The sequence below is a fragment of the Anthonomus grandis genome, chromosome 20 (assembly GCF_022605725.1).
Source record: "Anthonomus grandis grandis chromosome 20, icAntGran1.3, whole genome shotgun sequence".
NCBI classification, from domain to species: Eukaryota; Metazoa; Arthropoda; class Insecta; order Coleoptera; family Curculionidae; genus Anthonomus; species Anthonomus grandis.
This window is the reverse complement of record NC_065565.1, coordinates 3,015,024-3,087,112: the sequence shown is the minus strand read 5'-3', so window position 1 is coordinate 3,087,112 and position 72,089 is coordinate 3,015,024. Positions and strand designations below refer to the sequence as shown.

The window sequence follows — 72,089 nt, the reverse complement described above, 5'->3', positions numbered from 1 at the left end:
CTGTAGGCACAGCCCTGGACAGTTGTATGAAAGAGCTCTTTATTAAATTTCATGATTTCAAAATTAACTAGTTAAGGATTAACACTGATTTTTTCGTTCATTTGGTCCGACACCTTCTAAGTCAATTCTCAGACCCCTAGCCGGTGGTTAGCTTATCCTATTCACCCCAGTATCCAGGCCGGATGTTGCCGGATGCAACGTGGAAGAAGCAGACTACTGTGTTCAGAAACTGAGAATCTCTAACCTCACTACACAGTGAGGCATGGATGTAAAAGATTGAAATAGAAGAGAGTCGTAATTTAAAAAAAGGTGTAATCCCTAGGATATAATATTTGCATTCGAGTTAAGTTCCTGGCGAATAAGTCTTTCCGACAAATCTCCAGCATACCTGGAAAATGATTGATTTTCTGAAACCTCTTCATATCCTTGCATCGTTCCACTGTTATGGAAAGATCGGTCCAGTATAAATTCCAATTTTCACCTTCGGCCACTTCTTTGTATGCAAATTTTTGAGTGATCTTCCTAATAACATCGTACCTGCAGTGCGTGAGGCACACGGAGACGATCTTTTTCTTCTTTTTCGGATTCTTTTGATCACCGATCTTCTTTTCCTCCGTCGGAGGAAGTTTACTTATTATGGTTTTTGGATTATTAATCTTTTGGTTTTCGGTATCGGAACTCCAAGTTGAACTGTCACTCCCTTCATTAATCGGAATGCTGGTGGAGGAATCACAAGCCATAAGTATTTATACATTTTATAATTTGTATTGACACTGGTCGTGACGCATTTAAACCTCCTCAACGTCAAGTTGTTGTGTCAACGTGTTACAGTTGACATGTTAGTTACTTTTAAAATAAGTGGGGTGTACGATTATGATGAAATAAAGAAATTAAACAGGAAGGGCCAAACTATAGACCAGCTGGTAAAGTTGCTGTATGTGTTATGAGGCAGATAAATTCTATCATCTGGGTAAACCTACCTGAAGCTGTAAAAGGAATTATGAACCACATTTTAACCTGTTATTAAGTAGTAGAAGGTTTACAGTTTCGCAACGACATAATTGTTCTGGCCGGTACAATAATCTCAAGAAAAAAAAAAGATTAGGGTTATGAATCTCCGATCTTGAGAAAATGCATAAAATAATAATTAAAGGTACTTGTATACTTGTTTTGTGCCAAATCTGATATTTTTTCTGTTAGTATTAGTATTAATAGGTATTTGCATTTTCGCTAATTGTTTATAAGTATCCCGGCAGACATTTGCCAGTAAATCACAGTAAACCGCTTTTTAGAAACTGTATAATGTACAGTGAATTTGGTAAAATTTCAACCAATTTTTTTTTATATATTTTTTTTTCAGAAGATGTCTCAACAACCGGATAATAGAAAGAGGTCGGTAAACTTTTCTGAAAAAGAAGTTATTTTACTCTGTAATTTAGTCTCACATGGATAAATACTCGTATAGATTAAGAACAAAATTTAGAATATTATACACAAACTTCCTGCAAAATTATGCAAGCTTCAACTCTTTGAAAAATTTGATAAATGAATTTATAATTAATATTTTATTTTATTAATATTATTTTGAATTTATAAGTTTCCTGGTAATCCTTTTATACACTGCTTTTTCCTGTTATTAACTTCTTCTACTGGTAAGCAAGAATAATTTCGTTGGTAAGACAAAGAAGAAGTCCATAATTCAATTTTTAACTTTTCCAGACACTTTACACCAGCTGGTCCATGATTTGGCCCTAAAGCAGTTATATCTTTTATTAGAATAAGAGCCGTATGCATCGGTTTAAAACTTCAGCCTACCTAGTGAATCGCCCTTATATGAATCTCTTCCCTTTGTAATACACTGTACTCGGATTTTGTAATCTAAATTGAGGATTTTATAACGTTGTTTCACCCGCTGATTTATTATTATTTATTAAAATTAATTCAATAACATTAAGTAAAGAGTTCTGGGTCTTTTTTCACCCAGTGGTAGCTCTTTGTTTTTTCTAGTTAAAGAAAAACACCGATTTTCCCGTTCGTTTACCCTATTTTCCGTAGGTGAAGAACTTTATCCTAATTTTTCCCTTTTCAATGCATAAATTTACCAACATTTTTTAACAAAGCCCTGACCGATTATATAAGGAAGCTATTTGTTAAATTTCATAATTCTAGGTTAACTAGTTTAGGAAAAACACAAATTTTCCTGTACGTTCAGTTTAGACTCCGTAGGCGAAGAGGTTAACCCTGGATTTTTTTTAAAGTTAGATAAGAAATATTGCAAAACCTTTTGCACAGCCCTGGACAATTGTATAGAGAAGCTCACCGTCAAATTTCATGATTCTAAGTTAACTAATTAAGGAAAAATACTAATTTTTATATTTGTTCAGTTTAGACCTCGTAGGCGAAGACTCTTATCCCAGATTTTTGTCAAGTTAGGTTACGAATATTGTAAAACACTTTTACACAGCCTGGGATAATTGTATAGAGAAGCTCATAATTCAATTTTATGATTCTAAGTTAACTAGTTCAGGAAAAACACCGATTTTGCCATTTGTTTAGTCTAGATTCCGTAGAAAAAGAACTTTTTTATAATTTTTCCCCAGTTAGAGCAAAAATGTTTGCAAAATTCTTTAGCATAGCCCTGAATAATTGCATAGGGTTGGTTTTTTTTTAAATTTTATTATTCTAGATTAACTAGTTTGGAAAAAACGCTGAATTTCCTGTTCGTTCAGTCTAGACTCCGTAGGCGAAGATATTATCTCGGAATTTTTTCGAGCTAGGGTAAGAATATTGCAAAGCCCTTTTGCACAGCCCTGGACAATTATACAGGAAAGTTCTCCATTAAATTTCATGACTCTAAGTTAACTAGTTCAGGAAAAACACCGATTTTGCCATTTGTTTAGTCTAGATTCCGTAGAAAAAGAACTTTTTTATAATTTTTCCCCAGTTAGAGCAAAAATGTTTGCAAAATTCTTTAGCATAGCCCTGAATAATTGCATAGGGTTGGTTTTTTTTTAAATTTTATTATTCTAGATTAACTAGTTTGGAAAAAACGCTGAATTTCCTGTTCGTTCAGTCTAGACTCCGTAGGCGAAGATATTATCTCGGAATTTTTTCGAGCTAGGGTAAGAATATTGCAAAGCCCTTTTGCACAGCCCTGGACAATTATACAGGAAAGTTCTCCATTAAATTTCATGACTCTAAGTTAACTAGTTCAGGAAAAACACCGATTTTGACATTTGTTTAGTCTAGATTCCGTAGGAAAAGAACTTTATCATAATTTTCCCCAGTTAGAGCAAACATTTTTGCAAAATTCTTTAGCATAGCTCTGAATAATTGCATATGGTAGTTCTTCGTTAAATTTTACTATTCTGGATTAACTAGTTTGGAAAAAACGCTGAATTTCGTGTTCGTTCAGTCTAGACTCTGTAGGCGAAGATATTATCTCGGAATTTTTTCGAGCTAGGGTAAGAATATTGCAAAACCGTTTTGCATAGCTCTGAACAATTATATAGAGAAGCTCAGCATTAAATTTCATGATTCTAAGTTACTTAGTTAAGGAAAAATACCGATTTTGCAATTTATTCAGTCTAGACTCCATAGGCACAGAACTTTGTTCCAGATTTTTTCCAGTTAAAGCAAGAATTTGGCAAAATCTTTTGGCACAGCCTTGGACCGTTATATAAAGAAACTCTGTACAAAATTTCACGATTTTAAGTGAACTATTTTCTTAACTAGTTAAAAACCCTTTTGTTTAGCCTAGATGATGTGAGCGAAGACATTTATTCCAGTTAAGCAAAAACTTTGCAAAATCCTTCGGCATAGCCCTAGACAATTGCATAGGGTAGCTTTTTATTAAATTTCATTATTCTAGATTAACTAATTTAGAAACAATGCTGAACTTCCTACTCGTTTAGTCTAAACTCCGTAGACGAAGACCTTCATTCCGGATTTTTTCCTGTTCAGGCAGGAATTTCGCAAAACAATTTAACACAGTCCTATACAATTATATATGAAAGCTCTCCGTTAAATTCGATGGTCTTAGATTAACTAGTTTAGGAAAAATATAAATTTTCCTGTACGTTCAGTCTAGACTCCGTAGGCGAAGAGGTTTATTCCGAATTTTTTCCAAGTTAGGTCGTGAATATTGTAGAATATTGTAAAACCCTTTTGCACAGCCCTAAACAATTGTATAGGGAAGCTCACCATCTAATTTCATGATTCTAAGTTAACTAGTTAAAGAAAAACAACAATTTTCAAATTCGTTCAGTCTAGACTCGGTAGGCGAAGACCTTTATTCCAAATTTTTTTCCCAAATAGGGCAAGAATTATACAAAATCCTTTGGTACAGCACTAGACAATTGCATAGGGAATCTCTCTGTTAAGTTTCATTATTCTAAATTAACTGTTTTAGAAAAAACATTAATTTTCATGTTCGTTTTATCTAGACTTAGTCTAAAGTAGTAACTGTCTAGCTTTCATCCGAATTATGTTCGAGTCAGTTCACGAATATTACAAAACTCTTTTGCACAGCTCTAGATAATCGTATAGGAAAGCTGTCCATCATATTTCGTAATTCAAAGTTAACTAGTTAGGGAAAAACGCCGATTTTGCAATTTATTCACTCCAGACTCCGTAGATAAAGACCTTTAATCCAATTTTTTTAACCAATTAGAGTAAGATATTTGCAAAATCCTTTGACACAGCCCTGGACAGTTGCATAGGGAAGTTCTCCGTTAAAATTCATTATTTTAGATTAACCAGTTAAGAAAAAACACTAATTTTCCTGTTTATTCAGTCTAGGTTCCGTAGGCGAAGACCATTATCCCGGATTTTTCCCAGTTAGGGCAATAATTTAACAAAATTCTTTGGCATAGCCCTACACAGTTGCATGGGAAAACTTTTCGTTAAATTTCATTATTCTAGATTAACTAGTTTAAAGAAAAACGCTGAATTTCCTGTTCGTTCAGTCTAGACTTCGTAGGCGAAGACATTTATCTCGGACTTTTTTCAACTTAGGGTAAGAATATTGCAAAACCCTTTTGCAAACCTCTGAACAATTGTATAACGAAGCTTTTTATTAAATGTTATGATTCTCAGTGAACTAGTTAAGGAAAAACACCGATTTGGCAATTTGTTTAGTCTAGATTCCGTAGGTGAAGACCTTCATTCCAGTTTTTTTCCCAGTTAGGGCAAAAATTTTGCAAGATCCTTTGCCATAGCCCTGGACAGATGCCTAGAGAAGCTTTCCGTTAAATTCTATTATTCTAGATTAACTAATTTAGAGAAAATACTGAATTTCCTATTCGTTTAGTCTGTGTAAGCGAAGAAGTTTATGCCAGATTTTTTCTAGTTATAAAAGGAATTTACCAAAACCTATTAGCACGTTCTTAGACAGTTCTATAGAAAAGCTCTTTGGCAAATTTCATGAATCAAGATTAACCAGTTTAGAAAAAACAGAAGTTTTCCGGTTCAATCAGTCTAGATTCCGTAGGCAAAGAGGTTTATTCCAAATGTTATTGAAGTTTGGTCATGAATATTGCAAAATCCTTTTGTGCAGCCCTGGGAAATTGTATAGGGAAGTTCACCATCAAATTTCATGATTCTAATTAGTACAGGAAAAATACCGATTTTGCATTTCGTTCAGTTTAGAGTCCGTAATTTTTAGATATTTTCCTAGGCAGGCTAAAAATTTTGCAAAATCCGTTAGCACAGCCTAGAACAGTTGCATAGGAAAGCTCTTTGGTAAATTTCTTGGCCGTCCAGTCTAGACTGCATAGACGAAGAACTTCATCCTAATTTTACCCCAGATAAGGCAAGAATTTAGCAAAATTCTCTATCTCAGCCCTGGACAGTTGTGTAAAGAAGCTGTCCGTTATATTTTATAATCCCAGATTAAGTACTTTAGATAAAACCTTGATTTTTCCTACTCGTTCAGTTTACACTCTGTAGACGAAGACGTTTATCCCGAATTTTTTCTGAGTTATGGATAATATATATTTATACTTAGACTTCACTACACTAGTACACCGAATCTACTTATTAATCAAGATAGGTAGAAAATTGTCGACAATTCTGCAACACAACTTTACAAACCCGGTTTTTGTGCTACGAAAAGATACTGCAAATGTAGAGAAAGTCCTTTTATTACCATTACCCACTAGTAACTACAAATTACTATATGTTATAGAATGCGGATAGTTAGTAATCTTAACTGTATACAGTACCATTTTGCTGTTATTGTTGTATACATGCGATGTCAACAATAAGTATTTTTAATTAAATGTTAAGTCTCTTATTGCCGTTTTTAATGTCATAAGGGTAGACTTGTATTTAATATATTTTTTAGATAAACAGTATAGATTTGGATTTAGTTTTTTCTCTTTATAATATGAATCACACACACACACTATTGAATTTGATATGTACAAAATATTTTATTAGGCATATTTTTGATACTTGTCCAAATGCGCCTTAAAAATCAATAATCCGTCACTAATCCCACTGTTGCTATGCCAGGACCTCTAAAATTCGACCAAACCCTACTAAACCACTTTTGCCTCGCCTGCATTCGCCTCATCCCACCGAACTATTACATCATCGTACAAACTGCGCATTACATTATTCATCCCCTGCAGATGGCAAGGGTACGCACCACTCGGGATGTGTCTTTTAGGACGAGAATCGGGTGCAGCATGCAGGCGAAATGCCGCATTTCCCCCCGCACCCCCGCACAACCCCGCTGCACACCACGACTTCAAGTTCAAGGTCAGTCAGGTTTATTGATTTTTAGGGAGGGTTGATTTTGGCAAGGGTGCTCATGTTTTACGGTGTGTATTAATTTGACATAAAAGCGGTTTGTGCGTTTTTGCGAACCCACCCTCAAAATTGAAAGACGCAATATCGAGTCCAGTTGGTAACAAAAAGGGTTTTTCTTTTATCATATATGAGTATAGTGACTGCCTAAAGTTAATATAAGCATAAATTCGATAAAAATTAGAGACATGATTTTTTGAGAAAACGCTCGTACCCATCGATTGTTATTTTAGGTTGCGCATTATTTCACATAAATGTTTGTATACAGGGTGGAACAAAAAAAAAGATATGACGTCATCGATCATTTTTTTAAATGGAATACTATATTTTTTATTGCATTTATGAAATATAGGCGAAATTCCAAGCAAGTTTCCTATAACACACCTTAACTCAAATCTCAACTGTTTCCGAAATATTTACATTTAAATAACAAGAAAACAAATCAGTACGTCTATTTACAAATTAAGGTAAAATCAAGGATAATAATAAAGTTATAAACACTGCCAATTGTTTCTATTTCCATGGTTGCACTTGTAAAGAATCTCCTTTTTCGAATGTCACTGTCAGTTCGAAAATTAATAGTTTTTATCATAATAAATTATGGCTAATTTAACGGAAACCCAACGAATTGAAATTTTGATGATGCTAGAACACGGGGATCGAGTGCGCATGCAAAAAGAAGTAAGTGAACTGTTTAATGCCAAATACCCAAACCATCCTATTTCTTAGTCAACAGTTAGTAGAATAGAGCACAAATTCATAACTTCAGGTCATGTTAGGGATTTGCCAAGATCAGGTTGTTTAAAAATTTCTGAAAAAACAAAATTAAACGCTCTGCTCTCCGTCGAAGAAAATCCGAACAATGCAACTTCACAAATTTCAGTTGATAATAATATAGGCGAAACGTCAGTAAGGAGCATCTTAAAGGCAAATGAATACCACCCTTATAAAATTAGACTAATACACGAATTTAATGATGACGATCCTGATCGAAAAAACCAATTTTGCGAGCAAATGATGAACATTTGCTATAATAACGGTCAGTTTGTGTTACGAGTTTTGTTTTCAGATGAAGCAACTTTTTGTTTAAACGGTGTCGTAAATCGGCAAAATTGTCGGTACTGGTCAGTGTCAAATCCATATTAGGTGTGTTAATAATAATAATAATAATAATAATAAATATTTTTTGTTTGCATAGAAAGAAAAAAAATACAAATTTACAAAATCTAGTAATAAATGTACACAAATAAATTGTGGCCCTACACTTCATTAAAAAAATTGGTACCTTCAGTGATGCTTATTAACAATAACGCTTACCTAATAACTGATTAAATACAGCTTTTTCTTAAATCATATATCTAATAAACCTACATATTAAACTTCCAAATTCCAAATTTGACAGTTTAACATCAAGGAAAACAATACACATTGCACACCCTAAAAACACTCTAAAAACAGATTAAATTTTTTGTTAAATACCAAAAAATAGAAAAATTATTACAGACAGTAAATAAATAAATAAAATGATCCCAATACCAAAAATTGTAATAAGCTACTCAAGAAAACAACCATTCAAAAAGTTAAAAAAGAAGAACTTAAATTATATACCCTGCTGATTCATTAGATGTACAATCATCCTATTACGAAAAGTATTACAAGAAATTGATAATCGGTCCGTATCCAAATTTAAAGAATTTATTTGATAAGCAAAATTGTAAGAAAATGATCTTTTAAATAACTGCGTTTTATGTCTCGGAATGAGAATAGTATTTCTTCTTAAATTTAAATGGTCTATACCATTACTAAAAGTTATTTTTTGATAGAGATACGGCGGACTACGATATATTAAAATTTTATAAAAAAATTTTAAAGAATGAGCAATTTTTGATTATGCATCCAATTTCATGCCATCCAAGTTCATGAAGTTTATGGGAAATGCGGTTTCTCCTGCGAATGCCAACAGAAAATTTTAATTTTTGGACTTGAGGTTCGATGAAACGGAGTAGAGAATTAAGGTAACGGAGGTGAGAAGGATGGTAACGGAGGAAACTGTGAAAGAAAATACAAAATTTTTTATGTATCTTATAAATGTATTAAAATAAAACAAACTTTATTATTCATGAACACAAGATTCAGTTCCTAAAGAAAATGTTACGAACAAAAGAGTAAGTATATTTAAATTTATTAATATTCCACTTAGTTAAAATTTTCATAATGTCATTTTTATCGATTGTAGAAATGTCAGGTTTATCAAGAAATTCAAAAAGATTATTACCGACTTTTTTCATAAACGAGACTGTATATTCGTTATCTTGATCCACTGAAATTATTTTACCTACATAATGCCTAATTATTTTTTTTCCACAAAGTTTCACCACAACAAAAGAGTATTGCCTAATGAGTTCTACAAGCATTTTATTTTTATAATGCTGTTGCAGAGGAATATCTTTATCGCTTGAACCATCGTAGACTTCTTTTGCTGCAGGAACTTCCTCATCAGAAGATGGGTAGATGTCTTCATATCTTAGCCAATCTCTGCCTGTTGCGGTAGTACCTAAAAATTAAAGTCATAAATAATATGACTTAATTTTATTATGATTATTATGTTCTTACCATCGCTAGATAAAAGCAGAATTTGACCAAGATTGTAGTGTGAGCAGGTTTCGTCTGTGCTACATATCAAACAGGACAGGAATCTTACAGAGATGACGTTTGGAGATGATCGACACCAACATATTTCGTGACATTTCATTGTTCCTTTAAATGTAGGAAGAGTTATAGGCAGAAGAGTTTCGATTTTCAATATAGCATTCTTGTCCAGTCCCAACACTTTTACTTTTGAAGATCCATTAAAAACCTCTACCACTGCCGCGAAATTTGAAATATCTTGCCCTTGGGCAACTAGTCGATCAGCGTGTCTTTTTATATAACCCCCAATTCCATCGGGCGCCCCTTTTCCATGTCTACTTTCGCTGTAATGCCATCTCAAAATATCTACGTTCATTTGTTTTGTAAGATAACGAGCCATTAAGTAAAACATTTTTTTGTTCCGATATTGCGTTGTACGACCGTCGTTTAAAAAATCCACTGTTGTTATTTGCGATACTATTTTCACAGATTTAACTAGCTACGCTCCAGATAAACACTCGCATAGGCAGAAACGTCACCAGAAATGTCGCCCGACTTTTCAAGCCGGTTGACCAACAGCACCTTTTGTTGCGCGCTGTTGCCAAACGTAATAAGACCCGGGCGCCCATACCGATCACCTCGGGCGACCATAAATTTATTTAAAGGGGTTGCGGTGAGCCTCTTGTATCGTCGGCGTCCTATTATTTTTTTTATTGGCACATGGGCATCATTTTTTTTAGGTCACACACACCTTATGTTTTCATTTGTTTTTGTTCATTCGTCGCTTGCATGTTGAGTCGATGCGTTGATCGGCTTTTAATCCAGTAACACTTCATTTAAATTGATTTTGACTATTATTTTGTAAATTGCAGTGTTACTTTTTGTTTTGTGGCTTTACTTTTGATTTTTTAATCTAAACATGATGAATTTGGATCACAAAAAACGTCCAGGAGGTAGCAAATGCGAATATTTTAATTGTTCTAATTCGCATAGAAACTCTACGGTCAGGATGTTTAGGTTTCCCAGTAAAGATCCAAATATTTGTAATCAATGGATAATAAATTCTGGTAATTAGATTTTTTTATTTTTTTAGTTATTAGTTGTGTATAAAATATTATCGAAGCACTTTTTTATTTTAAATAAGTTGATGTTATTCATTTTTACACAGAGTGTTTCATAATATTTTTGTAAAGATGATTTTAAGGGGTTAGCTAAGATGTAAAGAATAATCTCTACTTGTTAAGTTGTTATGGAACAATTTTATTTTTGAGTAGGTATGAACTTTAAGAAATACCCTGCGTATCGTAAGCCGCTCAAATCAAAAATACGATGTTATTATATGGATTAAAAAAAAAGAGCTTTTTGAGAATATAAAAAAATAATAATAGGTGTTAATGAGAGAATTTTAGTAAATATATTTTTTATGAAACGCTTTTTGTAAAAGGTTTTTACACTAAAATAAAGAAATACAATACTTATACAGTGTGTCCGAAATTGGTGATACATGCATATTGCTATCTTGAAAACCATTAGAGATAGAAAAATGGTTAAATAGGGAAAGTTTTTAAAAATTTTGTTTGAAATTTAGTCCCGTTTAGTGTAGAATTTTATCTTTTTTGGTATTTGAGATATTTTGAAAAAACAAAATTCATCCATTTTCGAAAATGTGATGTAATCTCTTTATTTTTTAAAATATTTAAAATTTGTGAAAACTATTTTGGAGCAACTTTTTAAGTAGAAAACATCTGCGTAGTCAAATTTTAGTTACACTCCCTTTCCTACGTAGCAAATTTATTTGTAAAGACCATTTTGCAAGGGATGACTTCAAAACCAGCAAACAGTTTTATCTCAGGAGTGATGCGGTACCGAAAAACTATGCGCTTTTAGCCACCAATCCGTTTGTTACTGACTCCGAAGAACACCTAAAAATTTTAACTCCGAAAAGGACATATTCTAATAGAGAACGGTCATTTTTTAATGTTTTTTAATTTTCATGGTCATTTTTTAATTTTGTCTAAAAATTTAGTTTGGTTAGAATCAAATAGCGATGAGTGTTATGAGCACAAAATATTTTTATTAAAAAAGCTCGACCAACCTTTACAAGTTTTGTAAGTGGTATCGCAAAAGATCTGTAAAACCTAAACAAAAAATTAAAAACTTGAAACATAAATGAAACAATAAACAAAATTTTGATTTTTAAACTACAAATCAATAATATTATACATATATTAATGAGACTTAAAAAAAATCTTTTATAAAATACCCTAATTTAATCAAACCATAGCAATCATAACTCAATAAAAATAGTCCAATAACTCAATAATATGCCATTTAAAAAAATTTAAAAATCCAAACGGTTCTGATGATAATAAAAAAAAACGAAATTTTGAAAGATTTAAGTATGTATATAAAATTTTTTTCTAAGCTTATTTTTGCTCCGATTTTATAATAATTCACACTTTTGCATTGCCACTTTTTCCGTGTTACATGGTGGTATTTTTAAAATAGGCTCAGAAAAAAGTAAAATAGATTTTTCAAAGATTCGGTTTTTTTCGATTATCCTCACAATCGTTCGAATTTTTAAAAAAATTTAAATGGCATGTTATTGAGCTAAAAATTGCGCAACTTTTTCCCCGATTTTTTCTCTCTCTCTGTCTCTTTTTCCCTCCGTTTAGAAAGTTCTCCTTTGGTGAATGGTGAGCAATGTCCAATGGTGAGCATGTCTGATGCCCTACACTCAATTTACTTTCTAACGTATTGAAAATGTAATGCAAAATTTTTCTACAACAAAAGTTTTATTGTTTCCTATACAGCGTGTCTCACAACAACGTTAACAGCGTAGAACTTGGACATTTTTGAAGAAAAAAAAACCCAAAATGCGGTTTTTATGGGAGACAATGCTATTTCTAAAAATATATTCAAAACTACCCTTGCGTATTTCACCCCCGAGAAACTACCCCTATTTTTTAATTCAAATGGCACCCTCAATTTTTTTTTTAATATTTTAACAGCATTTTTCTCTCGAGTACAATGAAAAAAAAAATCATTAAAAAAATGAAGGAAAAAGCACATTTTCATTATATTTTTTATTTAAATTTTTATTTATTTGGACACTTATTTGATAATAATTAAAAATAAAAGGAAATAAATAAAAATTTTATTAAAAAATAAATGATTTTTTCTTAATTTTTTTAATGAGAAAAAAAAATTTCACTGTAGTACCTACTCAAACTGAAAAACGCTATTAAAATATAAAAAAAAATTGAGGGAGCCAGTTGAAAAAAAAAGTTAGGGGTAGTCTTTCGAGGTGAAATATGCAGAGGTAGTTTTGAATATATTTTTAGAAAGAGTAGCATTACCTCAAAAACAAAAACGCATTTTTAGATTTTTTTATCTACAAGAATGGCTGAAGTTCTACGCTGTTAACGTTGTCGTGAGACACCCTGTATACATCGACTAAGTAAATACTTATTGGGAAAATCTGCAAAGTCAAAATATACGGTTTTAATATTTATTTTTTTTATATACATATTTACCTTTTCCTCCAAAGCTTAGAGAGAAGAAAATTTTAAAAGCTGTGTTCTCCTAAAGGTACCTAGTCTCTCTTAAGGCTCGTAATTAAAATAAATAAGGTAAATATGTACCATGTACAGGGTCTTCCAACGAAGAGGAAAAATGGTATTTTTTTGATTTCCCTTGTATTTACAAAAAAATGTAAATACTAAATCGATGTGTTTTAGCTCAGATAATTTGAAAAGCGTAACAAAAAAACAATTGCAAAAAAAGGCTTACGCCATAAGTGATGCTTTTTTTAAATGGAACACCTTATATATTAATACATTTTAATATTCCTTATAAAATTCTAAAAATTTTGATACAACACATGTCATACTTTTATTCAACTGTTTTAAAGATGACCTACAGGTTATTTTATTAAAAATAAGAAAAACAAATTACACTTCCCTATCTTAACTTTTTAATACCTATTACCTATCTTCTCACATAAATGTCAAATAAAACTTATTAAAAAAAAATTGTAGAAAATTTTTTGAATTGGACAAAAATTTTGAAGAAAATCTTGAACAAAAAGTCTTTTGTTTCTCATGCAATTGGTTTTTTGTTACGCTTTTCGAATTCTCCGAGCTAAAATACATCGATTAGCTATTTTAATTTTTTTAAGAAATACCTACTGGGGGCAGGGGGAATCAAACCAAATTTTTATTTTCGAATTTATCATTTAAAAATCTTTAATATACCATAAAACTTGCATTATTATAGTTTAAATATTTCGGATATATACTTTATTGTTTACATAAAAAAAACTTTTATGATTTATAATCTTTTTATTGATTATACAGTAAAGAAGCAAAAAAATAAAAGAACAGCTTTTTCGCTCGTTTTTATACTTTTCAATTTTTTTTATATTTGTTGCAAAATATAAAACTATCGAATAAAAAAATCGCAAAAAAAATTCTCAAGTAAAACAAACCTCTTTAAAAATTCATTTCAATCATTTATTATTGTCACAGTACCTACTTAGTCAATAAAATTAACCCCGTCGCGTCGGCGTCGCATCGAGGAAAAAAAAGTGCGTCAGTGGCCGACGAAAGCGATGCTACGATGATTGAAGACTCGGAAGCATACCTACCGACAAAAATTAAAATTTGCAACACAGGGCCACAATCGGAGCGAAATATCCGTTTTCGGCTGGTTCGCGAGCAAGCGGCTGCTTTCTTAGTGAGGACAAATGAAATACATTGGAGTGGTTATCTGGAGCGTAGCTAGTTAAATCTGTGCTATTTTCTTCATTTCTGTTATGATTAGATCCAAATGAGCACAAATAGCAACTGGATAATGTCGTAGATCATCCGACATGGTACAGAATGATAAGGGAATAATAGCTTCATTAAAAACAGGTCGGTAATATACGATTACAGTATGTAATATTTGAGGTTTCGAAGCCCCGAAGTGCGCAGACTGAACTTCATTGCCATACTTACACACGTAATTTTCAGAAAAATCAACGTGTATTAGTATCTCATCTGTGGATAGATTATTCTTAATGGTATCAATTGTTTGATACTGATGCTTTATGTTTCTGACATGTAACAAAAATGTTGGTATAATGTCCTGAAGAATAGAGCATAGTTCTTTTTTGGTACAGTCTTGGTACAGATTTTTTCTTGTCCGTTAATTATTAAGGTTTCTCTTTTTATTAGACATTTTTGGTAGTTCGTATATTCATTTTCGTTGAATGGTAAAAATTTTACTTTCTTAGCTATGCATTCGAAACACTTTCTTTCCAAGCATAACTCCCTTTTTTCACTCGTGCAACATAAATTATTTACAAGGTCTTCTGGAGTACCCTCATTAATTATTTTCAAATGCTTTAATTTTGAAATAATTAAACTTGTATTAGCATGAATCACACATGTGCAAGTGTTACGATCTTTAACGTTGGGTTGTAGTACCCAAAAGAGTCGAAATTTACAAAACGTTGCATATGAAATTTTATTTGCAGGATAATTTCGCTTGAACTTCAAATATAGGTTTTTCAGGGTATCACTAAGGTATCTTTTTTATTTTTTTATTTTTTTTAAGGTAATTGTGTCTCGTTTTCCGGGACGCGTATTGGCATTCTATATTCAGATCGGCACTACATTGAATCGTGGTAGACTATGGCCATATGCTTTATCTAATTTCATAGGCCATCCTATACTACAATTCAGAGCTTCGCTATTACGTCAGCGCGCTGAAATACTGAAATGCAGTACGCAATTGATGTCAATTGCTGCGCCTCACGTAGCCGATTTATACCGCGACTCAGATTCGGTGATGCATGTGGGATAAAAGTTGGGTTATATTATTTGTTATTGTTTTGTTTTTTACGTGATCAAACAAGGTTTATCGGGAGTTTATCTTTCGTTTTTTTTTTAATTTAGAATGGATTATAAAAATATATTAGTGGAAATGTGTAGTGAGGACGATTCTATTATCGAATATCTTGAGCTCACAAATGATGGTTTTAAAGCTAAAATTCGATTTAAAAAACCAGATGTTGAAGACAATAGTATTTGTTGTGGCAAATGGTTAGCTATATTTAGTAATAAAACAAGTACTAACTGGATTGTGCGTTATACATACCCATTAGCGGTTTTAATAAAGCTAAAACCAGAAAAAGGGAAGACACTAGAGTTAGAGACAAGAAATGTAATGCCACCGTTGATTTTTTGATAAAAATTATCAACAAAAACACTATAAAAAACGATCGGTATTTGACACGAGGCTATGGGTATGTACCGTTATCAACTGTCAGTACTGAATTTACTGGGAGTCGTTCCGATATTTGTTTCAGTTTACTGATTCAGTACTGAATGACGTCATAAATGCGTCAGTGACGTCATTAATCTTTACTGGATTGACTGGGGATAAAAAGCTACTGTAGGTACAGTAAAATAGTGGGGGAATGTCAAAACTGTCAGAAGCGTTGTTGATTTCTTGAATCATCTTGTTTACGTTGTGGGAATTATTTTCCAAGTTCAAAACATCAATTGTTCAAAATAAAAGCTATGGCTATGAACCCCAATAATGTAGCAGCCATAATAGTGGGAAACACCGTTTCCCTTTTATTATTAACTGATGATGAGGAAGATGAACTGGACCAAGAAGACTTTTTTATTGCCCAATTACAGGCTAAAGGACAGGCCGGTATTCGCGTTCCAAATTATTTGGAAAACGTGATAAACCTATATTCCGAAGAGGAATTTAGGATGTATTTCAGGTACCTAGGTACAAATTCAAAAGATAATATAGTATGTTACATTACTAGTGAAGAAAGTGATATCTTTCACTCAAGTGGTGATGTTTTTGAAATTCACACAAGTGTATGAAATTTACTTTTTTCGTGAGTAATGTAGGTATACACAATTTTTCCTAAGACCACAAATTTGCGCTCTTTAGCCCTTTAAATTTTTTAGAAAACTCGTAATTGTGCACATACTGCACTGCAGAAAGTAAAACACACAAAAGTACATGTGTATTTTACTTTCTCACAGGAAATATGTTTGTTCGAAAGTAAAAAGTACATGTGCGTTTTACTTTCTACAACCGTGCGGTATTTAGAGCTTTCTACAAAATAAAAAAGTGCAAAGTTAAATTAGTCATTTTTGTAGGTGATCGTAGAAAAAAATTATTTGGCATCTAGGTATTTAGATTAATTTCACATCTAAAAATATAAAAATAGTGTATGTTTAAACAAAAAACTATATTAAAAAATTCAATAATGTTTTTTTTTAATATTAAGTAGCTATTGATTTTTTAGAATGAATCGGGCAACATTTGAATTTATTTTTAATTTAATTGGGCCAACACTTGAAAAAAAGAAAAATAATGACAGGCGTCAAGGACGTAACCCCATAGATCGAAAAAAACAGCTTTTAATTCTTGTATGGACACTCGCAACACCAGATTCATACAGGTAATCTAACCTATGAACTAAGGTAAATCTTTTTTTTAGAAGTGGAAGACTCTTTATCCTTAATAAGTCAAGTGCTACTTAATAAGTTGCAAAATAAACTAATTCAGACTTTCTTATTTCGTATGATCTTGCTACTCACTCAAAATCAATGTAATAACCTTTATTATTATAAATTATAATACGTACAAGTTGTTAAATTGATTTGCATGGGGCTGAAGCGATATCACACCGAATAAGTAAGTCTTAGTTTATTTCATCTCATTCTAATCTTAGTTTATTTCACACCTTATTAAGTGGAAGCCGACAAAAAAAATACCAAAAATAATTGATATATCCATTAATACATTTTTATTTCTTTAGGTCAGTTTCTGATAGATTTGATGTAGGAAAAGCAACATGCCTCAGAACAGTCAGAAGAGTTATGAAAGCTCTGCTAAATTATAAATCAGATTTTATTAAATGGCCCACCTATGAGGAAGCTAATGAGAGTATTGCTGCATTTCAAAATTCATACGGTTTTCCTGGTGTACTGGGGTGTGTGGACGGAACTCATATCAAAATTGCTGCTCCCAAAGAAAATTCAGAAGACTATATAAACAGAAAGCAGTATCATTCTATTCAATTACAAGTAAGTAAATTTATAAAAGTAATTAATTTTTATTAATAAAATACTTTTAAGCTTACATGTGACCATACTAGAAAAATAATTCATTGTTATGTTGGACATCCTGGATCAACACATGATCAGAGAGTTTTTAGGAATTCAGGATTGGACGAAATTTGTAATAATGATGAATACTTTCCTAATAACAGCCATTTGCTTGGTGATGCAGCATATACGATCCATCCGCATCTCTTAGTACCATACAGGGATAATGGAAGACTGACAAATACACAAAAAAAATTTAACACGCGCCTTTCCTCAGCTCGCATGACAATAGAAAGGACAAATGCGCTTTTAAAAGGAAGATTTCGAATATTTTTAGACCGATTAGATGTTAAAAGAACAGATCTCATACCATATTATGTGATGACAGGTTGCATTTTACACAACATATGTTTGAAATTAAATGATAATTTTCAGGCTCCCATAATTATTGCAAATAATGTACAAGTACCTAATAGAAATAATAATTTTAATAGACAAGGTTTAATAAAACGTGACTATATTGCAAATAATTTACCAATAGATTAAAAATATAGGGACTCCTTTTGTATATTTTGGCTAGGAACAACTAAAATTTAAGTTTTTTTTCTTGATTTAAGTATTTGTAGATTAATAATTACAAATAAAAATGTTTTCTTCTTTATTTATATTAATTTTATTTTTAACCTTATGCCTATAGATTCAAAAAATTATACGGAACTTGAATTAAAAAAAACTTAATGAAAATAATCTTTTATTTCTTTATGTGCTATTTTAATATACATAATAATATATGCTAATAAAAATTTAAAAAAACTCCAAAAAATAAATTAACATTCCTACTTCTAATTAATTAATAACAACCCAGATACTTCTTGAATAATAGTACTTAAAAACTTAATAAAAATAACCGTTCATTTCTTTAATGTGCTATTTTAATATGTGTATTGTAAAAAAAACTTAACAAAAAAAAACTCCAAAAATAATTTCCTTCAACATTCCTACTTCTAATTAATTTTAAAATTCAGAGGTTTTTGATATTATTTTTTCCAATAATTCATTCATTCTATCCACTCTTTGCATTTTTTCTTTGTGTTGCTGCCTTCTCTCGTCTTTTTCCTCCCTTTTAAGTTTTATGAGCTCATCTAGGCCTTCTTTTCTTGCAAGAGGCTAAATGAAGAGTAAATATAGAATGAATAATTCATATTTACATTACATTTTATGTACCTGTTTCTGTTGAAGTTAATGCCTCGTTTGCCAAATCATCTTCACTTCTTGAAGTGGATGCCATAGTTGAGAGAGGATTGGCCCAAGCCTTTTTTCTAAATATGTCATCCATGTCCTACATTAAGAGTAAATATGTGCTTAGGTACAATTGTGGACTCAAGTCATGTCCCTATGTAAACATCAGAATCTGGAGAATCATCCACTACAGCGGACATATCCATGGTTACAGCCCCTAACAATAACAGGAAATACATGCTGTAGTGGGTGATTTACCAGATTCCGATGTTTATGTAGGGACATGACTTGAGTCCACAATAGTACAAAATTTCTTGACTAATAGGCAGTCAAATTAAATTTGAAATATCCTAATAAATATAAAATATATACCTTAAAATAAATCCATGATTTGGGGCTATTACCAGATTTGCTATTATTATCTTTTATGGCTTTATAGGTTCTCTTCAAGGAATCCATTTTTGTACAGCATTGTTTTGGAGAGACCTTGTAACCAGAACTCATCATTACAAGAGCAATTTTTTCCCATAAAGTTTTTTTCATTATGTTAGTGTTACTCAAATACATGTCTCTGTAACTACATAAGAAAAATTTTGTGGATTGCTCCGTCCAAACATGATGGCCTTCTGTTGTATCAGATCCACTATCGCCTGTAGAATTTATTTCCTGGGAGCCTAGAGGAGCTCCTGAATTTATCGAGCTTTCAGCCTCACGGTTTTCTTCAAGCAGTTTGGTTGCAAAGATCATGTCTGAAATAATAATTGTGGTTTTAAAATGTTTAACAATAATAAAATTTACCACTTAAAAAGCTCTCATACAACACTCTAACCTGTTTGGGCTCTCTCGTATTCTTCCGGTGTAACTTCAATGTGGTATTCAAAATTATTTTCTGCGTCTATGATTCTTAGCGTCTTGCTTTTTTCATTCATATTTATTTTATTACCAAATGTCTGGTTTTAATAAAGCAAAACACCGTACCGGAAAACAAAACAGAAACAGGTTATTTGGTTTCATAGGTTATGTTGTGGTTGTGAAAACAGTGCTGAAAACTGTTCCTTTTTTGGAGCAAAACAGCACGCTGTATAAAATCGGAACGACAAATTACAGTAAAATCAGCACAGTAGAATCCTGTACTGACAGTTGAAAACGGTACATACCCTATAATGGAAGTATTACGGTAAGTGTTATGTTAATTTACTTTACTTATGTACATTCACACTAAATTACCCTTAGTATTAGCCAATGCACAATTAAATCCCACGGAACGGCAAGTAAAACATTTGTATGAAAAATGGAGGTAAGTTATTTTTTGTATATCTACATCGCCTTGCCTTGAAAATATCTTTAAATTTTACCGATTTTACGTAGAACTTTCTCCTTGTTTTAGAAATTTAAATTTTAGAGGCCGAGATGAATCTTCAGTGGTGAGGGTCCTAAAAGAAAATGCTGAATTTTACCATAAAAAAGAACAGAACATAATAGCGGTTAAAGAGAATCCTTTGATTGTAATTATACTAACACCAATCATGATGCGTACTCATAAGGAAGATTTTTCTAAAGAAATTGTGTTTGTGGTCTCTAGTGCGCTTCCAAAATTGGAGCCTTGCCATTAGCCCCCCACACACGAGGACTTCAGCGCGCGTGATTGGAGTGTGCCGTTCCAACCCGCTGGATTGGCACGTTGCGGGCCAAGAATGTGTCCAGCCACAAACGTACAAAATAATCGCGCGGGTAAATCCGACACTTATGAGTTTCACATTCAAAGACGCGCGTTTGTAGCAGAAAAGTGTGTCGAGTCCTGTAGACTTGGCGAGGCGTGTGGCATTTTAGAAATCTGAAAAGGATTGGCGTTGGTAGTGTTTGCTTGTTCGACAGAGTACACTAGTTAAAATCATGTTAACTTGTGGAATAATATATGCATATATCGTCCGTACAAAATAAAAAAAATAAGAAACATTAATGCAAACAGAAAATCAGTAACAAAATGTTGAGGCTAGAAAAAAACAATTTTTGGGTTACGATATTCCTTTTTATAAATTGCATTATTTTGTAATTACTTATCTAGTATCACTCACTTTTAATAACAAAGGTTTACTACAACGGCAACGGTTCCTTTTAAAAAGAAATAAAAACGAATCAACACTGCACCGGAACGTCGTGATAACGCACACGATGAAGTCTTCGTTTGTGGAGGCTTTAAATGATTTAAGACGCCTCGTTTCGTGTCGGCTGGAATGCCACTCCAAACCTGCGTGATGGTTGGTACCACATAAGCCCCCCACACACGAGGACTCCAGCGCGCGTGATTAGAGTGTGCCGTTCCAACGCGCAGGATTGGCACGTAGCGGGCTAAGAATGTGTTCACCCACAAACGTACAAAATAATCGCGCGGGTAAATCCGACACTCATGAGTTTCACATTCAGAGACGTGCGTTTGTGGCAGAAAAGTGTGTCGATTCCTGTAGACTTGGCGGGGCGTGTGGCATTTTAGAAATCTGAAAAGGATTGGCGTTGGTAGTAATTGCTTGTTCGACAGAGTACACTAGCTAAAATCATGTTAACGTTAAAAAATAAAAGTAGGCGCAGAGCAGTGACTTATGGAATAATATATGCGTATATATCGTCCGTACAAAATAAAAAAAATAAGAAACGTGCATGTTGGACAAAAAAGTGGCTAGAAGAAAGAAGCCAATTTGGTCATATTCCCCTTCTTAAGGAACTAAGGGAAAACAATCCCAATGATTTTAAAAATTATTTACGCATGGACTGCACAACATTTGATAATCTTCTTCAAGTACTGGAACAATATTTAGTTAAAGAAGATACAGTAATGAGGATGGCTATTCCGCCTAATGAAAGACTCATGGCAACTTTAAGATTTTTGGCTACAGGTAGATCCTATGAAGATTTAAAATTTTCTACTGCGATTTCTCCTCAAGCTTTGGGATACATTATTCCGGAAACTTGCAAAATAATTTATGAGCAATTAAAAAATGAGTATTTAAAGGTAAGAATGATATTTTTATTAGATTCATAAATACAAGCAAATAATTATTATTCTTTAAAAAAAAGATGAATTCTGAACAAATACAAATAATTTGTAATTATAATTATTTAGAAATTATAATTGCCGGCATTCTCATAATACTGACGCACGTCACTTGATGAATTTGATGCAGGTGAGGTTAGAGGCAAGGATGTTGTTGATGTCCATTGCTGTCTTTCATAAATATCCGTGACCTGAGTGAGTTGACCTAACAAGCCTTTGGTTAAAATTTTTTGAATTAAAAACTCAGCCAAAATTTCCTGTGATTGGTCCATGCGTTTTAATTTAGCTGCGACATTCATCCCAACTGCCTCAAATTCTGTAAATTCTTCATGCTTTGTGAGAGCAGATGTGCATGCCCTCATAAACGCTTTAGTTTCATCCTTTTCGATTCTCTTCTTTTTTCTTTCTGTATTTGAATATTGACTAGTTGCCTTACTTTTCGAAGCCTACAAAAGTAAAAATATTTTATTTTATTTTATTTTAGTTTCCAACAACTAAAGAAGAATGGAACTCAATTGCTAAAGATTTTGAAAATAAGTGGCACTTCATTAACTGTGGTGGAGCATTAGACGGAAAACATATACGAATTACATCTCCGGCTGGTTCAGGTGCATTATATTATAATTACAAGCACTTTTACAGCATCGTTTTAATGGCATTAGTAAATGCAAATTATGAATTTATCTATGTCGATGTCGGAAAAAATGGTAGAATGTCAGATGCAGGCGTCATCGAATATACTGAGTTTTATCGCCGACTTTCAGAAGATGCCTTAAATTTGCCAGATAATACTGAAACTACAGAACATTTAAATTACGTGTTTGTATGCGACGAAGCATTTGCTTTGCATAGACATATTCTTAAACCTTATCCACAAAAAGATTTGAATTTTGAAAAAAGAATTTACAACTACAGATTATCTAGAGCCAGAAATGTGGTTGAAAATGCATTTGGTCTTATCGCTTCTAGATTCAGAATACTTCATACTTGTATAAATTTGAACGTATCTAAAGCAAAGTATATAATTCTTGCGATATGCGTTTTGCACAACTATTTAAGAAGGCATAGTTCATCTTATATAACAAGTTCCACACTTGATAAGGAAAATAGCGAAACACATGAAATAGAAGGAGGTGACTGGAGACAGCAGAATTATGAAATTACATCTTTAAAACAAAACATAGTTAGGAACGTACCATTGGAAGCTAAGCAAAATCGAGAAAATTATCTACGATACTTTTTGGGTAAAGGAAAAATAGCCTGGCAAGAAGAAATGATAAAAAAAGGAAAAGCGTAAAGAAAACCAACTATATTGTGTATTTGTTTCACATTATTTTTAAGTGCATATTTATGTAAAAACTTATAATAAATAATTACCTCTGCTGTCTGACTATGGATATCGTCATTACTTTGTTCTTCTGTGGGGAAAATACTTTCAACTTCATCAATATTTTGTGTTTCACTTGTTATATTTTCAATTGATTCAGTTGGAAGTTCCTGGTCAATAGTAAATTGTAACAGTTCAAAATACCATAAGGTGGGTACATAAATATCATCAGGCGAAGCTCCACTGCGCTGAGATTGTTCAATTTTTTTCAATTCCTTTCTGAATGAACCACGTAAGGATTGGATTTTTTTACTAACATATTCTCTATTCGCATTCGGCTCAACTTCTTTACAGATGTTTACTAAAGCGTCATAACCCACATTTTTTAAATTTTTATTGGTATAATCTTTTGACTTAATTTTCCAGAGCGCAGGATGTTCTCTATATACTTCAATAAATTTATTGAGTACATTTTTGGGGAGGTACCTGTAATCAAAATTTTAAATTATTATACAGGGTGGTCCGGTTCAAACGTCATTAATTTTAATATGTGATAAAGAATTTAAAAAAAGATAGACTGCCGTAATAAAATTTTGCTCAAAAATGTTTTATGACAAATCTACAGGTAGTCAAAGTTATAACAAAAAATTAAACTTTTTAAGTTTTAAACCAATTGATCGATTTTAATAAAATTTGGCACGTAGGTTAATGTAGTGCCCTTCTCAATTATAATAAAGCCATTAAAAAAAAATACCAGCGGCAAAGCGACAAAATATTTTGTAACGGAAGGTTGACTTTCAGACTCGCGGTTTAATTTAGAAAAATAAGTTATGTACTGTCAAATGCAAAATAATTTAAAGTCACCTGATCGATTTTTCTATTCATTATTATTAAAAAGTCCAAGCCTACTTGGTTTTTTTACATCGGTGCCGCTTTTTAGATTGTGTTTTCGTACTTTCAAACTAAAAGATCTTAAAAACCGTGCCTTAAAACAACATTTTGTAAGAGTAAGTTTCCTTTCAAAAATAAATAAAGAATCTAAGAAAAGTGCTTCCATTACAAAATATATAAAATTAAAAAAAAATAAAAAAATAATAATTAAAATAGAAATCGATCATATTATAAGAGCTGGCAACTGTCAACAAATTTAAAGAAAATCGACCAAAGCGGAAATTTTAAAAAGTGGATTTATCTGGTTTTGTTCTAGAGGCCTCACTTATAAGGCATAATTTAACGGAATTCCATATTAAAATATTTTATTGTTTCTAACATTAATGCAAACAGAAAATTAGTAACAAAATGTTCAGGCTAGAAAAAAAAAACAATTTTTGGGTTACGATATTCCTTATTATAAATTGCATTATTTTGTAATTACTTACCTAGTATCACTCATTTTTAACAACAAAGGTTTACTACAACGGCAACGGTTCCTTTTAAAAAGAAATAAAAACGGATCAACACTGCACCGGAACGTCGTGATAACGCACACGACGAAGTCTTCGTTTGTGGAGGCTTTAAATGATTTAAGACGCCTCGTTTCGTGTCGGCTGGAATGCCACTCCAAACCTGCGTGATGGTTGGTACCACTAATTGACACTTTTTCGCGGGGTTTTTGAACGGCACACTCCAATCACGCGCGCTGGAGTCCTCGTATGTGGGGGGCTATTAGCTTGTGTATTACATACAGCTCAGACGGAAGCAAATTATACATTAGCCTTTAACTTGCTTAAAGAAACATTAGGTAATGAAGGTTTTGGTAATTCTGGCTGTCCTAGTATATTCATGACCGATGAAGTTCAGCAGAAAGAAATGCGCTGACATCTGTGATTTCATCGGCAAAAGTAAAGCCAAAGCTCCTTCTCTGTATCTTGCATGTTTGCCAAGCTTTTTGGCGTTGGTTGTGGGATAGCCACAATGAAATACCCAAAGAAAATAGGAAGACTGTAATGATTTTATTAATATTACAATAATTACAATAATTTGTTTGGTAATCGGAGTGCAACGCGATTTTTATAAAAAAAAAAAGATATACATGCAAGTACATAGAATACTCGTACATGTGCTGTACAATCCGTGTTCCTAAATAAACTATTTTCTAAAAAACGTAATATTATGTATTTACAATAAGGTATATACCAAAATCAAAAGGGGCAATATGTGCATTTTACAATGAACTAGCGAGAGGCTATGAAGCTGGGCAAAAAGAAAAACAAAAGAATCCAAAGACGAGCGAGAACGGTATAGGGACGAGCGAGAACGGTATAGGGGCGAGCACGGATGGTAGATAATAGGCGAGTGAGAATTCAATTTTAATGTAAATATTTGCAATTAGCAAGATCAGGTGTGCAGAACATTAATTAAAACAAAAATACCATTTTATAAAATACGGTCACATTAGGCCCTAATTTGCGTATTTAAGAGATATTTTTTTAAGTTTATAATACATTTTTTAGGCGAACATTCCTCTATATAAATAGGTAGTTCATTCCACATCCGAATGCCCATATATAAAAAAGATTTTTTAAAGGTTGCTGTTCTATGTAAAGGAATTCTAAGCAAATGGGGATTTCTTGTATTATAAGGAATATCTTGATTAAAAAATAAATTTCTTAAATTTGCAAGCTATCCGGTTTTCATTATTTTATAAATTAAATTTCGTGCCATAATGTATGCGTCAACTTTAAAAGAAGCAGAAGAATCTTTAAACGATCTGATAAAAAAATGATATTGTTTTAAATTACCCACATTTAAAAAATCACATTAGTGCTCTTTGGCAACGAAGAGAAGAGTGCTGTTTTCGGGCATCATTCGGGCAACACTAGGGGAAATAATACAAATAGCTTTGCAGAAGCGTCAATTCGTATATTTAAAGATATCGTTTTGCAAAGATGCAAGATATTTAACATATATGTGCATTAATTGACTTTGTTATTAACGTCTTTGAATCTTATCATAAGAGACGTTTGCTGTTATTTGCTAGTAGTCGATCATCGAAAAATGAAATTCTGTATAGTAAATTTTGCGATAAAACAGAAAAGCTCTACTGTGAAAAAAATAATGAAAATATATATTATGTAACAAGCAGTAATGATAACACACTTATCTACACGGTAGATACCACTTTGGAAACGTGTGATTGTACATTCGAAATAGGCGGCAAGTTTTGTAAGCATTTTTGTGCTGTGCAACAAAAATTTTAAGCAGAGCTAGCTCTTGGACACAGTGTTTCAAACGTTTTTTTTGAAAATATGGAATTAGGTGATCATTCTGAAAGCCATTTAAGTAATGTACCATGTCACAGTGCAACGCAGCAGAGCATTGCAGCAACTGAAAAAATATATGAATCTAATGTTCTAGACAAAGAATCAAATGAGCTGGCAAAAAACACTCTTCAGCTCTTAATAATTTAAAATATAATTTCAACAGGCTGCTAAAAATGGTATCTGAAAATGAGTCTGTGGAGTTAACAAACTGCATTATCAAAGGAAATGCTGAGTTAAATAAAATTACCACACCGACACAACTGGCGACATTTTTCTGCAATTTAAGAAAGGGACGTTCTTCAAAATATATAGGCGTGCAACCTACTTCCATTAGTAGAAGAAGAATAAGACAGGGATTCGTATCTGGAAAAAATCGTATTCAATCGGGTAGACCTTCCAACAAGGAACTAAAAAAGACCATTAAAAGAAAACATAAATTAGAAGCGTATATTTTTAAGAATCAACCAAATGCAAAATGTCATGAAAGAAAATAAAATTTACATTAATTTTTTTTGTCATTACTTTTATAAATTTTCTTTTCTTATATGTTAATATTTCTATTAAAATGATCATTAAAAAATCATTTTAAGGTAAAAAAAAATATATCATTTTAAGGTAAATACATAGATAACATAATTTAGGTTTTCTTATAAGTACGAAAATGTATATTTTATTAAAAGTTTCAGAATTGAAAATTTTTGTATAAAATTGTTTTATTTACATTTGATCGAATTTTTTTTTTTCAGATTTCTCTGAAGAATAATGAATGAAAAAAGTTACATTTTAGTTACCTAATAGTTTCATAAATTAATATTTATGTTTTTTTTTACTGTCATTTGTAAATATGAATACAAATTTACAATTAAATTTAATAAACATTTTTTAACAGAAGAAGAATCATTTTAATTCATGTTTTATGTAATAATTTTAAAATAAATAATACTGTTTTCTTACTTTATTCAAGATGGCAATATTATGGGCAATAAAACATGACCCCTAAAACTATTTAGGAAAACAGAGCGTATTCTGTATCGTCATAGGAAAGAAATAAATATCTTTTTATGCCATATAAATTTGTATTGCATAGAAAGAAATTTGCTTCTTAGGAGAATACAGAATACGCGCTCTATTCTTGTTTTTCTGAGACGTAGTATATATTGAACTACAAAACTGCTTTTAAAATAAAACCTATTATATACTGCATTTCAGAATACTAAATATTACTTACGCTCTGAATCGAAGTATAGAATGGGCTTTAAAATTGTGGATATCACGTAGACATAGTCTACCACGATTCAAAGTAAGGCCGATCTGAATAATAGTATAGAACGCCAATACGCTTCCGGGACAAAGTCGGCTATTATCATCTTGCGTCAAAAAGTCACTCACAAGTCTTTTAACACGTAGAACTTTGTCAATAATGGATTTGTTTTTTATTTTCTGTTTGCTATATAATATATTGGTAGAAGCAATTTTACAAAGGTATCTGGGGTATCCATATTGACGTATTATATCACCAGAAATATTAACTAAAAATTTCCTTTTGTGTTTTGTTTTACCTTGTTGCCTAAAGTTTTCTTTAAGCTGGGAAGTAAGTATTTCTCCAAATAAAAGCCTCTTTTTTATTTTTTTGTCAACTTTTAATGAATCGACCAACATCATGACTCGTTTAAAAACTTCCGTTTTCACTTTTATTTTTAGACTTTAATCTATAATAACGCCTTCTATCTTTCCTAGCACGCTTTTCAGACTCTTCTAGTTTTTTAGTTAGTAGTTCAATTTTCATATTTAGCCCTTGTCTATTCTTGCGCCTTATTTTTTGTCCAGTCAAACTTTGTCTGTTGCCTGATCGAGAAGGACCTGCGTCCTGCATCCACATCTTCTAAATTATTGTCCCTCGGAGTAATAGTAATAGGAGTCGATGGTCAATTGCTCCTTACAGCCCATGTCTCCCCTAGCACATCCCTTCTGTTGAACAGCAATAATGTTGTTGTCCTCGCAATGTTGGTATATGCGCTCTGTAAGACACGCGGTTATCAGCTTATACAGTGTTGGTAAACATGTTATTGGCCGATATTTCGCTGAATCTTGTGTGTTCTGTGGATCTTTTGATAGCAGAAAAGTTGATCCCTGAGTGAGGAATGTTGGAAGTTTGTTCGGTTCCATCAGCAGATCATTTATTAGTGTGGTCAGTTGTTTGTGGGTTGACCACAGCTTTTTGATCCAATAATTATGTACGTGGTCTGGACCAGGGGCTTTCCAGTTGTGAAGGCCTTTAATTATAGTGGAGACCTCTTCAACGGTAAATGGCTGATGATGCATTTGCTTGAAAAGTTGAGACTTTTGTCGCTCTTTATCTATCCAACTTGCCTGGTTATTACATGGTGTTGTCGTTGTAAATTGACTACTCCAGAATGTTGAAATTTCATCGCTGGTTGGATAGTTATTTTCGCAAGGACTGGTTGAAAACTTACGTTTTCTATAAAAAGATTTCTCCGAGCGTACGAAAAGCGCGTTGTCCTGCTTTCTGCTATTGCTGGATTTATATCTTTTAAACCGTCCTGCATATACCGATAATTTTTGTTTCAGTGTATCCAAACATTCTTCAGGTGTTCGATTTTCTGGGTTATATTGGGCATGATGCTGGTAACGACTCATGATTGCTGTTACGTTCTTTCGTGTCTTAGATATTCGCACTCCTCCTATAAATGCGATGAGCTACCCTATATCTTTCCGAATGGAGTCGATCCTGGTCTGCAACCTTCTTGCCCATGGTGGTGGTCCCCTTGATACCAAATTGTTTTTACCACGCTTAGCATTAGGCTTGACACCCAGAGTTCTGGTGACAACTGTCGCTGCACAGTAGATCAGCAAGTGTAACTGTTTTAAACTGCCAGCTTCCTGTAGGTGTTCTGGTAAAATATTATTATTATTATTATTATTATTATTGTTATTATTATTATTATTATTATTAAATGCCAAAATTAGTGATTTGAACATTTTAAATAAACGTGTAAAAGATTTAAGTCGTGAAACGCAATGAAAACAGTTTTTCCGTGATTATTTGTTTAAAAATTAAAACTTTCAACGCATTCATGGCACCCTATTTAAAAATTTAAAAAAATTGATTTTTTCTATAATTATAAAACAAAAAGTGGCAAATGCAGCATCATTGTTTTCAGAATATAATTTTCTATCGAAATACGTAATAATATACCTATAAGTGTCTCATTTAAAATAAGAAAGGGTCACTTTCGGTTAAACAGGAAGTAACGTAAAACAACTGAATATGTCAAAAAAAAAAGCTTCTATAACAATTCCATCAATATACCAAATTTCATTTGTTTATCTTAAAAAGTAAAATAGTTATTACGTATTCCCTTTTTTTGTGTTACCCGGTATATACATACATGAACACGCATATCTATTTTGTTGTTTTTACAGCTAGTAGTAAATTCCTCTAGTCTACTGGTTTGTTCCACTTTATATATTTTAGTTCTAATACCTCCTCTAAAAATGAAATTGTGAAAAAAAAATTAAATACCGTTATTACAGGTGTTAACATGTATAAAAATTAAAAAGCAACTTTGTTTTACTATTGTCATCAACAATTTACAAAAAAAATTATAGCCGCACGTTTTCTTCTTTATTTTCAAATTTATTTATTTATTACATAATCGCCCGAGTTCTATATAATAATTGAATTAACTAAGCTCTAATATTTTTATGTATCCAAGGAAGGTACGTCGATACTTTAGTGTAAACACCGGGAAATCCACTAGTACCGCAATAATTCCAACCAAACGAAACTACACCTTCTATAACCCATCTGCTTTCTGGCGTATAGACTCGTCTCATAAGGGGACCTCCACTATCACCTAAAATACCATATGAGTGTAATATACATTTTTTTCTTATTTAAATTTCTTATTAATACAAGCGCATTAATTCACTTTGATACAATTACTTTTACCTGTACAAGAGTCTTTTCCATCTTCACCACCAGCACAAATCTGGCTACTTCTTAATTGAATATTGTAGCTGCTGTATGTCCTAGAACAACTGTTCAGATTTACTATAGGAACGTTTAATTTTAGTTTCTTTTCGCTATTTCGCCCCTTTTCGGTTTTGCCCCATCCTGCGACCACCGTTATTTCGCCATCTCTTAATGATTCGTTGGGAGTTGGTAAGCATATAGGTTGTACATAAGCTAAAAACAACACATTCTATTTATTACTACTTTTTTTTTTAATATTTAATTTACATAGAGAAGTACTGTAGAGGAAGTTGATGAATTTCATCATCATACTAAAAAGTTACTAATTATCTTGACACGACAGGTAGTTACGGAAACGATAATAATTATCAATCAAGAACATTGTTTATGTTTTAAGAACATGTCAAGTTAATCAGTAACCTTCTAGTCTGAAATGCGTTACTCCTGAATTTAAAATTGGCATTTTATTTGTTGAGAGAAAAGACTTTTTCCTTAATATTGAGTTAATGAAACAAGATTTTAAAAATCGGCGTAAATACCAGGGGTTCTCCTGTAAAACTGAGGTTAGATCGGGAAATAAAATTCACAGGTCCAGTAATAATAAAGTTAGTCGCTTTATTATTACTCATCTGATCTGACGTTGATAGTATGGTTGACATAAGAGCGATACATATTAAGACAAGTTCATATACAATATGTAACGCACCGCAATAAGTTGCAACATGTATTAAAAACATTTAAAGCATAATATTCAACACTCCCACTTGTGTAAATGTTTTCCAAATGTCCTGAACTCCTAATAATTTAGATACCCATTGGTATAAAACCACAAATTTACTAACATCCTCGGAAAAGATTACAAAATACACCTGCAGTTTTTTATTTTAATCTGCAATAAGCACTAATACAATGCTTTCAATTCGAAAGTAATAAAAAATATCTTCTACCTAAAATTTATTATATCTGAATAAAGTAGGGTTACCTGAATATTGCACATTTTCAGACAGACGTACCAAAGCAATATCATGCGTACGACTATTTTGTCCAGAATAGCTGGGATGCGGAATAATTTCTTCGATACCAACATTAATTTCTGGCTGATTGCACACTTCGATTCCATTATTGTCGACACAGTCTCTTCCAGAGCTTGCTGTGTCATATTCCCCAAGTCGGATATTAATTCTATTAAAAAACAATATATAGGATTTAGAAAGTATACTTATTATGTTATTTTTATTTTTATATGTAATTTTTCTTAATATTTTATTTAATGCATAAAATGTTTACTAAAAATTAAAGATATGTGCTCTGTCAAAAATTAGCCCCACTTTATACAATTACCGAAAAAGACATGCTTTTATTCTTGATAAGTTCTTATTAGTAAAGACATGTGCTGACGTCCTTTATTTATAAAATGTTTATATGAAACATTGACTTACGGCTGTCCCACTTTAACTAAAACATCCAATATCACACAATGTGCTGCTGTAAGAATATATCTTGGATTAATTAGAGATCCTCCGCAAGCAATTTTTCTCCCTCCACTTCTTGTTTGATACTCTATGACTCCCATCCAAGGAAATTCATCAAGTTGAGTTGATTCTCCATTGAAAATTTTGTCGGTAAACTAAATTAATAAAATATAAATGTTTAATTGTTTTTTTTTAATATTATTGAATTTACCTGAATACCACAATTTTGTCTGTTAGGTATCAATGAATTAGGAGTAAAGTTAATATCATCCGGAACATCACCGGATCCTGTAGATATTTTGTTAATACCTGATCCACAACATACCAGTGGAGTAGTACCTTGAAATCCGCAACTGCAATAAAAGTTGAATTAAGCAAATTCTTTTGTAATTTTTTTTAAATATTTTGACTCTTAAGAATACACAAAAACACATCAAAACAATTTTTTAGGCCGGTTTTCGAATAAATTAGATCGACCCTTTAGTGAGGGAGGACACATTTCCTAAAATGCAACTGAGGGTTAAGTGATATCTCATTTTAAGAACGTGAAAAGTGTAAACAAGATTAGAACTACCAAAGATAATATTTTTATGATTTTAAATGAACAAAACTGAACTTTTGTGACAAAATGGTATATTGTTATAGAATTTTTACTCCTAATATCCAATAAAATAATATAGAATGATATAGACTTAAAATTTTACTTTGGAATCTTGCGCATTTCTATCAGAGTCAAATTGCGTTGATTGATGCGACTTCTATAAGCCAATACATTCCCTGTGTCACTGCTTGGAGGAAAGAAAAGACATAGAAGATGTCGAGTTACGATACTCGACAGCTCTATTGCCAAAACAAGAAAAATTCGATGTTTTTATGCGAAATTTTGATCTTACATTAAAATTACCCAAAAAAAAAAAATTAATTAGCCGCGCGTTGGGCGCCAAAAATGTTGCTCACACTTAGGGCCTTAATTAAACAATCAATTTAATTTAGAAAAATATCACTTTACAAACCTTTTTTGATCAAAATCATGCTAATTCTGATGCTAATAATATAAGAAAGTTTACTGGATTTCAAAAATATTTTCATCAAATATGTAGACACACTTTGATCTTTAGATCGGTGAAATTGCTAAATTTTAAGATAAACCTCCATGAAAAATTGGCAAATATTAGCTACTAAGAAAAATTTAAATTTAAGTCCAATTTATAGCGTGAATTTAAACGAAATCCTTGTTACATTACTAAGCCTAATTTTAATGTAAAATCGTGTGTATCGATACACAAGTTAACGTATAAACATTGAGTGAAAATTGTTCCTGAAAATATGTCTCTGTATTAATTCGTACTTGAGTCCAGTAATAATTCTTATGAAAAATATCAGGAGCTATTTTTGTATTGTTATATTTACCAATGGTAAAAACCCAGCCTTACTGTTGTTTTAATGTAAACCATAAATCTATCGGATTTTGCACTCAAAACGGGTTGTTTGTCAAGTTTTTGTGATTCATTATTATTGCTAGAAGATGTCCTGCCTTTACCATAATTATTAGTATTATTTAATGAGCAGTATGAAACTTGGGGGAGAGGGCCGCATCCCTTGTATCACTATACATATATGTCTGTGCAAAAAGCAAAAGAATGCTTTAAGCATATACAGAACAGCAGTACAGCAAGTTAAAAAAAACAGAATTTATGCTGAGTTGACACCGTGCGAGTTCGAGCGCGAGAAACCTCGTGCGTGAAGAGCATTCGTGACTCGAATCTCGAAAGAACATTCATGAAATTGTCGACACGATTCGAGCTTTCATTTGTAAAAGTAAACTGGGTTGAACAAGGTGTGTGTGTTGTTAGTGCAATGTTGGCTGTAATAATAGCAAAAAAGCTAAAACCAAAAAAAAAGTGTCAAAGAGAAAAGTATGGGTGCGAAGATGGGTGAGTAGGCAAAAAAACTTTGGTGTTTTACAACAACTGTGTCAAGAATTAAGAAATGAAGATATTCCTTCATTCAAAAACTTTTTTAGAATGAGTCCAGACCAATTTAATGTTTTGTTACATAAAGTGCAACCATTGATCCAAAAACAATGGACAAATATGCGTGAGCCTTTATCAGCAAAACTGAAAGTAGGAATAACGTTAAGATTTTTATGTACGGGCGAGTCATTTTCCAGCCTCCAGTACTTATTAAGAGTTCCAGAATCTACAATATCTCGCTTCATACCAGACGTTTGTGACGCCATCAAGACGGTACTTGAAGAATATATAAAGGTAAAAATTTTTTACTTAATAGGTTGAATTGAATTGAATTGACGAAACAGTGGGCTGCCAAGGCAGTTGTGCATATAGGTCTCCTGATGGATCCGTCATGCCCCACCGGGGGTTACCAGAGCCCAAAGGCCTTAGAGAAACCGATGAGGCTCTCTGGTCTGAAGGACTTAAAGTCGCTCGGTACACTGAAAGTGTTACCCAAGTATTTGAACCTGGCGCGCGTGAGTGCTGGGCACTCCCCGACTACATGGTCAACGGTTTCATCCTCCTCACAGCACCATCGGCATTCCGGGTTATCCGCAATACCGATAGTATGGAGATGGCTTTTTAAGTGCCAGTGACCGGTTAAAAGACCTGTCACTAGCCGAATTTCGCGTCTTTTTAGGCGTAGTAGATTTTTGGTGAGACAGGCAGAGGGCCCACCTATGTGCGCTTTGGCCTGTCTCATACCAGGGGACTCCGTCCATCTTCGGTTGGTCCACTTGTTCAGCAGACCCTTCATTGACGCGACCGCAACGCATTTGGCGATTCCAACTATGGGTTCCGGCCCCATCGGCACATTCGCGGATCCCAGTCTGGCAAGAGAGTCCGCTTCCTCATTACCTGCCTGGCCTGCATAGCCAGGTATCCAGACGAGCTGGACCTGCATCCAACCTGTACCAGTTTTTTCAGGACTTTTATGCACTCTAGTACAAGCTTGGAGCTTACCTTTGCGGCCGTGATACCCTTAATGGCAGCTCTGCTGTCCAAGCATATTGATACGACTATATTGCGGTGTCCGCAGCTTAGGATTTTCTGTCCGCATTTTAATACAGCGAATACTTCGGCCTGGAAGACAGTGGCGTGCTCCCCCAGCGAGTATGCCCTACTGGTATGTGGGATCCCACCAATAAGCCCTGATCCAGCTCTGTTATTCATTCTGGAGCCATCTGTGTACCAGATGGTCCCCCTATTTAGCAATGCAGGTCTGTTGGAATGCTGCCACTCCTCTCTGCCTGCAATGTGCGTCACGAATCCCTCGCAGTCCACAGTCATTGGAGCCATGCAGTCACTGCCCATCAGAAGGAGAGGACATTCCTGTATGGCGCGTGACCGGTCTCGCCAGCACGTAGTTCGGCGAGGACGTATAGCCTGTACGCAGTCCTCATTGCCTTGAATTGCACAACGAGGTCCAGAGGCGGAAGGCTCAGCAGAGTCTCAAGCGCTCTAGTTGGCGCCGTCCGCATGGAACCCGTTATGCTGAGACATGCAAGACGTTGGACTCCGTCTAGTTGTGCACGAATTTTCTCTTTCTCAGTACATGGCCACCAAACGATAGCATGTGAGAAGAGGTCGCACAATGCGCGAGTAGATCCAGTGGAGGATCTTAGGAGACAGACCCCAGGTATTGCCGAAAGCCCGCCTGCAGGCCCATAGCGCGCGGGTGGCCTTCTTCATTCTTGTGTCTGCATGATCGTGCCAGGAGAGTTTGAGATCCAACTTGATTCCCAGAAATCGAACTGTCCTGAGTAATGCAGCTGCACGCCACTTAGAGATATAACAGGGGGCGTGCCAAAGTTACGTTTCCTCGTGAATAGTAGGAGCTCTGCTTTTTTGGGGTTAATCCTGAGACCCCCCGAGAGGTACCATGTGTCCACCATACGCAGACTTAATAGGTTATATTACGATAATACTAAGTACCTTATAGTAACTTGACAAAAATAAAAAATTTAAATCAGCTATATATTATTAAAAAAACTAATATCTCAATAGAACTCCATATTAAAAAGAGTAACAAAACGAAACAACAAATCGAAAAAGGAAAGCGAAGAGTCATCTGTAGAATCACCCTGTGCGGCTTCTGAAACTCCCAGTGAATCCTGTTTGTTAGTTGTATGAATGCGAATACGTTCTTGCGTAATTAAGTTTTGAATTTTGAGCTGCAATTCTAAAGCGTGTCCGAAGTCCATATTGTTCAGTTGAATTGCAACGCTTTCACCAAATATGTCAAATTCTGTTTTCTTCATTGCAGCAGTAGCGTTACCTGAAATCGTTTCCAGTTTTTCATTGAGTGCAGAATTAATGAGTCACTATCTGCAACTTTGTGGGTTATATTCTCTTTTTATTGGTTCGCGGCGTCGACGTATCTACCGGCCAATTGCTTGTGCGTTTTATTGCGCTAGATTTATTGGCTATTGGTTCATTAGTAGTTTCAGATTCACTATCGGTGGGCATCGGGCTCGTGACCGAACCTTCAAGTACTGTCACTGCCCCCATTTGCGTCTCCGACTCTTCTGTTAATTCCCTTGGTGTGGCCTGAAAAAAAATTAAATGTTTTTTTATTACAGGTTGCCTCAACATTTGAAGAATGGAGGGAAATTCAAAGTGGATTTGAAAAACGTTGGAATTTTCCTGACGTCATTGGAGCTTTAGACGGAAAACATATTTTAGTGTCCAAAAAAAAACGGGTCAGACTATTACAATTACAAAAGCAAATTTAGTATAGTATTAATGGCGCTGGTAGATGATAACCATTGCTTCACTTCGAAGGGACGCTTCTCAGATGGAGGAATATTTCGAAAAACAAGTCTCTACGAAGCCTTAACGAACAAAACACTAAACATACCAGAAAACGGTATAATAGTAGCTGATGATGCGTTTCCTCTTACAACTCAAATAATGAAGCCGTACAAGAAACGGAATTTAAGTATTCCAGAAAGAATATTTAAATATCGACTTTCTAGAGCCAGGCGCATTATAGAAAATGCATTTGGAATATTAGCAGCCCGGTATCGAGTGTTTGAAGCTGCTAATTTAAGCCCCCCTAAGGTGAATAAAGTCGTTTTAGGTGCTTGCTCGTTGCATAATTGGTTGCGAAACAGCAATGATCGAAATTATTGGGCTAACGGAATTGTAGACAGCGAAAACTTTGAATCGGGTAAGATTCTTCCTGGTAAATAGAGAGAAATTACACAGGGTTTAAACAGTATAAGTGCAGATACGAGCATCAATAATCCTCCAAGAAACGCCACAATTTTACGCGACAGATACTGTCAGTAGTTTAATGGGGAAGGTGCGGTACCATGGCAGAATAAAATGATTTGATTTTAATAATTTGTTATTTAGATAATTTAACTCTAATAAAAATACTTACCTCCAAATTAGATTTCCATCCAAAATGTGGAACCACGGCAATGTTGGCTTATATATATCATCTGTCTTCATACCACTTTTTATGGAATTTTTTTCAGCTCTTGACAATAATGTAAATGTATATTTTTTACTTTATTTCTACAATCGTTCACTGTAAAAGTCGGGATTTTCATCTCATCCACGATATTCTGCAGAGCCTGCTGTCGCTTCTCGCGATTTTTCTACTCTAGGGAGTTTGTTTGCCACAAACAACAATGTGTTTCATATAAATGAATAAAGTCAGACACCTGTTGTTCACTCCACTTTGCCATAATTAGAAAAAGAAACTGATTGGTTTGGCAGTCAAACAACCTTCTCGCACGACTCTTGAAAACCAACTAATAAACCTGCATAAAAGGCATTCGAGCACGCACGTGGTGGCACTCACCACGCGCGTGGTTGGTAGACACGGTTCGAGCTCGAAGGCGAATCATTCGAGGCCTTCACGCTCGTGATTTCTCGCAACGTGTCAACTAGGCATTAAGTTCAACACTATACAGACAAAAAAAATTTTAGCAAGAAGCAGTTAAAATTTAATAATTCAGTACCAGTCGAACATGGAATAAATGACGGATTTTATCCAGATAAACCAAAATATTCGCTCTACTTACGAATATACGGTTTTTCCTGATAGGCAGGTTATACACTTAGTATTCACAAAATAAATGTTTTTTAGGCCGGTATTCTTAGGAACTATTAGCTAACCCTTAATCGATTTTTTATAAAACACAGCCTCGTGATTTAGAAGATTTGAAGAAATAAATAATAGCACTTTGCGCAGAATTTTGTTAGAAAGGAATTTGACAGCAGACTTTATTACTGTTTCGAAAATAATAATTAACTAAATAAATTAATCGTAATTTTTAAATGTTTTATAGCAAAACACTTGATTTTCAAATAACTTCATGGTTTTACTTGTTTTTTACCAAAAAAAATTAACTAGATGGTATTTTTATACGTTTGTTGAAAATCCCTCAATTCTTTTCTCTATTTCAGGGGTTGTATTCGACCCCACTAAAATACTGGTGTAATTTAATTTAGGAAATTACCCTTAATAAATAAGTTTGATGTGCTTTCGCATATTTTTAGATTTTTTTGTCATTGTTATATCTGTACCGTGAATAAGTGGATAAGTCGATTTTTTTTTAAAAGAAGATATCTGAATAATCGATTAGTTCTCTCAATCTCTTTCAATTTCGTCAGGAAATAAATAGGTAACTCGACTTTACCCAATCGTTTCCCCTGAAGAAGGCCGTGAATAATTGGATTTGACGATTTTTTTTTGTATAAAAACCAATATCCAGAGTTACCCATATTATTTAAAAAATAATTACGAGTATAGTTTTAAAATATCTGGATAACTAAACATACCTACTTATTGACTTGATCATATAGCAGGAGAGTTAGTGAACCCTCCGACTAACGGTCTTCCTGTAAGGCTAATAATTTGTGGAGTGATGAGTCATAGTACACCAAGGCCAACAACAATCAGCCCTGCACGCCATTAGCCCTTTTATTTTTTAAAATGTAAAATAAATAAGATAAAAAACCTTACTTCTGTAAGTTTCGAAATTTAATACAATTTAGTTTGTTTATTGATAATTATGGAAAAAAATTGACAGGCGATTTTAGTAAGCAAAAGTATCTACCAGGTGAATTGAAAGGTGCATAGTTTAGGGGGTGAAATAAACTTCCTCCTGTAAAGTTGAAATTTAAGTATGTGTTTGAGTAAGTCTTTTCAAATAAATGTGTACAATGACAGGCGGTTCTGAACAGCATAAGACCTTGACAGGCGAAGGCAAAGGTGCTGAGAGCGTGTGAGTAAGAGGCGTAACGTGAATGCATATAGTGTGAATGTCATTAAATAAAATTAAAACTTATAGATGCAGTATTTTTTATTAATTGTTTTGTAATCTACATTATTTTCTACATTAATTATCATCATCATCTGACACTTCTTTACTACGTCTTCCATCATAATCCGACTCTTCGATATCGTTTTCCTCCTCTGAAAAGAAAAAAATTATTTTAATTAATTAATAATGTTATTAAGAATTGAATATCGCGCTCAATTACGTAAGACTGTATGTTGAATCCTATTTAATCAAATAACTGTGTGTTACCTGAAATGTAATCTTCAGTTTCAGTTGACTGTGCTTCGGCAGTACCAGCATTAGTAGGGTCTTGTAAAAGTATGTCGTATACAGACGCAGGAACCGTATCTCCCTCAAACCAATTGATAATAGGGATAAATTTAGCAAAATGTAAAACTTAACCACCCTATATCTTTTTAATAAAGCATTTTCTGACAAAATTTTATAGGAACATTTCTTATTGTTTTGAGCTACTCTATCACTTCTTTAAGTTTGGCCACCTTTCTGCCGAACACCCTGTATATATTGTACCTGATGCTGATGCTGGTAAATTTGAAGAAGATGGTAATTCAGTCGTGCGATATTTTTTCAGTATCTACATTAACTTCCTCTGGAAAAGACATATCATTAAATTTTAAATTATTGTCTTTTCTTATTTTTAATATTGATTTGTTTTTATCAAATGTAATTGATGTGAACTGTACAGTTTTTTCACCACTTTCTTCGTTACAAATTATACAAACCACTTGTTTAGATGCCATCCTGCACACTATTAACTGAACTGTTAATATAAAAAACAAAAATACACCAAAATAACTACACAATTAATAATAATGTAGAATTGGAATTTCAAACTCAAAAATAACTGAAAATATGAAGCGTAGTAATTCGTAGCACTACAATATAATACGTCTGCGCACATAGAAATCGTTGCCACAACTGATGACAAATCAGCGTTGCCGCGACCAAAATCATCGTGAAAACATTATGGGCGTTTACTTCGGAAGCTTTTACAATTGAGTGCGTTTACTTCTGAAACTTTTGAAATTTTGTTTGCAAAGTAATATTATATTAAAGAATATGAATAAAATTGTTTTAAACAAAGTTATAAGATAATTAGCATACGAGAAATAGCAGGTAATCTTACGGGGAAACTAGAGGAAACAAAATGTTGCCTCCGTATAAACAGTGCATATAAACGTTACTAGATGGTGTACTGATAGTGATCGCGGCGCTCATGCAGTAAATTAGCAAACAGTCGACAGATGTCGCGAGCCGCGATTTTCCATTACAGTGACCTTATTTTGCATAAATTGGGAAATAGAAATAGGTTTTGTAGTTTATTAAATGGTTGGTTATATGGTCTAGATGTGTTTGGTTCATTTTGTCTAAATTGATTTGATTGATTTTGTGGTCTCAATTGATTATTGTTAATTTGTCTTTGTTGATTTATTTGTGGTTGATTTGGTGGTTTGTGTGAAGTTTGTCTTGCAGTATTTTGATTATGAAGGTAGTTATTTTTGAATTGGTTTTGACTTGTTAAAATATCATAGTTTGTGATAATATCGATAGCTTGATCTAAGGTTTGTGGATTTTGCACGATTAGTAATGTTCTAAGTTCATTAGGGACGTTCGCTAAAAGATTTTGTGTAGCTGTTAGTTCATTTTGATTGATGAGAATTGTTTTGGCTTCGATATTATTAATTTCGGAACAAATCTTATTATTAACTAATGACTTTAAGCGTTGAATATAATCATTAATAGATTCATTTTTTCTGCTTAAGAAAATTAATTGTTGCTGTAAATTAGCCCTAGTAATTGGATCGTTAAATTTTTGTTGTAATGCAATTTTTATTTCTGCCCAAGAGTTTAAGTCAGATCTTGTTAACAAAAAGTCTTCAGCCTCTCCTATAATTTTTGATTTAATTGCTAAAATTACATATTCTTGTTGTGATGGGTCTGCATTAAAGTATCTTGCATAAAAGGTATCAATCTAGTTTAAAAATGTTTCTAATCTGGATGGTTGACCATCAAAGCTTTTGAGAAGTGCAACGGTTGATTTTAATGCATCAGCCATTTTATTATTGTTTACTAAATTACTATTGTGTACTAAGTTTAAATTTATACCTAAACTATTACTATCTAAATTAAGGGATGATAAAGTATTATTCGCTATTTCGGAATAAAGCTCGTTTAAGCCAGAATCTAAAGAAGAATTACTGTTTGAAGTAATCTCTAAACTCTTTACTCTAGGATAAGTTATGTCACTAACTTTATTGTTAAATTTTTTCATTAGAGTTCATACTAAACTTCAAAAAGAAAAAAAAATAAAATAAAATTCAAAAATAAATTATATCAAATTTTTTCCAATTTTCAAAATATTTCCTTAATTAACAGGTTTTCCAACTAACAGAAACAATTCTATACAGTACAATAAAAAGTTTCTAGTTTCTGACCTGTATCAAATGATGTCTCTGCAACAACAGCTATACTGTAGTGAAGGCACCACCTGTCTTGGAAGCTAGCTATGCCAATTCTTCCTACTGGCTACTGGCAATGGCGTACCACTTTTCGAGGGTTGTTGGCCAGGAATCACTCAGCTCGTCTCAGTTTGCTCAGCAACTAAATTCTTGATCCTTTCTAAACTGTTAAAACAGAAGAGTGAACTACTGGTAATCCGCACTTTCCAGACACTAAGCACTGTATCCACGCTTATAGCTAAGGGATCACTCACTCACTCACGTATTTACGTAATTCGCGTTACGTAACTCGCGACTACTTGTATCTGTACTCGACGACGATGTTCACAGAGATCCTCCGAAAGGATCCTACCGACTGCGCCAATTTTATTTAATAAATCGCAACTCGTGTTTTTAAAAAAAATTAATTTATTAAACACAAGAATACAATTTATGTTACAATGTTGCAAAGCTTACTTATGACTGCGCTAAGATGACTAACTACTCCTCTTTCACATCCTCTATATATATACTTCTAAATGCTGAATAAGCTGTGACAATTATTATCTTAAACTAAACTTATATTAAGCATAAGTGGCCATATAATTATACTTCAAAGTTGTTTACTAATACACAAGCCATCATTTTAATCATTATTAGGTGTATTACTAGTAAAAAAATGTCCGAGCGAGTTAAACGAATTATGAAAAATGCTTTGGAAGGTTTTGTACAAGACTGTGTCCGAACTGGATAGAAACGTTAATGTTAGTGAAAGACCAATAAGTGTAATACATGAAAAAATAAGCAATGTGATAACAGGAAGTATTCCTACGGATCTTTTTGAACCAGGTAAGTGTTCTTTGTAATTTCTTCTGTATTTGCCGAGAAAATTATTAGTGTTTAGTTGAAGGTTTGCAGAAATCAATTATGCATATTAATATTAGTATAATAAGTTCCTTTACTCAGGCTTGCGGCAGGCAAAAGTCGTTTCTGTCGCATTCTCTGACTGTTGTTTTGTTAGGTCTATTGGTGTGTCTATTAAAGTGATTTAAATCAATTTTGTACCTCTAAATTTATTGGTATTCAAGCTGTAGTTGAAAATACCTTTTGTTCAGTACTGGCATTAGTATTACTTGCAGTAATTATTTAAATACCTATATTAATCTCACTTCACTCTCAAGTAAATTTTAAATGACCCCTATATCTAAAAATATGTCTGCTCGCTAACACCAAAATTCCTCATTCCCCTCCTAAAAATGAACGAGGAACCAGACGTGAGAGCAGTGGACAAGCACTTAAAAGGGAACCATTTTCATGTATTCGAGGCAGTTGAATATATGCTTCACTAGTACTCAAATTAAGTAACTAATCCCGTAAAACCTTGCCGATTATCGAAAATACCGGCCGGTAGCGGGAGTGACGGGCAGCTCAAGTATATAGACGAAAGGAGTCAACCAGCCAATGGTATGTTCATTTTTATTATCCTTTTTCTCTCATAAATTTATTGCTCTCACCACCACACCTTTAAATTTGAACTTTAAACCTTCTTTGGTAAGTAAACGTATTTTAAAGTAAGAATTCTTTTAATTTCTTTGCAAATGGTGAGTATTTGTTAAATTCTGAATACTTTGGTTTAGATTGCTAAATGGTCTTATTTGTTTGGACACAAGTACTCATTGAGCAAAAAAACTGGGTGGTTTTAACAAGTTGGTTTAAACACGTCACATTAGAGTATAAAACAATGTTAATTACCTTCGTTTTGTCTTGCAGTTTTTTATTTTATTTTCAGAAATAGGAAATAAGACATATTTTATTTGCGCTGAGGATAGCAAGTCTTTTGAGACATATTCTGTAGAAGTAGAGTGTTCTGACGCTAATCCCGCTCCGTCCACAAGTAGTTTTAATTATTTGACTGACGATAACGAACCAGATTGATTTCGACTCCGATGACAGTATCGCTGATCCGGATTTTTTTGAAGGCATTGAATCATCTACCGATAAAAGCGATGTTGAAGGTGAAGATCCGTAATACTTAAAATTATTTTTATTTCAAGTTACTTTTTTTTAGAGACTCAACGGAAGAAAAAAAGGAAAGAAAAAAGTAGCATTAAAGATGCAAACTCAGACCACACCCCGAATAAAACTAAAATTGTAGCGACAAAAACAGATTCATATAGATCAAATGAAAGAGACAGGGACGATGTTTTGATGGAAAGCGAGCCAATTAATAGTACGGAAAAAAAGAAGAAACAAAGAAGGTCACGAAAGCAGAGACAAGAAAGTAAAGAGTTAAGAAATGCTGGTAAAAGTTATGCTACTGAAAAAGGAAAAGTGATACAGTCTAAAAATATGAAGCCTTTAAAAGCATGTCGCATAAAATGTAGAGAAAGGTTTTCAGATGAGGACCGGGCTAGATGTTTTGAAGACTTTTGGAACTTGGGAAGTCGTGATAAACGGGCCAACTATATAGCTTCTCTAATTAACTTAAATCAAAAGAAAACAGCAAAACTAGGACCAGAAAAAATGCAGAGAATATTCATATCAATATAGTATCCTTATTGGTGGGATACAAAAGCCAATTTGTAAATCGTGTTTTATTGCAACTTTCGGTGAAACTAAGGGATTTGTTGAAATAGTGGGTGAAAAGAAAAAAATCTCATTTTCTGGAATTATTCCTCCCGATAGACGTGAAATTGCTCCTTCAGGTAATAGACGCTTGATGGAAGAAATTCAAAAAGCCAAAGATCACATTTTGTCGTTTCCCAAATATGAAAGCCACTGCTGTAGAAACAGAACATCTGAAAATCACTTGTCTAGTGACTTATCTATAGCTAAAATGTATGACATGTACAAAGAACTAGTGGACAAACCTGTCTCATTAACGTTGTACAAGAACTGCTTCTACAGTTTGAACCTTGCATTTTAAAAATCTAAACAGGATACTTGTGTTAATTGCGATATTTTCGAAACAAAATTAAAAGTCGTTGAGGGGGAAGAGAAAGAAAATCTAACACAAGAGAGGGATAAACACCATCAACTCGCAGAGGATGCCTACAAGGCGAAAGATATGGATAAGGAGATTGCGGCTTCAGATTCCAAAAAAAGGATCTTCAACAGTGTCTTCCAACACCATTTTTAACATCAAACATTGTCTTTTATAAGCGTCAGTTATGGACATTTAACCTTACCGTTCACGAATTAACATCTAATGAAGTTACATGCTTCATGTGGGACGAATCAACTGCTGGAAGAGGTGGCAATCAAATAGCTTCTTGTATTTATCGCGTTTTGTTGGAACTCCATGATGTGGAAAAGGTAACTTTCTACTCGGATACTTGCGGAGGCCAAAATAAAAACCAGCAAGTCGCTTTTATGTTCTCCTTTGCTCTTACAAAATGCCCTAATATTAAAATAATTAATCACAAGTTTTTAGTTAGTGGTCACACTCATATGGAGTGTGATACTGATCATGCCCTTATAGAGAAAGAAAAAGAACAAAAATTAAAATCAATCACCCTAATGATTGGTATCAGATGATAAGATCCTGCAGAAGGAAAAACCATTCAAAGTAGTGGTAATGAAACAAGAACACTTCTTAGATTTTAGCAGTCTAGGAAAAGGGGCATTAGTCGTTAAAAAAGTTAACACTGATGGAGACAAATTCTTGTGGCAGCCAGTGCAGTGGTTCCAGTATACCAATGAAATAGGAATAGTCAAATATAAACATAGTTTGGACGTTTCAGATTCTTTTAAAGCTGTAAATTTCAGAAGGAGAGGGAAACACATTTTACCCAGCACATTGCCCCAAATTGCATACAAGCCTTTGCCAATTAGTAAAGAAAAAAAGAAAGACCTACTTGATCTTTTGCCGCTCATAGATGAAGTTTTTCATAGCTTTTACCGAAACTTGCGCACTACGGATATGCAAGACTTAGATCCGGATTTAACAGAGATTGATCTAGACGATCAATAATTTTTTGTTTTTTTTGCAGTTAAAAATTTATTTTGTTCACTTGGTTTTTGTAAAGAAATAAATTTTAAAAAAATGTTTTTTGTTTTGTCCAGTATATTTTTGCACTAAGTAGAATAAGTCGGTAACTCAACAAGAACACACAAATTCAGGGTGAATAAATAGGTAAGTTATATTTTTCTCAAAAATTATTACATTTTTACAGCTCATGATTATTTACGTCATGTGTTGCATAATTATCAACTTATTAAAAAAAACTAAGTTTCCATTCAAATTTTTACTCTTTAAAAATATCAAAATGTTTAAAATGGTCATACTGAAATCTTTATAATTTCGATTTATCCATTTATTCACGGATGGTACAGATATAATCGTTTTTTTTTTGTTTACATAAGATAATACCTTACCGAGATGACGTAAGAAATTGCAGCTGTTCCTGAGTCCTACTCGGAGCTCTTACGAGAACCAATAGGGGATCACACTGATAAATACTAATGCACTTTCCTGATTCTCCGGAGGGTGTTTTGCAAAATCCGCCAATATTTTCTAAAAGTAACATGAATATTTTAGAATCAAAGTTTCCTCTTACATATGTGTATTAATATTCTTTGTTTATGAGTGGAAAATGGATCTCAAAGTAACAAAAAAAAAACTGAATTATATCGAAAACAAGTATGTAGTGTAGTATTATTAAAAAAACACCCTTATATAATATTATATTAGCATTAGGACCAAGAAATCAAAAACTTTCAAAAGTAAAAAGTGTAATTATGAAACAGGCATTTTTTTTTTAAGCACGTAACTGAATATTAATTTTAACACATCAAAATTATAGACATAACTTGTTTATTTTATTATATTATTAAAGAAATCTTTTTTACTTAAGTTATAGGCAATAAAAATTGACAAAAATAATAAATTGTAACAAATGTCAATAGAGTGCCCAGCCCTAGCGCTAAGTACTTTCAAAAGGAAACATTGTGTTGCATGTAATGTGATTTTGTGTCATTTCAATATTGTGATTGTGTTAGTGTATAGGTCTCGGTACTTTTGGTGTTTTTTTGTCTCAATTTCTCAACAAGGAAACATTAATCATCATTTTTTTAATAATAAAAAAAATAATCATTTATTTTTTGGTATAATATAGTGCTATTAAAAGGTTTTAATATAATGCTGTTGTTTTCATTAACAAAACTGATAGTATCAGGTATGTATACCAAATCCAAGCAAGAGGAGTTAGTCGAAACAAAATATTACACTATATTTTTTATGTTGTTGGGCAGCAACTAAATATTTTGACCTATAAAATTGGTAATTAGTGTACCTAATTTGGCCAAACCTATTTAGATGTGTGTGTTTTGTATATTATATAAATAGAAAAAAAAATTAACAATTATAATGAGAAAGTACAATAAAACAACATTTAAAATTTTAAAAAAGCTCTATAATATAGTGCTTATAATATAGGTACCTATTGTTTATGCTTATGCACAAATTAATACTAATACTAACTTAATATACAATTTATTACTAAAATTATACTTAACATCTTAAAATTATAATTAACAATATGAGTGATCATAAAATGAATTATTTGAAATAATTTCAGTGCCCCTTAGAGTCTCTTCAATAATTTTTTGTTCCTCTTCATTTAGTTTTTTATTATTTTTTTGTTTGTAGTTTCTTTTTTTAGTTGAGCAGAATGACTGTTTTTTTATATTTTTGTTTATTGGTTCTTTTTTTATATTTTTGTCTACAGAAATAAATGGGGTTTTGCTTTCAACTTTTAATAACATTAACATATTTTTAGATTTGTCTAACAAATCCTTGAGATGTTCTGATGAATGTTCTTCATTCTCTACCTTGTTATATATATCTAATAAATTTGATTTTATTTGTTCTTTGATAGCTTCATCTATTAATTTTGATGGTATAGCAATATTAGGATTACTTATTAGCATATTTAACTCAACATTATTTTCAATTTTATTTTTTGCTTCACAAATCACAGCCTTAGTCACATTGAAATTACCAAGACAAACACAATGTATATGTTTGCAAATAATATTCTTAATATTAAAATCTATGCAAGTGCATTCCAAAGAATGTATACATATATTACAATATACACATTTTAAATTGCAGCATGGATTGTCATGTATCTTGGTAAGATAGTGCTCATTATTATTTGCTATTTTAATAACAAATTGGTTTCCTTCTTGTGCTGTAATTTCACTTTTGATTGTTAGTGCAAGATGGTGTTGGGCACTTATTTGCTGATATTGTTTTGTACTTTTGCCTTTGGTTAGCTTAATTAGCCTATCAATAATTTTATCTCGTATGAGCTTTTGCACAAAATGTACAGACTTATCCAAACGTTTTACCTTCTTTCCCTGCAAATAGGTATGCTTTAAATTTTTATGCATATTTTCAATATGCATATTTGTCGAAATACCACAGCGCTTCCTGTAGCAATATGCCCATTGTTTGGTGCAATTGCTATAATTATTTTTTTAAATAAATTCCCATATCTTTTGTAGGATCTTCATCCAAGTAATTGAATAAAAGAAAGAAACTCTTTTTCAAATTTGTCACACTCTAATATTCTTTGCAAGTATTTCAAAGTTTGATATACCCATTTCCTTTTTTCCATGTTTTTTACTTTACTGAGATTATTTTGCCATGCACGATCTATGTGCCATGAACAATACAACCTGTTTTTAACCTCTGTGCCCATAACTAAACACCAAGCATTAAAATAGGTGTTTGTTATATCACTCATAAACGTCATTGAGTGAATTGCTCCAACTTTATTTTTAATGTGTCTAAAAAATATTTCATTTATATAGGTATCTTTTCTATTACTATACATACAAGCTACTGGAAAGCCTTCAGAAAATTCATCAAGAACCATTAATGTGGTTAACTCGAAATCATATGGAGTCAACCCATGTGTACTATCTATACAAATGATATTTGATCCAAAATTTTTCAGTATTTCAGCTTGAACACTGTTCATAAGGATAAGGCAAAAGTCTGACTCTATTAATAAGGTCTTTAGTTCAGATACTACACCTTGTTTTTTATAGAATAATACAGGATTATTTTCTTGTGTTTCAAGTTCCTTTATCCAAAGATCTATGCTAACTGCATCTACTGAATGCCGACAACCATTTCTGAGGTCAATGTTGTAAGTTTGTTTGACATTATTTATATCCTTATTGGTAATAATATCACTCCTCTGTATTTCTTGGCTGGATATGTTTTCACGATAATGATCCAAGATCCTAAAAAATAAAAAATATATTATTGGATGATCTGCTTTTTCTGTTGAGTTGACCATAATTTAAATAATCCGTACATTCAAAAATTTTAGATAAATAGATAGATAGATGTTAAAAGGGCTAGAGAATTAAAAAATCCAAGATACTTTTCAATTGTTGAGCGTGTGAGATAAAAATTTCTAAATTGATTTTTGCTATAAATGACGTAATACCCAATATAATAAGTAACTCATTATGAATTCGTCACAACAATACAGATTTTACTTAAATCATATTTATTGATGAAGAAAATATTTCAAGAGTACAAAATTTCCAAAACTGCCTGAATAACTTTATTGGGGCACTTAATGTGAATCACTAAAGGGTCATTTATACATTGAGTGTCATTATTTACAGGAGTGCTTTTTAAGACTGTTTTGATTAAGAGTGCTTTTCTTGTAAAAAATAAAATACAAAACTTAAAAAAAAACTAATAAATTTGTAGTATTGCCATGACTTTGTATTTCTGGGATTATTTTAATTTTAAATAGCTTTTCCTGATCGCATTTTGCAAAATCCTATATTCGTTTTTTTTTTTATTTTACATAGACAATTTCATAAAAAATCTACAGCTGTACAGGTAGGTACTACTGTAAGCTCAAAATTATCTGAAATAGGTTGGTAGTATTAATGATAGATACCTGTAAAAAATTTTCAAAATTATCTGAAATAGGCTGGTAGTTTTAATGATAGATTAAAAGTTCCATCTTACCTGTCACTTGAAACACCTAGCATTAATTTTGAAGCAATTGCATCCTTTTCTGTTTTAGGGATATGCAGATGCTCAACTTGTTTGTCATGGCCATAATGGGTGTTGTAATATTTTATTTCACATTTACCATCCTTATTGATTTTTACAATTATTTGGCTAGTACAATACCGATCTGTTCTTTTACTGCCTTGACTTTTTGGAACTCTCTTCCTCTCCTGAGTTGATAACATTTTAATTTTTCCTACAAAATGAATAGGTATTTATATATTTTTCAAATAACAGCACACCTAGTTTTCTAAAATTAAGATTTCCAGCTTATTAATATTATAATATTGCAATGGTGATATATATGTATAGTAGAGATTATATAATACAAAAAAAGTTTTATAAAATTAATTTAAAAAATATGTATGTAGTACATATTATATGTCTAATTAAGTAATAATAATGACTTAATCTTACCAGATCTAACACATTGTAGATATATCTTGCTGATACCATCATGTGTCCTTTTTGTGCCTGCATCTTTACTGAACTCAACATTATTTGTTTTTTCTTCATCGGAAAGCCAGTTTTGAAAGTCTAAATATATAATACGATATAATAGGTAAAAATGAAGTATAAAATTGTTAGTTAATACTACAAGCTTGACTACAAGGTAATAAGCATTTTTTTTGCATTATAATTTTAACAGCCTTTAGCAAAAAAATTATTTTATTATTATCCTGTATAAATAATTTGATTAAGCATACCTAGTTAATTAGTAAACCAAAGTTATAATAACTTATTAAGGTGATTTATTTTCAAACTTTATTATTTTATATATGTTTATCGAACGATAGTAATGAGAAATAAATAATAGGCTAAAATAAGATCCAACTAATTCATACCTTTGTAAGAACTGAAGAACAAGTATTCACAATTATCTAAATTCAAGTTATGTTTATTTGACAAATGATGCCTTAAACATTCATTATTTCTAACAGACACATGGCATTCTTCACATTTAAATAATGTTTTGTCATAATGATATTCAACAATGGCTTTGTCATTTGAAGCATGAACTTCTTGACGATGCCGGTTATAATTTCCTAGCTTTGAAAAAAGCTTTTGGCGATCAAAACAATAACCACTCATGTTTTTAATAGGCAAACACAACAAATTTTTAACACTCTTTAAAAAACTCACGTCACTTTTAAAACCAACAGAGTTAATAAAATATTATATTATATTTTAAAATTCCCTTACTCAACAAAAAGAAAATAAAATAAACAAATCTGTAATCACCGCCAACTAGATTCAAAATTGACGCGCGGCGGACATGCGCAGAAAATGGAGCCGCATCCTGAGTGTAGCCGCCAGTCTAATAAGCGCCGCCGCCGCGAGGAACTTACGTGTTGTGAAAAGGAAGACACGACCAGTTTTAGTTTTTAAAAGGTTGGTCGCGGTAATTTTTCTCCAACACGAAAGCACGAAACGTTTTATCTTTTATTAATTTAAGCCGTAGAGTAAGGTAAAATTTGTACCAGACGATTAATAAAGGTGTTATTGACCAAACCGGCTCTTTCATTCATCACAGTGGCGAACCAACGGGGCTCGAAAGCTCTTATTTTACCGTGAAAAATGAAATAAACTTTCGGGAAGTACTCGATTTAAAAACAGTATTTTCCTGTTGTGCATCTAATTTTTACACAATTCGTTGTGCTTTACCGATTTCATAAACTGCGGCAGCGCGTTTTATACCTACCCAGTAGGGGAGAGGGGTGTAAAATGATCCCCCTAAGAAAAAAATACTTTAAAATGGGAAAATATTTTCTTCAAACTTCAATTTGATAGAATAGGCCTATAAAAGAGTAATTTTTCTTAATAAAACCACACTATAAACAAAAAAAATCATTTACTTTTTAAAAATTTAACAAAATCATAAAAGTCGCAAAGGGATCATTTTACCCGCGTATTGAGAGTAAAACGATCCCTTCTACAAAAAACTTAAAAAAAAATACTTTGACAGTATAATACCGAGATAAACTGTATTTAAAACCTAAGCTTTCTCTGAACTTTTGCTAGTTCTAGTGCTAGGAACATCGGAGCAATGTTCGCAAATAAATTCATCCTCATCTTCTTCAACACCCGCACACAATTCGTGAGCTCATTCTAAACATTTTTTGTATTGAATCCAACCATCAACTGATGTAAAATATTCTTCACAGCAGTAAAGACAAGTTGGAAAGGTTTTCTTTTATTTTATTTCCATTTTTCGGTGTCTTCTGCTTTAATGTCTTCTTGTCATTTTTTTTTTGTTTTAATTGTTTTTTTACTTCCTTTTTCTTGATACTTTCTTCAAGCGCAGTTTTGTATGGCGTGCTGGTCAAGACTGCACTTCCACAAGACTTTCTCTTTCTTGTGTTTCTCTTGCCTTGAATTTTTGGAAATGGTTGACATTCTTGTGGTGTCACTGAAAAAGATTAATTTATTTGTTCATCTCGTTTTGAGCTGGGCCCAGGCTCAGGATTCAAGTACGGATCGTTTGAATCACTAGCATCATTATCAGAAGTTATATTGGATATATCTCAACAGATGAAAAACAATGAAAAACACAAAGTCACGGTCTCACAACATTTACTTAAAGCTACACGTGTTTCGCTCTATTCAGAGCATCATCAGGCCTTAATAAGCCACTAACATTGGCAAAACAAGTATGTTTATTTAGTGTTTTGCCAACGTTAGTGGCTTTTTAATGCCTGATGATGCTCTGAATAGAGCGAAACACGTGTAGCTTTAAGTAAATATTGTGAGACCGTGACTTTGTGTTTTTCATTGTTTTTCGTCTGTTGTATACGTCGGTCTCTTTGTGAAAAATAGATGAGATTTTCTTACTGGATAAAGAAGACAAGTACACAAAACTCTGCCCTTTTTTTGATACAATGAATGAAAAATTCTTACAGTTTGGCATTTTTTCATGTGATGTCATCAGTGAATTTTTGGTACTTTGAAAACATCTAGAGAGAAATTTGTATGTCTTATTTATGAATTAGAAAAAAAATTAGTTCAATGTTTAATCAAATATCTACTAAACCTGGCATTTCTCATAAATATTTAAACGTTATGAGTTTAATAAAATTTAATCATCCCTGTAATAATTTCCCTCGATTATATATTGTAAAGTTATTTATAAGACTTAGGATATTTTATGCTTTAAAGTATGCTAACAGAGATTTGAAATCTTTAAAAAAATCTAGGAGAAAACTAATAAAAAAATTCGAATTCTTAACCATTTATAATAAAATAAATATTTATTAATAGATAGTTTTTTTTTGAAACTGAACAACTGGCGCAAAAAAAATGCGTGTTAAAAAATAAAGAAAGTCTATGACCAATGGTGGAAATCATTTCATCCGCTACCGGTAAAGGCTTCGCTTTGGCTGGAGCCGCGCCTTTGTACGCCGCTTGGGTTACGAACTTGAAAGGTGCCGACGCAAGCTTTCGCATCTGGTTTAGGTAATCTGTGGTCCAGTTCAGAGATCTATTAGAATCTTTGATGTGTCGCAGATGCCGCACTAATTAGTCCGTGCGCCTATGTCATATTTCTTGTTGCATGATATATATGCTTAAATTGCAAAATTTTACATTGCCTATGTATGAAATCATTTTAAATATACGTAAAATCCCATGTTTTATACTATTTTTTATTTTTCTTTCAAAAATGTCAATTTTTAGAAAGAAAATAATACCACAAGAAAATAATATAAAAAATTGACCGCGGACTAAGATCCAAGCATCTTACAAAATATTTTAAAACACTTCCAGCACTCACAGACTTGTCATCTCTTTTTAGCTAGTCTATTAAACAAAGATAAAACACCTGCGTTCTGGCGATTCCTACTTTAGGCTGTGCAAGTGATTGTGTATCTCTCTCTATCCCACTGATTTTAAGAATTACGGGGCCGTACCCAAATAAATTTTTGGGCAGTTTTTGTATTACTTTCGACATGTTTTTAAAGAGATCTTTAAGGATGGGTCTATCGCTTTTAAAATAGTTGTTGGATGGGTCTATCACCTTTAATAGTTGGGAGGGGACCATGTGAGGTTATTATTTGATGTGTTTTGCTGGTTATGCTTTTTACACGTTTATGAAAGTAAAGAATTTAGAATTTGGCCTGTATTCGTCTAAATTTTTTGCAGTTTTTACTGTGAAAGTGTGTTTTTTTATTTGTGTTTGTGGATTTGTTTTGGTATGATACCTAAAGACCTTAAAATGTTTCAACCCTGGGAAAATAGGCAGGGAAATTTGGCAAATGAAGAGGAAAGTGTTTGTGCGGGATTATGGAGACCGTGGGTGCACAAAAAAGACAATAACATTTGTGGTGAAAACAATAAGACCGATCCGGATATTGATTTAGACTCAGATAGTTATGATAGTTCATTTTCTGGTGTTGAGAAAGCAAAGGAAGAAGCCAGGGAAGTAAAAGCTACAGGGGAAAATCAAGGGTTTTTAAAACGTAATTGTTTAGGTACAGACGCCAAACAAATTTGTTTAATTATTTATAACAATCTAAGGAATGATCTTATGATGTTTTTAACTTCCTTCAGCGATACAATAATGACTGCATTCTCTGGGAAAAAGTCTCTTTTTTTGCCATAGTAAGAAAACTCTTTTTTTATTAATTAAACAAGTTTAAATTTTTTTTTGTCGTAGATTTATCTAACAGAGACACTATAAAACCAGTTTAATTATTTTTTTACAGTTACTGCCACACTTGTTCTCTCCCAGAGAGGCAGGACTACTTCTTTTATAATTCACTGGATGAAAAAAAAAGACTATTTTACATCTGAGTTGTAATTGTTAAAAAAAAAATATTGTAAATTTATTATTATTAATTAAATTTAAAAATTATTTCTGCTACTCGTGTTCACTTTTTAAATCTGTTTTAGTATCCATATGCTTCAGTGCGACTGTGCGAGATGAAGTTGGATTCCATAGCGGCAACAAAGAAACTAATTCCCTCCTTAATGGAAGCAACTGCTAATAAAAAAACGCAAAAAAAAAAAAAACGGCGTGGGGCCAGATTCAAATGAGTGATTACGGTTACATGTATAAAAGTATTTAGTATCCTCACTGTAATTTTAAGATTTTGTATAAGATTTTTAGTTTTAAGTATAAGCATTTATTTTTGTTAATTTTCATCTAATCTCTCCTATTATGCACAGTAACTAAATATGAGGCAAACAAACTAATAAATATTACATTCAGGATGCAAAGTGTGTTTTTTTATAAGTAAAACTTATGTCTTTTACACGCATAAGATATAGATAGCTATATGATTTTTGATGCAATAGTTATTTCAAAAATATACTTCCACTTTTCTGACTACATAATTACTTTTTATCCAAAGATGTTGGTACTACATATAAAGATAGAGGTTTTTATGAGTATATTATGATAATAATATATCATAATATGTAGTTATTAAAAAAAAACAATTAGAAAGGACATTGGATGTGACAGCCAAAATCCCCGTTAATAATAACCACCAAATAAAAATAAATTTCAATACCCAAAAAAAGGAAATATATAAAATTTAAAGACAAACCAAAACATTTTACATTTTTGTGTCAAAAAGTAAATCTTTAATGCCTTAATCCACAGAATAAATGGGCCTGAGTAATTCGTACCACGTATTCTCTCATCACTTATTATAAAGACCCCACTGATGGCGCTAAAAACTAAACTTATTAAATTAAAATTTTTGGATTAACTGATTTTACGTACCTAAATCTTATAGTTAAATTAAATATTATCTTGCTATCAACTATCCTGAATTTCTAACTTAATGAAAGTAATCCCTAATAATCATATTTTAAATACAAATAAATTTTAAGGCCGGACCTGTGCAACTTTTCACGCTTGAGTATCTGTGACTGAGGTCAGACGTCTAACAAAATAGTACGTGGGCGTATGTAGTCAAATTTTACGAATCGCTTAGAATATTACTCGCTTAATATCGTCTAGAATATTACTTTATGACTTTTTCCACTTAAAATTATGCGATTTAAACATGCATCCCATGTGACAGTACAAGCAACACCGGCACATGGACTATTCGCAGCACATCAAAGATTCTAATAGATCTCTGAACTGGACTTTATCATATTCTTTGATTCGAATGCCTTGTGAAAACTTGTAAATGATAAGGATTTTATATTTTTCGTTTGACAGCTATCGGTCTTATAAAATCTATACGATTCCTCTTTTGAAGTCCATTCTGGTGGCAGGTAGTTTTTTGAGGAAGATGCCCTACAGTAATGGGACTCCATTCTAGGTAGTGAATCAAGAAACTCGGTTAAGTTTTCATTTTCCTTTAAAAATAGATTTTTTTTTCATTTTGTTGTTTTTTATAGGCAGAAGGCCTGATGGCTCCTTCCGAATTAAAATCTTCAACAGAGTTGTCAAAACTGCCAAGTTTTTGCGCCCCAAATCCAAAATATTCAGGTACATTTTTCTACAAACTCTGATTTCTTCATTTTTTTTTTTAGATCATTGTTTGGTTTCTTCTTGACGTCTGTGCATCGTTTCTATCCCTTGACCTGACCCGACGACCAGATTTCACGGTGTTGTCCACGTCCATTTTTTTTCACACCAGTTTAAGTTCCAATAAGTAATCAAACATATATTTCCGTTTTTCATCTGAAACTAATTCACATTTTAGCACATAATTTTTTTTAGTTTTGCATGTACATCTCTCTTTTATTTCTTTTGGTTGACGTTCAATATCGTAATTCCAGTTACCATTAATTTAGCCTCGACCAAAATACCTTTTTCCCCTTTCACATGCAGCTTTTTGAACTTTTTTCGCTTATTGCTTTTTGTAGGCATTTCATCGCTGTCAGTACTTGAATAATCTACTAGTTTCGGGGCGGTATAGTCGTACTACTTTATGTTGTTGATATTTCAAGGGACGACGTAGTTTGATTATTATTTAAGGTATCTAAGTTATTATTTTATGGCTCTATTATTTCCTGTAAACTATTTATATTTGTAGCAATATGGATCTTTTCTTCGGTGATTTTTCGCTTTCTTTCTCTACAATATTTTCATAAAATCATAATTTTAGCTATATTTCGTTCATATTTTTAATTTAATTTAATTTAACTTTATTTACCTTGATAACGGTAGTAGATATAACTACCGAAACGTTGGATCAAATTATGTATTTTTTAAAAAGTAGGTCTTCTCGTTGTTCTTATCGTTTTTAATTTTAATATTCATATCAAAATTGGGTAGGATATTAAAAAGAAAAAACAAGCTCAGAGAATAATAGATTAAACCTCAGCTTCTAGGTATATGAAGAATCTATTATACCCCAAGTAAATTGATGTATTTAAAACTTATTGAACTTAAATTAAATTAAGTATATCGAACGGTATCATTATAGATTTGAGTTCATATTTCTTTTAAATACGTGAATAAGTCTATTTTCTTCTTCTTTTCAATTTTTGAGCGTGATTTTTGCTATAAGTGACATAATACCCAATAAAATAAGTCAACTAGTAATAACTCATTATAAATTCGTCACAACAATACAGATTTTACTTAAGCAGTTTTTATGTTCTCAGATATAAACTATATTATTATTCCTACAGTACCGAAAATAATATTGTTTTGTTAATTTCTTCTTATTATTCATACACTTTTTATTTTGCTTAATATTTATATATGTTAAAATATTTAAATACAAATGACAGTATAAAAATAATTTTATTATAATTAAAGCAATTATTAACTAATAGCATATTACAATCTACTCGAATAATACTTTGATTTATTTGAAATATATACATAAGCTAGCTATCAATATTATTTGAACTTGAGGACCTCCTTTTTATCAAGCAATTATTTTCTGCGAAAAAACCGTTTTTCGTTAGCACTACCCTTACCCCCCCCCCCACCCACCCCACACAACTTGCCAGTAATTTATTTTTTCCAAAAATCATTGTTTTCCAAAATAATACGTATGAATAACAGCTGATTTCGTTGTTAATATTTAATCTAATAACACAGTTTGTTTATTTAAATTTGATATAATTATATATATATTAATTAAACAGTTAATACAAAAACAGTGCTATTTTGATGGATATTAGGGACGAAAAATAGTAATTTTTCAAAAGAATTTCTTACTGGACAAATGTTAGGGGTGGGTGGGGGGTTAAGGTTTGTGTTAATGAAAAACAATGTTTTTGCAAAAAATATATATGCTATATTTAATTTAATGATACTGTTTATTTAAATTTTATATATAAATATTTAGTATGAAAACGGCGTTAAAAGATTGAATAATATGGACGAAAAACAGTGATTTTTCAGAAGTTTACCAAATATTTGAGGTGTAATAATCGAGTTTAAGAATCGAATGTAAATTTTTTAAGGCCGAAATATACTCCCTTTTGTAAACTCGTATATAATATACGTAAATTCAACAGTTTAATAAATATACCTTGACCATATGCGGTTGATAAATATACCAAAACCAAAAATTTATTAAAAAATCGTTGAATAAACATATATCTAACGATAATGATATATGACGTGTTGCTTGAGTTATTATTAACAAATCTGAAAATTTTTGTATAATAAAAAGACGCAATATTCAGAAAAATATAACATCATGGATGTAGCCACATATTCAATCAATCAATAATTTTTTTTAAGTATTTAAAAATACAGTTCAATACATTTAAATTTTTCAGATGATGATAATATAATTTTACCTAAATATCAATCATGTAATCAAAATTGTACTCACGTGCGCTTAAGAAACCTATATTTAAACAAAATGTCACCAAAACCAGAGCAAACATTTTAAAGCACAAATTTCACAACTCTTAAAATCGGTACTACCACTTATGAAGGATTTTCTGTCTATATACAAGAAAAGTGGCAATGAATACTGGTTTTAATTTTTGTATTATTTTTCTCTCGCAAAAACTACCTGGGAATACCGTAAGAATTTACGAGAACCATCAAATACATTATGGCGAAACAAGTAAATTTATGATTTATTTAATCGATGTAACTAAATAAGTAGAAAATATTATATATTTATGTAATGACGCGATATGTTTATTGTTAAGGAGGTCCTCAAGTTCAAATAATATTGATAGCTAGCTTATGTATATATTTCAAATAAATCAAAGTATTATTCGAGTAGATTGTAATACGCTATTAGTTATTAATTGCTTTAATTATAATAAAATTATTTTTATACTGTCATTTGTATTTAAATATTTTAACATATATAAATATTAAGTAAAATAAAAAGAAATTAACAAAACAATATTATTTTAGGTACTGTAGAAATAATAATATAGTTATGCCTAATTACAATTACAACTAGTTTGTATGCAGTTTATATCTAAGAACATAAGAACTGCTTAAGTAAAATCTGTATTGTTGTGACGACTTCATAATGAGTTACTTATTTTATTGGGTATTATGTCACTTAAAGCAAAAATCAATTTAGAAATTACTATGAAAAAAAGTATCTCACTGTTACCTAGTTTCCCCTACCTTATTTAGTTCTGCCATATATCTTGTTCGAATACTTTTTATTTTGATAAGGACTTCATTGCCTTGTCTCTCAATAAACGATTTTTATACGTTTCGGATTTGTTGTTCCAGAGACATTCGTGATTCTTATTTAAGTCTAAATCGGGATCTCATCTTCTCTCTATTTATGCACCATTGTTAAATACAATCACTTCGTAACTTTTTATGTAGTTCTATAAACGTTAAACTTTTAAAACATTATACACCTTTATGGGATAAGGTTTAACCAACTAGTCATAATAAAACATAGTTTGCGGACGGTCGCGACTATTAAATCCTACGTCATTTATTCTTAGAATACAGGGATGTCTTGGCACAAAATTGTAAGAAGTGGTAATTTTAAAAGAAAAGTGAAGCGAAAAAATCTGCTTTTTATATGTATTATATTATATAGGAACTATTCGGTGGTCTTGCGGACATGCAGGCAAGGTACACACTTCCGGAAGACAAAAGACGACTCCAAAAGACAGTGCTGGAGGCGGTTCTGCGATGATGTTGAAAACACACCATCCGCAGCACGACTGTGCAAAGTACTGTCCAAGGAACCTGGAACTAAATTGGGGTCGCTGTCACTTCCAGATGGCGGCTTTACTACCAATGAGCGGGAGTCACTGGAGGTCATGCTGCGCACCCACTTCCCAGACTCCAACTCATCTCGCAATCCTCCTAGATGTTCTCGGGCTCCGATTCGCTTAGAGTTCGAGACTGCTAGAAGAATAATTACCTACGAGAGGGTGAAATATGCAATCAAGACATTCCCCCCCTTCAAATCTACGGGCACGGATGGATTATATTCATGCCTTTTGCAAAACGGGTTAGAAGTACTAACCCCTCACATAGTCAGACTATTCAGGTCGTCCCTTGCTCAGGGCTACGTCCCAAAGTCGTCTTCATTCCGAAACCCGGAAAAAGCGATTTTACAGATCCCAAATCGTACCGACCTATCAGCCTTACCAGCTTTATGCTAAAGGCGATGGAGACGCTGATTGATCGATATCTTAAGGAAAGCATCCTGGTTAACAAACCACTGCATGTGCACCAATACGCCTATCAGGCGAGCAAATCCACGGACCTGGCCCTACATCACCTCGTTAGGAAGGTGGAGGGTGCTCTGGGTAGTGGCAAGGCCTGTCTGGGTGCGTTTCTAGACAATGAAGGGGCGTTCGACAACACCCCTTTTGCATTAATCTGCCAAGCACTCGAGAGCCGCGGCTCGGAACCCTGTTTGGTTAGCTGGATAAAGGCCATGCTCTCGAAACGTCATGTATCTGCCCAGCTCAACAACGAGATTGTCGAATCGCGTATCGTAACGTATAAGTGTCGATCTGCGTATGGTGGACATATGGTGCCTCTCGGGGGGTCTCAGGATTAACCCCAAAAAAGCAGAGCTCCTACTATTCACGAGGAGACGTAACTTTGGCACGCCCCCTGTTATATCTCTAGGTGGCGTGCAGCTGCATTACTCCAGGACAGTTCGATTTCTGGGAATCAAGTTGGATCCCAAACTCTCCTGGCACGATTATGCAGACACCAGAATAAAGAAGGCCACCTGCGCGCTATGGACCTGCAGGCGGGCTTTTGGCAATACCTGGGGTCTGTCTTCTAAGATCCTCCACTGGATCTACTCGCGCATTGTGAGACCTCTTTTCACATACGGGGCTATCGTTTGGTGGCCATGTATGGAGAAAGCGAAAATTCGTGCTCAACTGGACAGAGTCCAATGTCTTGCATGTCTCAGCATAGCGGGTTCCATGCGGACGGCGCCAACTAGAGCGCTTGAGACTCTGGTGAGCCTTCCGCCTCTGGACCTCGTTGTGCAATTCGAGGCAATGAGGACTGCGTACAGGCTATACGTGCTCGGCGAACTACGTGCTGTCGAGACCGGTCACGCAAAAATTTGGTCACGGGCCATACAGGAATGTCCTCTCCTTCTGATGGGCAGTAACTGCATGGCTCCAGTGACTGTGAACTGCGAGGGATTCGTGACGCACATTGCAGGCAGAGAGGAGTGGCAGCATTCCAACAGACCTGCATTGCTAAATAGGGGAACCATCTGGTACACAGATGGCTCCAGAATGAATAACAGAGCTGGATGAGGGCTTATTGGTGGGATCCCACATACCAGTAGGGCATACTCGCTGGGGGAGCACGCCACTGTCTTCCAGGCCGAAGTATTCGCTGTATTAAAATGCGGACAGAAAATCCTAAGCAGCGGACACCGCAATACAGTTGTATCAATATGCTCGGACAGCAGAGCTGCCATTAAGGCTATCACGGCCGCAAAGGTAAGCTCCAAGCTTGTACTAGAGTGCATAAAAGTCCTGAAAAAACTGGTACAGGTTGGATGCAGGGTCCAGCTCGTCTGGATACCTGGCCACGCAGGCCATGCAGGTAATGAGGATGCGGACTCTCTCGCCAGACTGGGATCCGCGAATGTGCCGATGGGGCCGGAACCCATAGTTGGTATCGCCAAATGCGTTGCGGTCGCGTCAATGAAGGGTCTGCTGGACAAGTGGACCCACCGAAGATGGACTGAGTCCCCTGGTATGAGACAGGCCAAATGCTGATGGTGCTGTGAGGAGGATGAAACCGTTGATCATGTAGTCGGGGAGTGCCCAGCACTCACGCGCGCCAGGTTCAAATACTTTGGTAACACTTTCAGTGTACCGAGCGACTTTAAGTCCTTCAGACCAGAGAGCCTTATCGGTTTCTCTAAGGCCGTTGGGCTTTGCTAACCCCCGGTGGGGCATGACGGGTCCATCAGGAGACCTATATGCACAACTGCCTTGGCAGCCCCTTGTTTCGTCAATTCAATATGTATTATATTTTTGTATTTATTAAATTTACTAATAAAAAAATCCAAAATTTATAAAGAATATAAATCTAAACATAAATTACCTTTATTGTTGAAGCTTTTTTTTAACTCTAAAAAGTCAAAACCCATTAAAAAAGAGTAAAATTAAATAAAAAATGTAATTTGTTATGACTAGTGTTGTGAACGTTCACGACTTATTCGTGACGTTTATCCTCAACAGGACGAATAAGCATGAATCCGAACGTTATTCAAAAATTCAAACGATCCCATAGCGTTAGCGTTAATATTAAGTATAAACGGTCCTTTAGCAACAAGACATGGCAACACCGAATCGCCTCGCATTAGGTTGGTTATCGTCGATTGTTGGCAGCAAATAACATCTGACAGTGTTGATTTTCGGGGATTCACATCGTATTAATTTATTGGAAATACATACAATCTAACAATCATTATATTTCTTTAATTTTTTTGTGATGCTAATATACTTTGAATTGAAATATTGTATGGGTATGTTAAGAGAAAAATAATTTGGTACTCATAACCTCTAAACTTGCAACCATCTGTATTTATCTTTATCAAAATCGCTTTGCCTATCTTTATTATATGAAATAAAATTAACTTACCTTTTTATGTACCTAAATACAGCCCTGTATGCAATTTGAACGATAAAAAAACACACTTTTTCACAGTAACTGGAACCACCAAAATCAAACGCAAACTGAATTGCAATAAAGAAGACTCAAGAAATCCCGCGTAGTAATAAATAATGCCAATAGATCCTACTAAATGCCTAAAAGCCATTTATTGAAATTCGCCCAGACTTTGCCAGCTAATTGGTTATTAAAAGTCCTGGAAGATACTAGTTAGCCCTGTTTTAGCTTTTTTTAAAACCCACTGGCATTTTTTTAAGCCTTTTGTCCTACGACATAGCTTTTAATACTTACTTAAGTTATTAAAGCAGCTTAAAAGCATATCCTACTAGGCGTCCATTTTGAATAAAAAATGTAATTCTTCCATACCATTTTTATAAGCTATTCAAATACAGGCAAAAATAATGTAATATGTAAACAATTTAGATAATATATAAAGACACTGGAGCATTTAAGTACATATTATCACTAAAGCATCTCAGAAATAAAAATATATTATTTTTTTATTTTTTTATTAGCACTGAATAATGTTTAATTTGTAAGATATCAAAGTGTTTACAGCGTGTTTTACAGTTAAATCACACCCAACTTTTTCAAGAAACTGGTCTGCGCAATGAAATTCGGTCATCTATTCCAGTCTAATATATTTATTTCTAAAATAAAGTCACACTTACTGAAAATGTCGCCATTGCTTTTTATTTTGGCGTTGTCTTATTTTTACCCTGGCTGTATCATATTTAAAACTAAAAGGTCAGATTTTTATACTTTGGTGTCTCTGAAATACCATATTTAAAACTAAATGGCCAAAAGCCGGCTAACAGGCCAAACCTTAGAACATTGAAAGGCTAGAAGTAGCATGCCGTGGAACTATGGGCAGGTTTGTTTGCTTGCAACATCTCTGATACAATGATGCCAAATGCTTATAGAGAAATGGCAAAAATCACTTTATAATATCATAAAAGTTTTGAGTTTTTTCCGAAAACTTAAAACAATACTACTGCTCCCCTTTAATAAAATATCAAGCATTTTTTAAAAATAAATTTGATAAGATACTCTATATCGAAGTCAATATACGTGAAATATGAAAATAAAGTACGAAGAAACGAGAAAACGTTAATGGCATCGCAACGCCGCTCGAACGCATTGTTGACGCCACCAATACAAGCACTCTCTACCAGTGACGTCGTCAACAAATATTTACCTGATAAATTTTTATTAATTATTATAGAGTTTAAGAATAAGTAATATTACCATTTATGAGCTATTTATGTGTTTTTTTAACGGACTTCGTAAGAGGAAGGTCCTAATAAAAGGCAGCATTTTTGTCAAAGCATTTTTATAGAAATAAAATATTTTATTAATATAATATTATAGATTTCTTAATAAATAATGTTTTAAGACACAAATTTTTAACATTTTGCAAAATTTTTTTATTGTTATATTGGACAAAATTCAGTTTTACATCACTTACTTTAAATCACATAATATATACTTCTATGGTGCTGACTTTTTCAAAGGGACAGTATTGCTTCAGCGGAAAGAGTTAAAACTACAAGGATGTTCAAATTGTGAAGGAATTGCAGGTTTTTTATAGGTTATAAGATTTTTATTATGAGTATTTAGCCTGTACAATGGTTTTGAGACATTTAACAGTGACCTATATAATACCTAATACCAATTATTATATCAGATTAATTTATACTAAAAAACAAAGCTTACCTAAGAATAAAGACTATGTACAATAGATTAGATTAGATAGTTTATTAGTAGTAATATACAAACAAGTACTTTTACAAGTCAAATAAAATATGTAATATGTCGGGCTTTTTCGAAAATCATGTTATTATTTCTTAAGTATTTTAATAATAACTTGAGACATTTAATTCAATTTCTTTGGCGCAAATTTGTTTGTTGCAATCTTCGAATTTTAATTTTTTGATCTTTTTTTTTTTCCATAATTTGGTGACAAGTGATTTAGGTTTTAAAAAGTCCTCAGGATATCATTTTCATTTTACCCTAGAGTAATATACATAAAAAGTTAGTATTACCAATATTAAAAAGAAAAAATTAAAAAAATGTATTATGATAATCCAATTGATCAATAAAATGTATGTTATTATAAAGAATCTTTGAAATATCATACATTTGATTAATTGCATTTAATTACAAATATAACACAATAAAATACTATATCACTTTTAAATAAGATATATAGAATAAGATGATACATGGCATAAAAGTCTTATTTGTACTTAGAGAAAGAATTGAACAATAATTTTTAAATGTGCTATAATCATGTCTATTTTGAGTCTATTTTTACCTTTTCCTTGGCAGAGTCAGAGAATATGTAGCAGTTAAACAAAAACGGATTGGATGGGAAATAGTAATTGTTGACCTAGACCCCACAGTAACTATTAATCTCAGATGCAGTTATTGTTGATGATGAATGATCAAATCTGTAATTATACAAAATTAGGTGTATCAAGAATATTAATTTATTTTAATTATCCATAGTTGTTTTCATTAGCTTCACTGTTTGTACTATATACCATTTTGGAAGCTAAAGAAGTTTTTGCACTCTTCAGGAAAACTACCCTTGCAGCTTTGAAGGGTAAATCACTTGTAAATTAACTGAATTATTGGCTGCTGTGTTTTTAACCAGCGCATCAGAAATCCTAGTAAAAAAATAGTTTTACACACATACCTAATTTAATAAGTATTAGGTATAAATAAAGCTTATATGAGTAACACTAATACTTTTTGTGACGATTTTTTTATACTAGAAAAATATATTAAAAAAAAAATTACCTTTAAGCTAGCTTAGAGCTGATTTTTTTAATAAAGTCTGGCTACTGATAATATTATCTTCCTTATATAATAAATCACTTCTAAGGATGTGATCTGAACAAATATATTCTTTTTAATTGTGTTGATTTCGATTAATAAAATCCATTGTTCTCTTAGGCAATTTATAATAAGTATTTTATATTTAATCAAAAAGCAAAAAAAATTACAGTAATAAATTAATATGTGGTGCCAATTACTATATATATATTATTATAAGTTGCAATATGGTAAAACAAAAAAAAATTATCAACCAAATTTTAGGGAAAGACAAAATTAACTATACATAGATATCAATATCTAAATAAATTTCAAAATTCTTTAAAGGCAATAAAAAATTAGTAATTTCATCTATCTACCTAATGTCTATATTAAAAAACATAACTATATATAGATAGGTATATGGGTATTATGCCATCTTTCTGCCAAAACAACAAAAAAAACATAAAATCCTGCAATAAAACCAGGGACAAAATTCTAGTTTTATATTTTTTATAGCCTATTGATAGATGAATATGTTCAAAAATATATTTAGATTTAAAAATATAAATATTTTGGTATTTTACACACACTTTCACATTCAAGTTTTTATTAGGTTTATATCTATAAAATCCCCTATTCTACGTTTATGATGATGGTTACCCCATGATGTGATGTTATGAAAGTATCGGTACTTACTTGTGAAAAGATCGGCTTGAATCACCTTTTTATCATGATGCGGCACAAACGACACAAGTTTTTGCCATCCTAGCAATTTAAAAAAACACTAAAATGTGGCCTTTTTCCTTTTGAACCCAAAAAATTAAAGAAAATACACGAATCCCGAACATAAACAAAAAGCCGTTTGACAGATGACACTATGCGTATGGCTCAGACGCTTAAGATCCGGTGTTGTCGCTTCAAATTTTTTAGAAACGGTTTTAGGGATAAGAATGTTAATAATTTTTTTTTTTTTGCTTAAGGATATTATATTTTTTCTTAATTGGTTGGTTAATAGGTTAATTGTAGTATTTATAATTTTTAATTTAAATTTTCCTATAAAATACAACACAAGTAAGTTAAATAAGCGTTATAATGGTTGTTAAAATATAGCAAAAAATTTCCTCCGTTGGAAATTCGTGTCGACTTGACAACAGAGAATCGGCAAATATGTTTGTAAACAACACACCCCTCTTGCCCCTGTGCACATGTTGGACTCAAACAAAGTTGTTGTTTACTAATTCTAGCCTTTCAATGTTCTAAGGGCCAAACTATATTACCACCTAAAAGTCTAAAAGGACTTTGCTAAAGGGTTGTAAACAGGTAGGCGTAAAATCTTTCAGGTTCTACACAGGTTACTTTTAGACATCTTCGGCAAAGTTTACTGAATAAAATACAAGTTGCTTCACTCGGCGAAAAACCTTTTATCTTTCGATCTCAAAGGCAGGCCGCCGAGCTCCTCGCCGACGGGGAACTAGCAAAAAATGTAAAGGGGAATTCTGGTAAAAGGTACCTATTATTTTACGAATTTCGTCTAATTCGAACTGTAGGGGAACACGGAGCACGATTTTATAATAACTTTATTATCTGGAATAAAATTATTATTTAATGTACCTACTTGGAAAAAATATGTAAATTGATAATACTATAAACTATTCGTTTTTATAACCACCAAACTAAATAAACTTTACAATATCAAAGTTTACCTAATTCAAGAACTAAATGGTTAATTTTTTTTTTGTTAATAATTAGGTACTTAGGTATATTATTAAAGGTTGTTTTGGTACGACTGGTTTCATTAGGATTTATTTTTAAATCAAAGTCAAAAGTTTGTGTGAAAAAATGCATATATTACTGTTACTAAACGTAACAACTAAAGATAGACATAACTACTAAGTAATGACATGTTTGAATTTTAAATGATTGATTACTACACTTTTTGACGTTTTTGTTATTTTGTCAGACTAATAACAGCATTACCAAAGACATTATAAGTAATAAACGTAATGTTAAATTCATAACCAGCCCAGTAATGTGGAATTTTATTGCTTTAAAATTAGTAGTGAGAGAGAAAAGGATGGAGAAAGGATTGTGTAGTGTACAAATAATTTTCTATATCTATACGTGTTGTTTTCGTCGCTCTTGTGCAATTTTAAATAGAGGCGAAAAATGTCATTACATAATTAATTAACCGTAATATTTTTTATGTGACGACGCTGGTGGAAAAAATACAAAAAAAATCTTTTGCTGTTTTAACGTAAACAAATAAACTTACCGATGAAATTTGTATTTTAATGCTCTACTCTCTTTACTACACAAGAATGCACCATGATCGTTTATTTTGGCATTAATTTTCTCCAAAAAAGTATGAAAACAACAAAAAACTGATAAAACACACTCTAAACACAAAATACACCCTTAGACTCAATAATTTAAAGCGTTTATTTGTTTTAATTTCTTGGCAACATCGCTCGAGATTCATTCATTCATAATTTTTGACAGAACTCAAAAAATAGTAAAACGTGCGTAAGACTGTAGCGCAACGTTGCCGAAGTGACTAAATTTTTTAATGCTCCAAGATATTTTTGTTTGGACTGCTGCTTTTATTAATATTTTTGCTTTTAAATTAAGTCGATTTTTCTATAAATTTTATTAATTTTCGATTAGTTTTTTTTCATTATAAGCTCAGTTATGTTTCCGACTCAAATAACCTTTAAAAGGTATTACATTTTTTAATACTTAAAAGCGGATAAATAGCTCTGGCAAAAGTGCAATATTGTAAAAGAAGGACAAAAGATTGAGAGGAAAATATATTTTGCCATTTTAAAATGTAAACAATGCAGTCTCTTAAGCTGGATTTATACAGACAAATAAAGTAAAATAAGAAATAAATTAAAAATAAAATAAGAGTTAAATGTACAAAAGTTCCATAACGCATTTATATAGCAAAATAATATAAGAATAAAATAAGAAGTTGACCAAAATCCAACTTTCATATTTTATTTTATGTGAAAACGAAACTGCGCACGTTATTTTGGTCAAAACCCACCCTCTCAAGACAGAGAGGTACTATAACCTGGCATATAATTGGTTACCCTTATTTCTTATTTTATTTGCCTGTATAAATGCCAAGTGTCAAATAAGTCCTTATTTTATTTCTTATTTTATGTTATTTGTCTGTGTAAATCCACCATTAGTTATAAAATCTTTGATCTTTACAGATGTTGCAAAATAGAGAGCTCCATACTATCTTTGTTTTTTTTAGCGGCTTTAATATCTTGGTTCGCGAATTTTAAGGTAAAATAAATACGAACTCTTGTATAAAGTCGGACAAAATAATCTACAGGAAATGAACTGCAAGGGTGAATAAATTTGACTTGAAGAATTGATTTTTTAGTTTATTGCCAACATTGGTTTGATGAGCTAGTTCTTCGAATTTACTAGTAAATATGTTCTCCAGCGCAAAAACATAATCAGTCATATTCTTAAATGGGACTACTAATCCAAAATTAGTTTCACTGTATGATTTAAAATGACAAAATTTAGTTTCATCTTCACCGAACGTATTAGAATTCCTAAAGCTTATACATACATCGCAAGAATGTTTTTCTAAACATTTCCTTAAAAAATATCCTGTAACATAAACTAAAGCATTACCTTCAGTGGTCTTAAGATTCTGATAATCTTTTGTTAATACTTTAAGTAAGGTGTTTGGAGGGTTAGGTTGAAAAAATATTTCATTACATTGTTGGAGAACATCTGGTGTAAGAGCTAATAAAACTTCAAAAAATAAAACTTCGTAATGCAAAAATTTTTTTAAAAGCTCGGCAAAATTGTATGGGAGTTGGATTTCTCATATTTCCAGTACAATTCCTGATTTGCCCAAAAAAGTTTTCCAAACAATCTTGATTTAGATTTCTGGTAAACAGATATTTATATCCCTTACCCTGCAAAGTCTAAAATAATATCAAAATAGCATTAATAGACAGCCGCCAACCAAAAATAAATTTAAGTTGTTTTGTCATATTTTTCCCATTAACATTTATAACGTTTAAGTTTTTAAATAAGTTGTCCATTTCTCTTAAAACCAAAATTTGTTTTTCATTTCCCATGAAAGCATTGAAATAAAATTGAAGAATTTTAAAATCAATATAAGTATGCAATGCTATTGCAACAGAGTGACTAAATATCTGTGTCGCTAATTTAACCTTCATTTTCTGAAAGTTATTTGGAAAAATGTGCTCGCTAGACAGTCTTGGAGCAAGTCTATACTGTTTTATTTTATCATAATTATACATGGTTTCCAAATAACTCTTATTTGTTGCTCCTTTGTTAATTACAAAATTGTACTTAAAAAAATTATTCCTCGTTGATTTCAACAAATGTGGGACGTCAAACATATATACAAGTTCTTTGTCATCAACTAAAAACCGCGGATTTTCCTCAGATAAATGTAAAGTAGTTTTGACTAGTTTATAAAAATTTGAGCCCTGGTCAGAAACCACGCCTAGGACATTTAAACCTGTTGAATTTATTTTCCGAACTGATTCAAATAAAATATTTTTAAGTTCATCTGAATTTAGAGATGATTTATAGAAAAAATATGCGATAGGCTGCTTCCAACTGGTACAATACCCCGGGCCATTAGAACCAAAACGTTGCTGGCAATATCTGTAGTGTTTCCTCTCAAACCTTCCTGGAAACCAACTACCTTGTCACTTGAGATATTGTAATATAGATGTGACTTAATGGACATCTCATCTATACATAAAAATCAGTCTTTTGCTTTGTCATTTAAAAAACGCGATTTCAATTCTGTTAATCGAAAAATAAAATCATTAAATTCTGGATTTATTGGCCAGTTTTTTGTGAAACGTTGAAGAGTGGACTTTGATGGCAAACGACAAACGGATGACATTTTTTTATAGGCTTTTGGTCCAACAAGGTATAAACTCATAGCAAATTGTTTATATTCATTTGTGTACCTGCTTCCCCGAGGAGACTTGTTCAGAAGAGATAGCTGACTCTTAAGGAATGCACAAGAATCTGCTGGGTAGTTGTCATCTAGGAATTTTTGAACATCGTCCAAAGTAACTCCTACTTCCAGGGATCTTTTTGCGTGAGAGCCTTCCTTTTCCAGAGTTTTAATTAAATTCTTGAGAGTCATTGCCGAAATCTTCATTAACGTTTGACAGAACTTATCTTGAAAGTAAAATTTATTTTAGATATACGATACCTGTTTTAATACAACATTAAAATTTAACTCAAAACAAGATCAAAATAATTAAAAAAAAATTAAGGTAATGTTTTTTGGAATTTATTGAACTTTACCCAAACTGAAATAATAAAATCTAACAAAAAATATAGATTTTTTTACTCGGGCGCTAAAAATTATTATAGGGGTAGCGTCGTATTAATTATTAAATTACTAGGTTTTTCTTAATTTTTATTGTAAGACATTTGAGTATGGTGCAAGTGTAATTGTTTTGCATATTATAAAAAAGTTCACAGTGCCGATTCTTTCACTTACCTGTATTATTAGACACATCCGTCTGGACAGAAACATTAACCTGCATCGGAGTGTCAGTTTGCACGGAAGCGTCACTGAATTCCTTCCTTAATGTGTGTCTTGCAATGATGTTAGAATTATCTGTGCCTGGAAAAATAGTACGTAAATTTGTAAATATTAAAAGGTACCTTCTATAATACATATTGCCATTATAAGTGCACAAATTAGAAGAAAACATAAAACATACTTGTTGATGCTCTGGTCAGGAACAATGTAGGAATTGCGTCGGGTCTAAGACGTTGATTTGAAGGGGACATAAAACTGCTCTCCGCAAAATGAAAGCTACAAATATTAACCCTTTTATAACATTGTTCCGAAGTAAGATCGGCATATCTATGTTCGCCAGTAAATCACAAAATACCTTTCCAGAGTTGGCACCTATAATCCATTTTTTATATTAATTTAAAAAAAGAAACAGGAACCAGATCATAAAGTAACTAGGAATGCAATCATGAATTTAATAAACAACTAATTCCAATGTACTTACCTATTTTCATTTTTCGGACATCTAAAAAACATTAAACCACTTCCACGCTTTGTAAAACAACTGTCTACCGAACAATAAGTCGACATTTTAATATATAAGATTATAATAATTTGCCAGTCTACTGAGTCCACCCGGTACAACTAGTAATAAAACGCTCGCACATCAAAACGATTTAAACTCTACTCACTGTGTAACCCAACAGATTCGATTGTAGGAGCGTCGCCCGGCAAATGAAGTGAGGGGCGGTGAATAGGTAATTCGCCGCGTGGAGCCGAGTAAAGCAACTTGTATTTTATTCAGTAAACTTTGTCTTCGGGTTCGATAAAGTTTATTTCTATCAGCTATATAGGTTCTGTGATATGCGATCTGGTTTCAAATTGGCCAGGGCCTATTGGCAACGACAACCTCTTTAGGGCTGGGCCTTTTTTTACTACAGGAGGTTATGCGG

General features: G+C 32.5%; 2 protein-coding genes across 3 annotated transcripts; one reads left to right on the top strand and one right to left on the bottom strand.

The window, feature by feature from the left end:
• Window positions 1-21,220: 21,220 nt before the first annotated feature.
• On the top strand, window positions 21,221-23,238 carry LOC126747932 (uncharacterized). The gene is made up of 2 exons (XM_050456912.1): window positions 21,221-21,813; window positions 22,340-23,238. Exons 1-2 carry the CDS (start codon window positions 21,361-21,363, stop codon window positions 23,150-23,152), a joined length of 1,266 nt encoding a protein of 421 aa, XP_050312869.1. The 5' UTR covers window positions 21,221-21,360; the 3' UTR covers window positions 23,153-23,238.
• A 6,840-nt stretch (window positions 23,239-30,078) lies between these two features.
• LOC126747847 (phenoloxidase-activating factor 1-like) lies at window positions 30,079-58,756 on the bottom strand. Of its 2 annotated transcripts, XM_050456749.1 has the most exons (10): window positions 58,495-58,756; window positions 50,153-50,272; window positions 49,691-49,931; window positions 48,731-48,942; window positions 46,063-46,201; window positions 32,126-32,267; window positions 31,882-32,069; window positions 31,425-31,624; window positions 30,419-30,655; window positions 30,079-30,323 (listed from the first exon to the last, which is right to left on the bottom strand). In XM_050456749.1, the coding sequence occupies exons 1-10, from the start codon at window positions 58,547-58,549 to the stop codon at window positions 30,154-30,156; spliced, it is 1,704 nt and encodes a 567-aa protein (XP_050312706.1). In that variant the 5' UTR covers window positions 58,550-58,756; the 3' UTR covers window positions 30,079-30,153. The 2 variants fall into 2 exon arrangements, with proteins under 2 accessions (XP_050312706.1, XP_050312707.1); XM_050456750.1 differs by lacking the exons at window positions 48,731-48,942; window positions 49,691-49,931; window positions 50,153-50,272 and having other exon boundaries at window positions 58,495-58,749.
• Between the last annotated feature and the right edge of the window lie 13,333 nt (window positions 58,757-72,089).

Bases quoted from the DNA above. Each gene is read 5' to 3' on its own strand.
- LOC126747932 (XM_050456912.1), top strand. From the start codon at position 21,361: ATGTTAACGTTAAAAAATAAAAGTAGGCGCAGAGCAGTGACTTATGGA. The intron at 21,814-22,339 runs GTAAGAATGATA...ATTTTATTTTAG, and splicing joins TAAAAAATGAGTATTTAAAG to TTTCCAACAACTAAAGAAGA.
- LOC126747847 (XM_050456749.1), bottom strand. From the start codon at position 58,549: ATGTTTGCTCTGGTTTTGGTGACATTTTGTTTAAATATAGGTTTCTTA. The intron at 48,943-49,690 runs GTAAGATGGAAC...TTTATTTTTTAG, and splicing joins CTAGGTGTTTCAAGTGACAG to GATCTTGGATCATTATCGTG. The intron at 30,324-30,418 runs GTAAAAGTAATT...ATGGTATTTTAG, and splicing joins TGGAAAAGACTCTTGTACAG to GTGATAGTGGAGGTCCCCTT.